The 72,089-nt window shown below is 28.9% G+C and overlaps 1 protein-coding gene and 2 non-coding genes across 3 annotated transcripts; 1 reads left to right on the top strand and 2 right to left on the bottom strand.

Annotated features, from left to right (window-relative positions):
• Positions 1 to 24,127: 24,127 nt before the first annotated feature.
• TRNAP-UGG (transfer RNA proline (anticodon UGG)) lies at positions 24,128 to 24,199 on the bottom strand. Its single transcript has one exon. It is a non-coding gene; the product is annotated as a tRNA-Pro (tRNA).
• Positions 24,200 to 31,599: 7,400 nt separating this feature from the next.
• LOC139425850 (histone-lysine N-methyltransferase PRDM7-like) lies at positions 31,600 to 49,606 on the top strand. Its single transcript, XM_087162296.1, has 10 exons — positions 31,600 to 31,867; positions 33,105 to 33,212; positions 35,259 to 35,339; positions 35,449 to 35,492; positions 37,995 to 38,142; positions 40,773 to 40,862; positions 42,007 to 42,083; positions 45,890 to 46,084; positions 46,736 to 46,988; positions 48,821 to 49,606. Exons 1-10 carry the CDS (start codon positions 31,747 to 31,749, stop codon positions 49,441 to 49,443), a joined length of 1,740 nt encoding a protein of 579 aa, XP_087018422.1. The 5' UTR covers positions 31,600 to 31,746; the 3' UTR covers positions 49,444 to 49,606.
• Positions 49,607 to 57,284: 7,678 nt separating this feature from the next.
• On the bottom strand, positions 57,285 to 57,356 carry TRNAP-UGG (transfer RNA proline (anticodon UGG)). Its single transcript has one exon. It is a non-coding gene; the product is annotated as a tRNA-Pro (tRNA).
• Positions 57,357 to 72,089: the final 14,733 nt, after the last annotated feature.

A 72,089-nucleotide genomic window follows, 5' to 3' on the forward strand; every position in this document is an offset into this window, starting at 1 on the left:
CTTGACGTACGTGTACTTTTATTTGCTACATTTTAAGAGTGATGTTCTCTTATATGGTTGTTACTAAATTCTACCTCTACTTACTCTCTAGGTTCTACCGTTACTCGTTACATTTTATTTATGTTCTTCTACTTTTACTCGTTACTCTTACTTTACGTACGTGTACTTTTATTTGCTACATTTTAAGAGTGATGTTCTCTTATATGGTTGTTACTAAATTGAATTTCTGAACTTAAATTTTTTTACATGTGCTGTCCTTGTTAATATCAATTTCATTTTTTTAGTTTTTTAAATTTTTTTTGCCCAATCTTGCAACATATATAGATCCATATACGTACGGAAAAAAAAAACATTTTTTCGCCATTTCATTCCAGACATTTATTTATTAGATGAAAAATAAATTCTCAAACACGAACAGAAAAGTATTTTTCCTCGCTTTTCTTCAAAAATAAATTTTTGAACTTTTACCTTGTATTGAAGTTGGCACATAAATTTCGTTCATCGCTATTTATTTCCACAAGTACAAGTATTTCGCATATCGTCGAAGTCATAAACTACCATTTTATTACTTCGATACATTTCATCCTGTAGGTAATAAAATTTTCAATTCTTTCCAAACGTTTATTTTATTTCAGTTACCGTTGCAACAATCTCACGGAAGATGCTATGTGTTCTGAATAAATTTTATTCAGAATAAAATTAAAATATTTAATAGAATATGCATTCTTAAATTCATCAGCGAAAAATGAATAGTAGAAGAATTGTTTTTATTTTTAAATTGAAAGATTAATTTAGTTTATTTCTTTTATATAATTTGAAAAATAAATAAACTTAATATTTTCTTAAGTATGTTGTAACATATTGTTAATAAAGTGCAACATTTTACATATCGCAGGAGGGCAGCATCTCAAGAAGAATTGATATTAACATATTTCTTCAAATTTAAAATGCATGGTTTGAGCAAATTCAATCCATCTCGGCTGATTACGTTACAAAAGTCTTCAATTCATTTTTTTCGAACAATTCTAATGGAATCCCCTTTCAAATTTTTAAAAAATAGCTTCATCGAGAAGCTGAAAGTTTTATATAAACTATCAAAATGATCTTAAGATTTGTTTAAGTGCTGCATTATGAACGGTGCAGTATTGTGCATACAAAGTGTTTCGTAAGGACCGCCTTTAATATCTATGTTTATAATCAAAAATAGTCACTAATATGTATGTCTTAACCCAAACGTATGCACTTTCGGAATCACAAGTAAATATATTTACGCTGCTGTTGTTATTCTTGTAGTCGTCCATTAAAGAAGAGATGGCGCGATTGTTCTTGTTTTGCAGTGGCGACATCAATGACAAGGAATTCGACATCTGCCACACCCATACATCACACCCGCTTATAGGGCGAGCCCATTCCTGCATTCATTCATTGGTCAACATATCTTAATTTTGACCTGAACCAGAGAACAATCAGTCTCTAATTCAGTACCCCTAGAAGTATGGATTTGTTATGGGTGTATGGAGGACTTTGTGACCAATCACATTTAACGTGCACAAGTCACCATTAACTAGACGGAGAGTCATCGGCCAGCTGGATTCGAATTCTCGTTCTCACAAATGTGAGACCAGTGCCTTGTCAACCAGGCAATCCCGGCAAAATATATTTAGGTCATTATTAAGATACAAAAGATCTATGGACATTTTTGAAATCACAAGTGAGGGAAGCGGGATCAAATACTTTAAAACAAATTAGATTGTCTGATTAAACTTTAAGGTGCTTCTAACAATCTCCTTTACATTACAACAAATTTATGTTCAGTAATAATTTCCGCCCCCGCTGGCAATTAAACTGACTTTGATGTTTCTAATACCACCTTCCTCAGTAATGATTTGACAGATTTTTATACATTCTTGTCTTTTCTCGTTAAAACGTTTTTTGAGACCTCAAATGCACGCACGATTTTACTTAATTTTTGATAAGGATTTTTAAAATATAAAAATAAAGGACGTCGATTGCTGAACATAATGAATATCGATAAATTTCATGATCACTTTACTTTCTTCACAATATTTTTCGTAATGAGCTACAAATCTTCAAAAATACATAAATTTTCCTCTTACACACAAAATTCGAATATATAATACATGGTAGAAGATATTCTATCTAATGTATTTAAAGCAACCTTACGCTGGACTACAGAAAATCAATCTAGTTAATTTAAATACCCACTCAATTTCCACTCCATTTTCTCTTGAGTTAATTTGAAGTCTTGTACACTGGTCAAAACATAATTTTATACAATTACTTTCAGAACCCAAACTGAGAAACAGGGATTGACGCCATTTTCCTCAGTTAATTTATTCAACCGAACACGAATTAGGTTCTATGTAAACAGATTCCTCCGACCAAAACTTAACTTGTCGACATTTACATGACAAGAGTTAATTGAAGTAGAGTAATTCTAGAGATGCACTAAATCAGTCAGAAAGCATATTAAAGTTATGTTCAAACTCTTACAATTTTTATTTACTATCAATACAATGCTCTTGTTAGAAAATCATAGATGAATTAAACTTCAATGTAGTTTACATAGTTATGAATAGGATTTATTTATAAGTTGGCTTTTAGAAAAATTTATTTGTAGTAGTCCAGTATACATTACAGTGTCTGAAGTATAAATTTATACTCGAAATTTATTTTTACTTAGCAACGATGATGAATAGTGTTAAAAGGGATCTTTCTTTAAGATCTTGATAATTAGCCGTGTGTGCTTCTATATTCTGATGAAATATTGATCGTGATTTTTTTTTGCATAGCCAAACAATAACTAGGAATATTAACTTTAATTTATTACCTAGGAATGTTACCTTTGTTACTCACGTTTGACAGAACATGAGTTCGAATCCAGTCTACCGAAGACTCTCCGTGTAGTAAATGGTCCCCTGGTGCACGTTAAAGTAGTAGGAGCACAAAGTACTCCATGTTCACATAATAAATTATACCTTTCGGGATACTGAATTGGGGATTTATCGTTCTCTGTTTTAGGTCAAAATTGCGATCTGTGGATGAATGGATGTATGAATGGGCTCATCCAATAAACGGGTGATACGGATCGGTGAGGCAGAAGTCGAATTCTAGGCCATAGATGGCGCCACTGGAAAACAAGAGCAATAGCTCCCATTTTGCTTTACGACAACAACAACAACATTACTTCTGTTTTGTGTTTTTTAATAGAGAAGCAAATTAAGTACGGATGCAACATTCAAAAATGACGGAAAGAATTTGTCTCATTATCTGATATAAAAAAATATCCTTTTAAATCGCGTTCAGCGAGGTTACCCTTCACTTCAAAATTTGGCTAAATTAAACAAAGCCAATTGGCGCCTTAATTTCCTGTTTATTATTCTGGAGGTGACGTAATTAAAACTTGTATTTTTAAATTTTTTAATAAAATTAATAGCCGGTAAAAGAATACTTGAACTACAGCTATTGGTTACTGAAACGTTAAAGGAGATTATAAATAGATAAATTAGGAAATTTAACACATTGTTTTCTTCTTCTTCACGATAAAGAAAATTACAAAAAATGTGGAAGAATTACATATAGAGCAAGAAGAACAAAAAATAAGGATAATCATAATAATCACAACAAAAGCCAAAAGAATAGTAAAAGAATAAAACTAATATTGATGAACCACAAAATGGGGAAGAAATAATGAACACTATGAATCAATGTATTCTGAAAATTTTAATCATTACGCAAAGTTTTTGCCAATTGGGTGAGATACAAAATTGTAATACATCTTCGTAAACTACACGGAGAAAAAAATTACGGTAAAATTACCGTATTGTATAGTAATGGCATTACAGTTAAAAAAAAAACATAATTTAGATGAATAAAACCGGAATGTACGGTATTTAAACCATTTATTTGGTAATTTTTTCTTTCCTATGGCAACGGTTAACCAAAAATTATGGTTTTTAAAAGTATAGTTCTTAATACCACACACATAGTAAAATAATACAAGATTGAGAAATAAAACCCTACTTCATTGTTAATTTTACCAAAATCCGTACAAAAGCGCTTCTGTAAAGTCTATCGAGCTTTTTGGTGTTCCGATAGAGCCAGAAACACTGTTAATTTTACCATATTCTGGCAGATTTGACCCTACCTTTTTTTTCAGTGCAAACTTTTTTTCAATATTTTTTTTAAAAAATTATTTTAATAACAGTTCAAATTTTACCCAAATCAAATTTTATTATTGATACAAGTAATACACTGATTAAAGAAAAAATGAAACGTTTTTCATCCTATTCCATTTTTCAAATATTTCTGAGGCAATAGACAGTCAAAAAGTGTTACTTTCAAAACGTAAAAAAAGGAAAGAAATTCATAAAAATACTGAGAGAAATACAAGAATTACAAAAGGAGATCCAATTCAATTACAAAATAACAAAGGCATTCACAAAAATATACAAATAAACAAATGCAAACGAGTGACATAACTAATACTGATAAACCACAAAATAGTGAAGAAATAGACAATGGCGAATTAATGCATTCCAAAAATTTCTGCCTCTTGGGCGTGATAAAAAAACTGTAATAAATCCTGTCTAACTAAAACGTCTTTCAATAAAATAGACGAAAAAGCTTCAGTGACGATTCAAATTTATTCATATCAAATTTTATGATTGAAACAAACTATTCACGCACTAAAAATATTGCATTTTTATCCTATTCAGTTTTACAAAGATTTTTGAGGCAATGGACTGGAAAAAGGGTGACCTCCATAAAATATAAGGGATAGATTTTATTGCTTTAAGAATATAGTAGACATAAGCGGAAATAATAAAGCAGTAGTTTATATTCTGAAGATGTGCAAAATACATTTTTGTTCCTTTAAGAAACTGTTACGAACGATATCTGTAGTCAGCACACTTTATAATTTCCTTTGTTAAGATTTATTGGAAAAACTTGGAATGCTCTTGCCTGCATAAAATATATTTTAGTTACTTGTAAAAAGGAAAGAATGATTCAAAAGATATAAAACTGACGAAGCATCAAAAAATAATAAAATTATTGGGTTCTTAAAAATTAGGTTCTTCATTCAACCAGAAAATGGGCACCAATTTAATTAGAACAGATAAAGCCAGTAAATTAAGTAATTCTATTTGTTGATGTAATCGAACAGAACATGTAATGGTCATGGAGCTGACCTCACATTCCAAAGGTCCTGGGTTTGAATCCCGGACATGGCATGGATGTTCCTTCATTCTCTGTACTATCTGTCCTAACTGTGGGAGCAGCGTCGCCCACCTAATATGGTGCCTCTGAAGGAGTGGTGAACAAATCTGCCCTACTGATACCTGATTTACGAGAGTCAATTGGGAGAGCAATGGAGAAAAAAAATGTTGATACAGCATTGATACACTAAGAAAAAAAGTGTGGGTCCAAACTACCAGAATATCGTAAAATGGCGCCTGAAAGAGTAGTCAACAACTATGCCTTACTGATACCTGATTTACGAGAGTCAATTGGGAGAGCAATGGAGAAAAAAAATTTTGATGCAGCATTGATACACTAAGAAAAAAAGTGTGGGTCCAAACTACCAGAATATCGTAAAATGGCGCCTGAAAGAGTAGTCAACAACTATGCCTTACTCATACCTGATTTACGAGAGTCAATTGGGAGAGCAATGGAGAAAAATAATGTTGATACAGCATTGATACACTAAGAAAAAAAGTGTGGGTCCAAACTACCAGAATATCGTAAAATGGCGCCTGAAAGAGTAGTCAACAACTATGCCTTAATGATACCTGATTTACGAGAGTCAATTGGGAGAGCAATGGAGAAAAAAAATGTTGATACAGCATTGATACACTAAGAAAGAAAGTGTGGGTCCAAACTACCAGAATATCGTAAAATGTTCCACGCTCTGTGGGAACGACAAAAAGCTCGATAATTTTTACCGAAACATTTTGGTAATAATTTTTTTTTTTAAATTTGCAAAAAAAAAAAAAAAACCTAAAATTTGGTAGTATTATTACGATACTTTAGAACATGCATAAAATCATATATTCGGTTAAATCTACCAACAAGTTTTGTATTTTTTGTTAAATGTGTGGTAATAAGAACTATAATTTCGAAAACCAAAACTTCCTATTAACCATTATCACATGAACTGAAAGATTATTAAACGAGTGATTTAAATACTGTATATTTTTATTTAATTAACCACAATTATGCCTTTTTCCAACTGAATTATCATGATCATACATTACCGTAATTCTAGCAGAACTTTTAATCTCCATGCAATGTCTAAGGTATGTTTTATCATTATATTCTCCATTAACAACAAAAGTTGATTTTGATTTAAATATTTTCTTCTTGTCAATATCTGACCAGATTTGCCATAACCATATGGAACTGTAATTTTACCAGAATTTATTTCTCCGAGTAAAACTTCGCATAATTTAAATGGTGTGATATTGTATCAATGTTGTGTTTTTTTTTATCAGAAACATTACTATTAAGGTTTTTATTGAACTAATTTCAAAATTTTTCTGCACACAAATTTTTACAGTAAAGCAAACTAAAATTCCAAGTTTGACTTTAAATTAATCTTTAAGTAAAGATTGAACAAAATTTTTAATTTTTCTTTTGACCAGTTTTATGGTAGCATGTCGAACTAAGCTTCAGATTTTACTGTACCAGTTTTCAAACTAATGATTGAACCTAAACGCATTGATGAAAAGTTAAATTAAGTTCAACTACTCTTCAACTAAGTTCAACTGGTTTTATTTAGAAACATTACTGTTGAAGTTTATATTGAACTATTTCCAAGGTTTTCATTCACAAAAATCTTTACAGTAAGACATTGAACTAAAACTCTAAACTAAAGTTTGACTTTTAATTAATCATTAGGTGAAGATTGAACAAATTTCATAATTTTTCTTTAGACCAATTTTATGGTAACATGTTGAATTAAGTTTCAGATTTTACTGTACCAACGTTCAAACTAATGATTGAACCTGAAAACATTAATGAAAAATTCATGATTTGTGTATACCAGTTTTAAAGTGAAAAACTAACTCAGATTTAAGTTTTTAATTTTATTAACTACAGTGGAAGTATATCAAATTATTAGTATTAAATTAATTAATTAGTATTAAATCAGTATAATTAATTAATTTGTATTAAATGCAAGCATAAAGAGTTTTCAATGCTAGACCAGTTAGCACACGAAAAGGAGGCAGATTGAATTTGAGATGGATAGGTGGCCTAGAAAAAGACCTTTAGGTCTTCAAAACTAAAAACTGGAAAACGCTACCAGGAAAAAGGTTAGCCTGAAAAAAAATTATTGAGAAGGTCAAGGCTCACCCTGGCCATTGATGATGAGGATGATGAACTATAGCGGAAAATGCTAAAATAAGTTTTAATAGCAAAATTGTCACTATAGTTTTTAAACCAAATATGTACTCAACTATTCTTTTTACAAAAAAATTAATCTGGTAATTTCAGGCAAAAATTAAATAAGTGTAAACTGAACTCATTTCTCGCAAAAAATTTCTTTTCAGAAAGAAAAAAATTATAATGAAATGAAAAATAGTTTATTATTCCAAATAAAGGTGCAATTTATAAATTAATTTTGACTTTAGTTAAGTACTCTAATGTGATAGTTAACAAGATATAGTGTGTGTCGGAGAGAAGTACGCTTTCGTAATCTACTTCTGGTGTAAACTATCCTTTATTTTATCTCTTAACTATTTGGTTTAGCTTTCGAAGAAAATTACAATGGAAAATAGTCTTAAAGAGTATTGTACGTTAGATTCTCTTAAGTCTTATATTAAGTGATTCTGACATTAACAAACCGTCTGTTGTCTGAAGAAGTTCAGTTGTCTGGAATTTAATTATTTAATCTCTCACGATCACATGTCTGGATAAGTTAAAATCGCTTCCTAGTAGTTTTGAGTTTGTATTTTTTTAAATTAGTTTATATTGTTGAAAAATATGCTTTAAATGAATCAAAGTTAGTTTTTATCCTAGTTTAAGAAGTAAGTTAATTATTTATCGATATCATGATGAAACTTTCGGCATGAAGAAAAATAAATGAAAATGTTGGAAAATAAAACTAATTTAAAGATTATATTTTGATATAGTTAGATCGTTCATCCTATATACTTGCAAATGACTTAAAATTAGATCAAATATATAAGTTTTCATACTTATTTAGTTATAAAAATGTATATAGATAAGTTTTAAAAACTAAATTTTAAATTTTAGAGGAATTTTTACATTATAATCTTTGACATTTGGATTAGTCGGCAAACATGCATAGAAGTATTTCTTATATAACCATTTTAAACATCTACGTGGAACACTCTGCTCAATGAAAAAAATATAGTTAAATTTACCAGAATATATGGTTAAATTTACCGTGTTTCAGGCTCTAAGAAAACATCAGAATGCTTGGTAATTTTCATCGAAAACCTTAGCAAATGCTTTTGGTAAAATTAACTATAAAATATGGTCTTATAATGAGTGACAAAATATGGTAAAATAAACAATAAATTATGGTCTTATAATAAGTGACAAAATATGGTAAAATTTGGTAAATTTATTATGACATCTTAGAGCATGGCATAAGACCCATTTACTTGGATAAATTTAGTATTCAGTTTCGTATTTTTCACTAAATATGTGGTAATGCGAAATACAATTTTGAAAACCGGAATATCCGGTAAGCGGATACCATATCTACATAAAAAAAATCACATAAATGGTTTAAATACCATATATTTTGTTTTATAAACTGGAATTAAGTCTTTTTTTTTGTTATTTAAGATGTAATGACCATGCATCACGGTAATTTTAGCGGAGCTTTTAATCTCTTAGCAATGTCTATGAAAAGAGTTTTATCACTATCTTCTCTATTCTCCAGTTAAGGTAGATTTTGATTTAAATCTTATTTTTTTGACTAATATCTGATAATCTTCCATGACAGCTAATTAACAAAGTTTTCTCAGTGGAAATTTCTCAAAAACACCACAAAATGTCGCGTGTTAGTAATGGCTACATTTTTAGATAGCAGAGACATATTAAATTACGGATTAAGTGGGTTACTAAATGTTTTTCTTAAATATTACTGGAGTACGAAGATTTGAAAATGCAAGATTATAGAAGTACGTTTTTTTACTAATACTCAAAATTATGGATCTACGGATTTTTATGAATTTACTAGATAACAGAGGTATCATTATGTTCATCAACAGAAGTCGCCGATACTAATTTTAAAAAAATATTAGTAATCCTTTTGCGTAGCAGGTACGGAATTAAATGGAAGATAAATTAATACTACTAAATTTAAAAAAATTGCAAATGTGATTCTTTTGTGTGGCATGTATGGAACGAAATGGAAGAAAAGACAAATTAATACTACAGGCATATTTATGTAGGGTTTTTTTGATAATTCATTTTGTTAATTTATAAAATTTGATCTTTTCATTGGATTCATCAACGCTACAACACCATATGTCTAAAGATAAGATAACAAATATAATAGATAAGATATGATAGATAACATAGGTGCGGATATGTAAAGATTACAGAGATCTGCTCACCAATCGATAGCACTTGTACTAATTTAAAAAAACGCGTACACTGTTCGAAATTTCTCGTAATAAATAGTTAAATAACAATTTATTGAATGGTTATTTCACCATATTTAATCAAAACAGTCAAATGACCATAAATAAAAAGGTAATCAAATTATTATGTTTGAGAAAAAACTGTTTATTAACTGCTTTCACCAAATACGGTTAAACAACCAGAATTTTATAGCACCAACTAGAACCACCAAATGAAGCTACTTTAATTCTTCGCAAATGCGTACATATCATAGCCGAAAGGGCTTGTCTGTCAATCTCATGAGCAGCAGAACTGGAGTTCGAGTCCTAGTGTTGACACCACCATATTTCCACCATTTCTTCAACACATGAAGAATTTCCATCATCCGGCACTCTCCAATGACCAATACGAAAAGCCGAGCTCCTATGTCTATTTAATTATTTTTTAACGTTTTTGAGCAGTAGTAGTAGTTTATTTACGTCGCACTAGAGCTGCACAATGGGCTATTGACGACGGTCTGGGAAGCATCACAGAGGATAATCCGAAGATATGCCATCACAATTTTGATCCTCTGCAGAGGGGATGGCACCCCCGCTTCGGTAGCCCGAAGACTTGCGCGCGAAGTCGAGCACTTTACGGTAGAACAGTTTAACGAGGACCAATACCGCAACTTCTTGGTCCCTACACAGACTGATCCAAGTGGTCACCCACCCGCACACTGACAGCAGCCAGTGATGCTTGATTTCGGTGATCTGCTGTAAACCGTGTCTTAACGATCAGTCCACTGCGGGACTTTTACCTTTTTGAAAAATAGTAGTAGTAAATGGTTAAAAAACCGTATAGTGGTTTTATAGCCATACTTTTCGTAAATGGTTTCAAAACCATAAAGGGGAAAAAAAGTTTTTTACCGTAAACTTTAAGGTTAATCGGATGGACAGACAGCTCTACCAGTTATTTTACCATAATTTCGGAATGAAAATCTTAACAGTGTATGTGATTCTTTTGCGTGGTAGGTATGGAACAAAATAGAAGGCAAATTAATACTCCCAGCTTATTTATGTAAATTTATTTTGTTAATTCGTGTTGTTTTGTTAATAACAATTGGATCTTTTCATTGAATACTTCAAAACTGCAACGCCATATGTAATATCAGTGTCTTAAGGTAAGGTAACAGGTAACAAATAAGATAGATAAGATATGATAGACAGTATAGGTGCTGAATAGGTTGGGCTTTAATAATATCTCATATTAATGGTAAAGTTTATTCATTTATAAAACAATTTCTAAGACTCGACATTTTAACAAAAAATAATTTTTTTGTTTCAGTTTTTCCCTCACATTTATTTTCCCCTAAACTTATTTTAAAATTCAAGTAGTAGCTTCAGAACATACTTTATTCAAATCAAACTTTATGACTTACTGGCTTAAACTAAAATTTATTCATTTGTTTTTTTTTTGTTTTGTTTTATTTTTTGTTACAATTTTTATTTCAAAGGATAAGGTTAAGACTAAATTCAGTTTGAAAGAGAAAATATTTTATCACTTTACGAGTAAACTATGACCGGAAATAATAAAATCGCTGCTTATTGCCCCCTAGATATGAAAATGCTTTTTTCAGAATATCGCGATAAACAGAATTTATGATCAAACTGGAACGTAAACTTGGATTGAAGTGAATATAATTTACTACGAAATGCATTGATATTATTTATAAGAAAAGTAGATAAAAATATTTTCTAATAAAACTTTTTTGTAAGTAAATTGTAAATTTTACTTCAATAATTTCCTTAATAGTATCCAAATATCTGTGTTTAAAGGAGAGAAAAACTTTTTAAACTTCTCCGTATTTTATCTGCTGTATCGCATTCCTTTATATATCGTACATATGCTTCCTTAATTTCTTTAATAGTATCCAATTATCTGTTTTTCGAAAAGAAAGCTTTTTAAAAGTCTCCATATTTTATCTGTTGTATCGCAAAATGGTTCCGTTATATCGCACATATACTTCAATAATTCCCTTAATAGTATCCAATTATCTGTATTTCGAAAAGAAAGCTGTTTAAAAGTCTCCATATTTTATTTTTTGTTTCGCAAAATGGTTCCGTTGTATAGTACATATACTTCAATAATTTCCTTAATAGTATCCAATTATCTGTATTTCGAAAATAAAGCTTTTCAAAAGTCTCCATATTTTATTTGTTGTATCGCAAAATGGTTCCGTTATATCGCACATATACTTCAATAATTCCCTTAATAGTATCCAATTATCTGTATTTCGAAAAGAAAGCTGTTTAACTCTTTAAAGACCCAAGCAGAAGAAAATTTACCACTGTAAACATCCTTAGTTTTTCATTCGCAAATGAACTCACCCATTTTGTTGGGGGCTATCTTTGGTCATTTGCTTCAAAGCTGGCAAGAGTATCCCCCACGTCACTAATAAATCAAAGGCGTGCTCATCTTGACAGTGGAACTTCCTGGCATTCAAACTAACAATCGGCTTGTGAAGATCGCTTATTTTTCCCCCCATTGAACAATTTTCTCGTTAACTATTTTAAAGCGGGAATAAAGAGATTTTCATATCTTTTTCCCAAATCTCCTTTTTAATTATTATTTATTTATTTTTCTTCATTTTTTTTAAGTTTCTGTTTATTTTTTCTTAAAACTGATTATTTTGAATGGATATGTCATACAAAAAAAAAAAAAAAAACTTTATTTTTAAAATGTGTTGAAAGATCAGCTTTCTAAAAGTAACAAAAACATTTTAAATTTTTTCTTCTTCTTTTTTTATGAGTTAATATTAACTGAACTCGCGTTCTTTTCAGTTTTAAGAATCAAATAAAGCTTCGATTATATTGAAGTTCGTTAATAGAAATGTTTTTGTAAAATATTTATTTGAACTATTTTCCTGATTTGAATACGTGGAAGAATTTACATCACATACAACAACGGTTTACATCACATTTACAACGGCTTTACATCACATTTTTAGAACTAATGATATTATGACTACAATTTTGAGTAAGGAATATCATAACGAAAAACCAAGTTTTTTGCAGTAATTGGAATTTTTACCGCTTGTTAGTAAAGATTTAGAAATCAACTGAAAAAAGGAAATTGTAATACTTCTTTTTAATATTAATTATAGAATTTAAAAAAAATAAAAGCATTTAGCATTTTTTACAGAGTTCGCACTATTTTAAACGAAATATTTTTATTCATTGATCTATCAAATTAATCCTGCCGCCGAAACAAATAAAATTGTTTAACAAATAAAATTTACTTAAATTAAATAATTTCTTTTCTTACGTAATATAATATAAGCTTTTTAAGTAATAAATAATGAGTTCCTTCATTTATATTAATTTAGAAGTTTTTCCGTTTCGCGTAACGAAAATGGGTGCATGTTAGCTATTTCTCTTTTATGTCTATATATATATATATATATATATATATATATATATATATATATATATATATATATATATATATATATATATATATATATATATATATATATATTCCTTTCTTCTTTTTTTTTTTTTAAAAAAATAATAATAAGGAAACCTAAATTTCTTGTAGGTGGTATCTTTGGTATTATTTAATAGTATATCTAAATAATGTTTTTTGAAATGCATATAAATGAAATATATGAATCAATCTGAATTATTTTGATTGATGTCTGGTTTTATCCATAACTATGCTACCTACACCTTTAAAGCCATATTTTGCTCAACATAAAATATCTGAAATATCTTGAAACATGAAAATAGTTTACTTATACCGCTCTTTACATTGTTAAATTCATTTATGGTGACAAAAAAATTATTTTCATAAACAAATAAATATCGGATAATTCAGCAATAATACTGTTTTTAGAATAATAACAAATCAGACAAAAAAATTAACGATTAAATAAGGTATGGTACTTTTTAGCTGGTGGGTTTTTATTTTATTTTCTGAGATCAGAGATTATCTTTTAAAATTGCTATTAAATTAAATTATTTATTTATTTGAATAAACCATTGGCTGGGTGAAATTTATCATTGAAAATGAGTGTATTGTCAATTCTATTTAACTACCTGCACTCAATTGCACACTTTACCTACTAATCACATGAGAGTACTACCGGATGGTTGCAAATAATAGCGGCGTATAGTGCTTGGAAATAGATTCCTAGTATTTTTCAAACAAGATACGTTGCTATTGTCAATGCCTATCTATTTACTTCACTTTTCGGCTTAATCACAAAAGAACACAAATATGCCATCCTTTCGCCGTTCAGTGACCAAGGAAAATCGCTTTCTGCACTTCTCCTGACAGATGGTTTTTTTTTTCGAAGTCTTCTATTTGTTGCATTCAAACTCGTTTTTTAAAACTAATGATTTAAAAGGCTCATTATAACCTAATTCTTTTCTCTAATAAATCAGTTAATTTTGAAATTTTTCCATAAATATATATTAGATATATATTGAAACAATTTTGTTCAATTTTTAAGTCAACTAAAGTATCTAACAATTTGACTTAAGTAATCAAAAGAGTGACTAACAATTAAAATTGCACCATTCAGAAAACTCCAGATAATAGATACTTACTATTATGTATCGTGATTTGAAGATAATTTTTTTACCTGGATGCTTTTTGCTGCTATCTGATCCAGGACGCAAATTTATTATATACAAAATTTATTTATTTATTACATAACTTACTATAAGATTATTCAATTAAATTAAATTCTTATCAGCAATGTCGATAAACAAAGCAATAAACTTATTTTTAAGCTGATTTGGAAATTGTAATTTGTAGTAAAAAAGTAAATTATAATTAACAGGCTCTGGTTTACAATTAGAATATATAACTTGTTTCCTAAAGAAAATGTATTCGAATTTAATAAGCTATTTTAATAACAATTAAATATTTAGAAACATTACAGGTGAAATCTGAAAAACCATTTCATTCAGGAAGATCTACGATATTGTTTGACCATACCTAGTGAATTACTGATATACAATAACTGCATTATCAAAAATGCTTACATAAAAGTGAGATAACATTTAAAAAATTCCCTTACATGAAAGTAATTTCCTGTAAACAATAATTTTATATAATTTATTATCCTTAATAAATAATTCATTTTATTTTGAAAGCATTTTAAGTATAAAATCACTGAAATATCACAGACTCGAAAGTAATAGGAAATCAATACCAAAAAGAACGAAATTACTACAACACAACGATGCAAATATAATAGAATAAAACGAAATTGAAAAAAAAAAAGAAAATATTATTATTTTTTTTTAATATTTGCATAGTATTTAAAATTATATAAAAAGGCATTTTAATGTATGCATTATATTACGTTAATCATAAATTTAGATAGAATTGAATTCAGTTTTCCTTAATTGAGCATAAAATGGAAATTTTTATAGGAATTTTAAAATTTAAAATTTTTTCGCTGCAGTAAAACAAAGTCTAAAACAACTTTCCTCGTTCAAGTTTAAAAGATACATCATTAATATAATGTATTTTAAATTATTTTATCTATTCTCTAAAATTCACTCATAAAAAGCACACTGTAATAAAATTGATTACTGAGAAACACCAAACAGCATAATAGAGAACAAAACGGAAATAAATAAAATATTTAAAAAGAAAAACCTATTAAAAGTTTATTAAATGATAGAAATATTAATCTTTTTTTTTATTCAAGAATCAAAATTTCTATGAACTAATGATAACATTATCATTAAAATATCAGTGATTAACAGAAAGCATTATACAACGTTGGCTTTATCCAAATTTTTTTTCAGTAATTTCGGTATTTATGATGGTGCACTTTTAATTATATAACAAATTTGCGTTTGGTAGTCAACAGTTAACACATTGCAATTTTATTAAAAAGATATTTGTTTTAGTGGACGCGGGGATTTCAAAAATAAATTCCCAAAAGCCTGCCATTCCCGAATTTTTAATAAATAAATGAAAAGGTCCATCTCAACAAATCTGTTACAAATTAAGAGGATTTTGTGTTTCTCTAAAACCACAGGGGGAAATGTTTCTGAATAAAGCGTGAAGTTCGCACACCTCTTTCCTTTTGACTGTCAATGAGTTCCTATGCATCACTGTCAAGCAGCTCACCTCCTCCCTATCACTACTCCCCATTCACCCTTCAGAGTTCCCCACTGACCCCAGACGGTCGTTAAGTAGTCCGGACTTCTTCAGGCCACTTGGTCTTTAAAGAGTTAAAAGTCTCCATATTTTATTTTTTGTTTCGCAAAATGGTTCCGTTGTATAGTACATATACTTCAATAATTTCCTTAATAGTATCCAATTATCTGTATTTCGAAAAGGAAACTTTATAAAAGTCTCCCTATTTCATCTGTTGTATTGCAAAATGATTCCGTTATATCGCACATATACTTCTATAATTTCTTTAATAGTGTCCAATTATCTGTATTTCGAAAAGAAAGCTTTTTAAAAGTCTTCATATTTTATTTTTTGTTTCGCAAAATGGTTCCGTTGTATAGCACATATACTTCAATAATTTCCTTAATAGTATCCAATTATCTGTATTTCGAAAATAAAGCTTTTCAAAAGTCTCCATATTTTATTTGTTGTATCGCAAAATGATTCCGTTATATCGCACATATACTTCAATAATTCTCTTAATAGTATCCAATTATCTGTATTTCGAAAAGAAAGCTGTTTAAAAGTCTCCATATTTCATCTGCTACTTAGAAGAATGGTTCCATTATATCGCACATATACTTCAATAATTTCCTTAATAGTATCCAATTATCTGTATTTCGAAAAGAAAGCTTTTTAAAAGTCTCCATATTTTATCTGTTGTATCGCGAAATGGTTCCGTTGTATAGCACATATACTTCTATAATTTCCTTAATAGTATCCAAACATCTGCGTTTAGAAAAGATAACTTTATAGAAGTTTCGATACTTTTTCAGCGAAATCATAAAATGCTCTCGAATCATGTTGCAAATTAATACTTTTTTTCAACTGTATCGCGATTTTAAGAAATGTAAGGGTTTTCAATGAAGTGTCAAAACTAGGAAAGGTGAAGTTTGTGTAATCTTATCAATCACTCTATATTATAATGCATATTTATATGAATTTTTAAATAGGTATTCGGGAGATTTTTTAAAAAAATTTATTACAACAAAGAACCAAACTTTATGTTAATTTCTGATCAACCCACATTTGACGTTTTTATTAATTTTACAGTCAATCATTACTTGCATATATTCATTTTGATTACTCTTTATCTTTGTTAATTGTAATTATCCTTAATTGTTTATGTAAGTTATCACTAGCTCTCTTAATCACATATTGTAATTGTTCGTAATCATGGCTATGGTAAGTCATAATTACAAGTAATTTATAAGTAAGAGACAATTACAAATTTAATAGATAATTGCCATTGACACATAGCAGTCGGTCATAGTTTATATAGTATAAAGCACCACTATTGCTAATCGATATAGCTCATAATCTAAATATGCATAATGGCTTATATATTCTCGTATTATTACCCTATAATTTTGAAACTTGGTCAGATATATTGTAATATCACATAACATTAACGCTACATACCATAAAATTATAGACGCATTAAAGGCCACAGAATAAGGCATAACTGGGTCCCATTGTACTACATGCAGTTGTATGCATGTCCATGTATTATAAATGCAATATTGCATATATGGATTCGAAGCTTGAATTCCATCAAACAGGTAGATCAGCGTCTTCTCAAATCCCAGTGTGAAACTGACATAGCATATTTTGATTTACAAAGCTTTTTAGTAACTAAATACTTTTTTTTCTTCTTTTTATTATAGATTTATTGCACTTTAATGAAATATTTTTATTCTTCGTTACGATTTAGTAATTTAAAAAAAAAAAATATTTTAAATTATCATTTTTTTTCACATTACACATTTTTTATTACAGGCTAATTCCATTCTACTCTGATGGACAAAATTTAGAGATGGAAGATATTTTCCCAAATATCTCAAAAAATACTGGATAAATGAAATTTGGTATGGATATAGCTTATTCCATGATAATAAAGTATGCAAAACAAAAATGAAAGTGCCATTCACTGGCAAGACCTATTGCCAATAAACCCAATGAAGTCTGAACTCAAGGATAAAAGATGACAATAAAAGTGAGGCTTGTACAGTGTGTGTTGCCTCTAATATAGTGTTTGGTCACCCCTGACAGACAGCATGTACAACGAGTATGCATGCTGGTAATAAGGGAGTTAAGGAGTTAAGACCCTCCCATTCTTCCACCAGAGCAATTTTTAACTCCAGAATGGTTCTGGGGGGAGGTTGGAGCATCGCAATAGCTCTCCCAAGAGCATCCCAAGCATGTTCAATAGGATTCAGGTCAGGGGATTTGGCTGGCCAATCCATTCGTTGAATATCATTACTTTCCAGATACTCATCAACCATGAGAGCCCCATGTGGTCGCGCATTGACGTCCATAAAAATGAACTCAGGGCCAACAGCACCCCTGAAAAGACGCACATAGGGCTCTAGGACCTCCTGCCTCTACCTCTGGACATTCACGGAACCATTGTCAAACACATGGAGTAGTGTGCGGGTATCTTGCATGTGCGAATGAATGTGCGAAAATGCTTTCCATCTCTTAATTTTTTCCACCAGTGTATTAAAAAAAACTTTCTCTCCCTTTGTTCACTGTATATGCAAGGGGTGGACAAAATAATGGAAGCTCTTTTATACTAAAGTATTTTTTTTTCATACATCTCCAGAAATAGTAAGAGAAACATTTTTTGAAGGCGATTCATTACAAAAGTATTGTAATGAATCGCCCCAATAAAATTGGATTTTTCATGCGCGTGCGCAGTATGAAAAAACCATTTTAATTATTCACATCTTGCGTAGTTTTAAACGCATTTCTTTTTTCAAATTTCAAGGAAAAGACATTGTTATTAGTTTTAAATTGCTTTCTAAATTTCATTTAATAGTATTGATTTTCTTTAAAGTTATAGCGAAAAACGTTATATAAGAGAAATTATAAAAATATCCATTTCTCCATCAATATTAAAGGTAGGCTTACAAAATTCTGTGTAATTATTGCATGTCATATCCAAAATAATTGTCACAAGTTACCAATCTATTGCTGCATTTTTTAGTATAGGGTAATCAGGAACATTATTTTCCGTTTGTAATTTATTGTCGGTCCCTCAAACCTCCAAAAGCCTTAAACTTTATTATATGTTTAATGAGTCACATGATCTAAACACATCTAAAGTTATAAAATTATTCGTTACGCATTTTTGGAGAAATATGAGAAAATGTGTTAGTATAGAATATTTTCCATTATTTTGTCTATTTTTTTTTCAAAATGCGAATCCTTAATTTTAAAACCTGGGTACACTTGTTATTACAATATAACTAAACATGAGGCCAAGCTTAAAAGAATATAGTCGGAGCAATTTGAGCACAAGGGGGTCTAATTTTGATGACAATCTTTTTTTTTTCGGGGGGGGGGGGCTATATGCTCTCTGCATATAGGCTAGTATTTTCTCTATACGTTAACCTGTGAGTTTCAAATTTGGCCTAATTTATTATTTAAATATGCCCACGCAATTGGTCAAGTATAAACAATATATGGTGAGAAAATATTTGGGCCACGAGAGGACCTGATTTTAATGTCAATAAAGTTCATTCTCTATAGATAGAGACATCTTATATCTTCTCTTAACATTATTCCATAATTTTAGATATATTGTTTTTTTTTCTGTTTTTTTATAACAGTTGTTGAACAGCCGACCCAATTTTGGGTTTACGATAACTAATTTTCAACTCCGTAGCCTTGTAATTTTGAACCAATCCAAAAGATAAGAAAACTCTTGAATCAGTAACCCCAGAGGTATGATTTGTTATGGGAACATGGAGGACTTTATGACTCTATAGATTTAGCGTGCACCAGTCACCATTTATTACACCACATCACCGACTTCCCGCAGTTAAGAATGAGGCACAGAATCACTAATCCCAAGGACGGAGGCTCAAAATTCGGTATGAAACTATCATAGCATATGTGAAAGAAAATATTCTTTGAGAGCAAAATATTTTTTTTTAATTAAATAATTATTCTATTCAATTCAAATCTTTTTATTCTTTTTTACAGTAAAATAATTGTAAAAAAATAATTTAAATTTTCTTTCTTTCTTCTTCTTGCCGATCTTTCTTTTTATAACAGAATTATTCTATTTTATTAAAAATATAGCTTCTTGTGCTTTAGGCATGTACATAAAGGCCGGTATTTTCTTTATATATTAACTTAAAATTCTCTTACCGGGCCGTATTTATTATTACAGTATACCTTAACACGAGACCATGCCGCAAAATTATAGACGAGCTACTTGTGGTGCAAGGAGTGTGACTGCAATGTCAAGATAGAGCAACCATGGCCTAGGGGGTAGAGCATTCGCCTTCCATTGAGGTGAACCGGGTTCGAATCCCAGCGATGGCTGGTCAATACGAAACCGCATCCACCTTGCTCCGACCACAGGGCTGACTTGAAATATCCTCAGTGGTAGACGAATCATGGGTTAGAGTCCCTTTGCCGGCTAGCTAACCGTGGGCGGCTCTCGCGGTATTCCTCTCCGTGTAACGCAAATGCGGGTTAATTCCATCATAAAGTCCTCCACGAAGACAAAATTTCTTCCAGTATTTGATCCTGGCGTTATCTTGTCTTCTCAATTGGTTTAAAAATTTCAAGGCTGTGGAGTTGAACATTAGTGGTCGTAAACCCAAAAATTGGGTCGTCTGTTCAACGACGGATATAAAGAAATATATAAAATAAAATGTCAATATATAGCTCATGTTCTAAATATATATAATTGCCTCCATCTTATCTTCATATGTAAATCTTTAATTTTGATACTTGATGAGGTATATCGTTATAATGTATAACATTACCAGCCCAACCCGTAAAATTATCGACGATTTAATGGTCGCATAATAGGTCATGACTGTCCAATTGTCCACCCTATGCAAATCTGCGGAAATGACCTTTAAACTTGAATTTTGTTAATCAACAGATAACCATGATCCTGTTATTTAGCACCAAGCTGCTGATCTCCAACTCTAACCGATAACAACATACACATAATTTCTTATATCGACTTCTTTTTAATTATCTGTTACATTCTTGTTTTTCAAAAATACACAGGCACATTAACTATCTGTTTCCTAGAAAAACATCCAAAGAAAATGAAGATATAGAGTTCACCTTTAGAAGATAAATACATAAGGAAAGAAAATAGAAGCTGGTAGGGACAAGAGAGATTCTTTTTCTTTACGACTAGTGTTAATTTGACAAAACAAACAATACCTACGCCATCTATTGTCCCGTTAAGCAACCTAGGAAATAGGTACTATTTGAAAGGTTTTTCACTGAACCGCAAGAGTTATTTATCCAATTACACAACAATAATATTGATATAATAATAGTATTTTTAATATAATTCAGCTATTATAATGATAATAATACAAAAATAAATTATAATAAGAGTATTTGATACAAATAGGTAATCTTAAATAGCATAATTTTTTCATCTTTCAATTTCAATATCATTATCTTCTTCTGTCGAATAATATAGCTAATTAGCCTATGATAAATAAAATAGTTTAATATAAGAGTGGAATGTTAGAGGAAGTCATACTGCAGAACGTAGAAAGTAATACATGAGAACGAATGATCAAAATGAATCGTGACTGTCAGATAATCATAACGCATCAACACTATTATAGCATCATAACGAATCAGTGCAAACATAATTTCCTAAAGATATTTCGCCTACTTGAATATAACTTTTTGTAGTATTTATTCGAAAATATAAAGTTGAGATGATTTAGAAAACGAAAATTGATCATTCAAATGCACACGGACTACAATGTAACAAAGAAGAACATGATAACATATCCGGTAAACGATAACTACGCAATTTTCATTTCTCATAATTTTCAATAATCATCAATTTTCATCTTACTTCCCATTGCAGTTGTGACCAATTATTTTTAATATATTGAATATTTAAGACGATGTTGATGGAATGTTAAAATGAAATTCAACTAATTAGTTTTCGACATTCCATTTTAATGGAATTAATATTTTGAACTGGTAAATGTTATTATAAATTAAATCGAGTGTCAAATTTATTATATAAAGTTATTAAATGCATAAATTGCAACATTATTATTGTAATATATCAACATTTTTATAATATATTGATATAATTGAATTGTACATAAGCGTACGTGTTCTCAATTACAATCAACACTCTCGAAACCTAACATAGAACAAATCTTTAATCGTACAGACTGACAACAAATACAAAACGATATCTACTGGTGTTGCCAAAACAAGAAAGATAAAAGAAGTAAACTAAATAAAATAAACATATTAATGCGGGTAATGCACTTGTTTTGGAACAGTAATGATGGTTCTTAATATAATAAAATGGAAGCAAAATGAAAACGAAATAATATTATGCATAAATAACAATATGAATAGCAACAATATCATAGCACTATAACAATATAATAATGTTTCAAAATACAGCTAGCCTGCAAAAGAGAAATAAATTAGGTGTCTTAAGCAGGACGACATTTAATTTTCATCATTTTACTTTTTCGCAGTCATTATCATTCTTCGTCGATTATTCAAATTGATTGGTCTCACTCATAAAGCGTCACTCTACGTCGAAGAAGAAATAAAAAAAAAATCATCTTTTTTTTCCTTCTGAGGAAGAAGGTTTTTGATCTTTCCAGGCGTTAACGATTTTGATTTGATTCATTCTTTTTTATTTTTTTTCCTCCAGAGAAAATGACGAAGAAATACATATGAAAAGGAATTAAAAGAAATAAAAATAAGAAGTATATCCTTAATTTTCCGTCACAAAAATTTTTAATTTTTTTCGTACTATATGATACTCAAAATATCATTGTATTCATTTCCATCTAAGGTACATTTTATTTCTTAGATTTCGGATAAAAAAAAATTTTCGTTTTTCATTATGTTGAAAGTTTGAAAGGAAATCCCCATATTTTATAAGTTATTTTAAAAATAGAAGATTTCTTTTGAATTAGGTATATTATAATAAAAATAATATGCTTAAGATTTATATACTGAATTTTTCCTCATAAAATTAGTAACTTTTTACCTGTTATAAATATCATTGTTTCATTTCCTCAAAAGTATATTTTCCTTCTTGGATTTCGAGTAACATTATTTTCCCCTTTTTCTTTGCTTCAAATGTTTGAAAGGAAAACACCACATTTAAAAATTCATTTAAACAATGTAATTATTTTAAATAAAATATACTAAAATAAAAAATAACGAAGTTCTGTTTAAGATGTGCATTGTCAATTTCCTATCAAATACTAGTATACCACAAGCGTATGTTACTTTTATTTCAAATTATCTACTTCTCGGATTTAAGTTAACATTTCTTTTGTGCTTATCATACGTTGAATGTTTGAAAGTCATACTTCATATTTAACAAGCTCTTTTAAAAATGTATTTGTTTTATTTGAATAAGATAAATGTAAATTTAAAAAAGAAAACTTCTAAAAAGAAGAATATTTTATATTTCTCGTCTTAAAATGTTTAATTTTTTCCTGTAAAATACTAGTATACCATAAGCTTATGGTATCATTGTTTCCCACCTCTCTAATGTATCTACTTCACAGATTTGAGTTAATTTTTTTACGTTTTTCATTCTTTTGAAAGTTGGAAAGTCATACTTCATATTTACCTAGCTATTTCAGCATGATTCGTCTACTACTGAGGATATTTTACATCAGCACTGTAGTTGGTGCAAGTTGCGAATCGAAACTCTATCAACCAGTCACTACTCGGATTCGAACATGGCTCACTTCATTGCTAAACGAACGCTCCATTCCTTATCCACCGCAGCTCTCTGATAATAAGTTCTGAAAACTAATTATAAACCTCGTTGAAAAGCCAACCCAATTTAAGGTTTACGACTATCAAAGTTCAACTCCGTATCCTTGTAATTTTGAACCCGAACCAAACCTTAGTTTTTAGCAATAAATAACGTTTTCGCTATTGCAATTGAATAAATGAATGAGTAAATAAATAAATGAATGAGTGATTGAATTAATGATTAGGAGGGTAAAAAGGAGGATACTCAATGAAACAGAAATCAGGGGAATCAGTGAATCTGAGAATCTGTAAATTAATGAATTTAGGAATATGCTAAATAGTTAATTCGAATATTTGTTCATAAATAAATAAAATAATTTTAAAACTCATAATTTATGGTAAGACAAAAGGCAATTTTCAACCATTTTAAATAAAAACATATAATTGTATTTTCAATTCTTATTGGAAATTAATTATCTTAAATTATTAATTTTTTTTATTTCTTTCTAAGAAAATGTACCAAAAAATTTATTTTTCAAATACCAGAAATGTAAAACGATTAAACGGGCCCGGCCGGGATTTGAACCCGGGACCTCTCGCACCCAAAGCGAGAATCATACCCCTAGACCACCGAGCCACACAGCAATCATAATAAATGTTTATTAAGTCAATAAAAATCTATCGAAATATTTATTTCATTGAAAGTAAAACACCTGCTCTACGTAATCACACGGATTTCATTTCGTATACCTGTGCCTGTGTGAAGAAATAGTGGATTACTAAAGAACCTGATAAAGGATAATTAAATGAATTATTTAAAAAAAAAACTTTTGAACAGAAAAATTAAAATTTATTTGTGAAAAAAAAGCTTTAATCAATAAAATATTTCGAAAGGCTATCTTATATTCGTAACGTACTTGTTAATTCTTGTGTGTTGCAAAGAAAATTACTAAAAGAAATACATTTTAAACCAAAATAAAATATTTCAAATAAAGATGTTACCTTTTCCTGAGCATGATTAGTATCAGGGTATGAAAATTATTTTGCATAACATGCGAGAGATATGTAAAAATCTAATTTTGGCTTGTATTTTTTTCTGTTTTTAGCACTCAGATGCTTAGCCAGTCACGTAAATATTTAAATAGGGTTATCGTAAAATATCGATTTTTAAAATACCTCTCGATTTTCATGAAAATCACAAAGATGGCTGATTGGGTTAGTAAACGGTACTGAAGGGAAAGAAAAAGAAAAATAGTTTATATTTAATCTGGCAAAAATATTATTCAATTTAATTACTTTAATAAGAATTTATTAAGCGAAAATTAGCTTTTTTATCCCTTTCGTTAAGCCTATTTATTTTAATTTTCTTTTTTAAACTTGTTAATTTCATTAGAAAACAACAAGTATAAATGATTATAACAACTGTTTTAAATTAACATGTTGATAGGCAATTTTATGCCTATAATACTTCATAGTATTGATAATAGAACTTTATTCCTCATGATGGTACATTGCATTTACTCTATCAATGCTTATTGGAGCTTAATACTTTTTAATCAGAAATACGTAATACTTCTGTGCTGTTAGTATTTAGCACTACCTATAAAACTGTTAATATACAGATAAAGTTGTTAATATGATTTTTGAAACATTATTAATATTTGCATTTATATATTTTCATTGATGCTCAATCGAAAAGATGTCCGGATCAGTAAATGTTTTATTCTGACATGTATTATTTATATTAACAAGACCAAAAAGGCAATTCGGCGGTTTTTATTGCCCTGATTTTTAATGATAAACTATAGTGAAACACTGCGTTGACTCTTTAGGATTAACTTTAAAAACAATGTTTCATTGACTTATGCTTAATTTATTATTCCGAAAAGAAATCATTGCAATTTCAACTCAAATACTCATTACAATTCTAAAGTCCTTTTATCATGTAAAGCCAGGCTAAATTTGGTGAAAAAGATTTTAAATTCTTCACATCAAGAAAAATATTCTAAACCTATCAGAATTAATACAGCAAATCTTTTACTTGAAACTAATTACCTGTTCGTATTCTCTCTCGTTTTGAAATGTTTAATTATCGAAAAGAGAACCATTTTTTTTTTAAATTTCTAAAGAAAAATAATTTGATATTAATATTAATGATCTCTTAATTTTGGAAGTAGAAATAATGAACTTTGAATAATCTTCTGACAATTTTAACATTTTCCTTTCAGAATGATTCTTGCATTGTTTCGAAAATAAAAATTATCTTTACAGAGCGTAACGAGATGCATTATGGAATATAATTGAATTGTTTAGTATGTCTGTTGGGGGACAATTATATTTTAAAATAAACAAAAATTATTTTCACAAATGAAAGGACGATTAAGGATCAAATATGACTTATTAGTCTCATAATTTGAAACTATTCTTTGTGCTGATTTGTTTTGCAAACTATGCTGAATTTTTTAAAAAAAATTAAAAGAATTAAAAATTTGATAAACTTCTAGTTGCGTATGATAATGTATTACATCTGGTAAAAAAACCCAAACAAAACCAAACAAAACCAATTCAGGTTAGTGAAACCCAAATGAATGGTATTTAAAACTATTCATTTTATAGTTTTTTCATTCCTATGGTATCAGTTTACTGGAAATTCTAGTTTTCAAAATTAGAGTTTTTATTGCCACACAATTGGTAAAAATTGCAAAATTGAAAAGTAAATCTGACCGAATTAAAAGTTTTAGTGCCATGGTCTAAAATCACGAAAATTCACTACATTTTCTAAATTTTATCACGAATTCTAAAATTATATTTTATACCTATTTTTACCAAAATCATCATCAACGCGCTTCGGTAAAAATTACAGAGCTTTTCGGTGATCGCGTAGAGTAAGAAACATTGTAAATTTTACCATATTCTGAGATTTTTGACAATATTTTTTTGTCTGAGGTGAGGATAAAACTGTAAAGTTTCTTATAACGTGTTTTTAGAAGCTAAGAAGTGACTGTTCACATATGTGGACCAAAGTAATGAAGAGGAAATGATTGCCAAACAGTTGCAACGAGACCGTGCTATCTTGTTTATAAACAACCAGCTGACTCTGAGGTTATAGATCTGGTGAATGTGTGTCAGCGGTCTTCTTCTTCTTGAATTGAGAGTATCCAATTTGGTGTTACTTTTCCACCTTGATGCAAATCATCAGTATTTATATTTACAAATATTTATGAGCCCAGACAATGTAGAGTTGGAGAAAGTTAACGTTAATTGTTAATGTATTTTTAAATGTTGAAAAAATAGGAACACAAACACTTTTGATTTTCCCAAAACTATGACTGTTCTTCACATTGACATTTTCCAACACTTTCATAACTAACATACATAGGATTCTAGCCAAGCAATCACAACTTTACCAAAAAATTAGGATAATTATTCGAAACTCACCACGTCTTTAGAAAAAGTTATTTGCTAAAGATGATCATTTCATATTAATTTCGAAGAACAATACCGATAGCGATTTAAAGCATTTGAATTGAGGATTAAGAGAATGAGAGCTAATCAGTGAAAAAGCGAATTTGTTAAATCAGAGAATTTTTTCTCATTTTATATAATTTAGCTAAGGCAATAGTTAGCAAGTATTGATTAAAGAAAACTGAAAGACATACTTATCAGTAAAAGCTTAGTTTGCTTCATAATTGGTGTGGGGAAGAATCAACATGTTAGATTAGTTTAATTAATTAAAAAAATTAATTATCATGTTGATTTTTCATACATGTTGATGCATGATTCATAATTATTAGGCAAATGATGTTTCGCTCGCTATATCTTTTCACAACATATTCTTGAGCATATTATATATATATATATATATATATATATATATATATATATATATATATATATATATATATATATATATATATATATATATATATATATATATATATGCAGCATTTTGTTTTTTTAAAGAAACGTGAAAATATAAATCCGTATTCCATGATTCTCACTACTATAATTTTTCACAAATGGGTGCGTAAAGTTATTACTTGCATCTAAAAAATTCCCAAATAAAAAACAAAGATAAATGTCATATTGTATGATGGATGATGTCTTCAAAAAACTAAAAATTTTGTTGTTTGAAAACTTATTTTAAGAGAAAGGTAGAAAATAATGCCATTTTATTCCGGGAAACTTCCTTATTCTGAAATAAAATACTAAAGTATATATAATAGAATGAGGGTATAAGCATCTTTTTTTACGATACTGCGAAGCAGAAATTTAAGCCTTTCACATAGAAGCTTTTATTTTTGCAGAATCTTGAGTTGTTTTGAAAAATATGAGTGTTAAAATTTATTTGTTAAAGGGTGTAAAATATGAATTATATTGATATATTTTGAAATAAAGTAGAACACTGTAAAAAATGTATTCTCAAATATAACGAAACCTTCCTCGTTCTTTGCGAAAATAGTTCTTGATGTATGTTCCGAGGAAAAAATTCGTCAAGACGACGAAATAACTATCATTACTTCTTCGAGGAAAGGTGAATCTGTTTCTTTCCTAAAATAAAATGCATATGTAACATTTCTAATAACCACTACATAGTGGACCAATATCGAACGAACAAGGACAGATGGAATAAAGTTTTAAGTTACACCTCGTCTAAAGCGATGTTTGTACCCGAAATCTGTTTGGTTCAAGGCCAACTCTTTGACAACCATACAGTCCGTTCAGTCTAGTTTCTAGTATCTAGTTTCCTCATTCTAGTTAACAATCTCATACAATGCACTCTGGTGTGATTTGGAGTTGAAAAAACATTTTCGCCATGTATTTGATCGTTTCGTTACAAATCGCGTGATTTCGTGGCAAAATGATTCTCAAAATTAATGAAATTTGTTTAAGGATTGCTATTTTAAAATGTATTTTCCATGCCCTACAATAAATATCGAATTTATGATAATGTTATGAGGTGATATAAAATAACTACTAGAGGTCCATCATATGGCAAATAGTTAGCAGTTTAAATCAATATATAAAAGATTTATTTTCAAAACTAACGAAAAAGAATTTTACTTTGGCAGCAAGTTAGAAAGACGTAGATAATGCTAAAAATAAAATTATAACATAATGAAGCAAGAACTTGAAGAATTTGAAACACAATTAAAAAAAAAAGAAAAATCACAGGTTTTCAAGTTCATCAAAATCATGTTTTCAGGTTTCGTCTTCCACTTCATTAAATGATCAGAAACATTTGTAAGGTGGCAAATTACTACAAAGATCACATTAAGTTTAAAAATTATCAATCGCTGAAGAGGTAGAAAATGTTGTGATCTTTTCAAATTCCTAGATCATGGAGAATATTCGTGAACAAAAATACGCATTTTACTCTAAACGAAACTGTCCCCCACCCCCGAAAGGAAAAGAATCGCTTGAAAATACATCAATGATTAATCAGCCATAGATACAGCAAATGGAAATACGTTTCGTTTAGGATAGGAATACGTATCGTCCAATATGAATAGTGCAAACGGAATTGAATGATAGTGGAATACTGATCTAGTTCAAACTCTGACTTGGACATCGTCATTGTTGAATAATTACTCAGTACTGAAGTTCCAAGGTTAGCAAGAGCACAATATTATAAAAAGTATCAGCATCATTTCATGTTTATTAATGTCAATTATTTAAATGGAATTGTTTTAAATGAACGGCACAGTTTAAACTGAAAATCCAAGAAAAGATAGAAGTAGCCCAAATGATCGTACGAACTCCTCAATAATGGAAATTATTCGTTGTTCCCAAGTCAAAGGAAAAAGTGGTGCACAGATAAATTAAATGTAGCCCAGTAGCCCAAAACTGTCAGCCATTGGATTCGAACCAAGAGGTGAAGAAAATTAAAGAAATTACAGAATTCCAAATACGGAATATTTTTCCAAAATATTAATGAATTATTACCTAGGTTAACAAAAGCACTATGTTATACAAAGTACCAGCAACATTTTACTTTAGCCAATTTCAATAAAAAAGAACCATTTAAACTTAATTGTTTTCATTTTTGCATGATGAGTAAGAGGTCCCATAAAGAATTGCTTCAAGAAACCGACAAACTTGCAGAAGCTGTAGAACATATTTCACTTGGCTCCAGACCTTTCTTTCGTAAACGACTAGAGAAGTTCTACTTCACACCAAATCACTCCAAAGACCAAATAAAGTCTAAGAAATCAAGCATGAAAAAATCGAGAAATGTTAGAAGCAACTCAACTGATCGTTCGACCTCCTCGATAACGGAAATAATTCATAATCAAACGCAAACATTTCACTCTAAGCGAAGTCGATCCCTGTCCCCGATTCAAAGAAAAAGAAGATGTACACAAGTTAAATGCCATTCAATATAGAGTCTGTCTTCATCTCTGGAGTCGAATCGAGAGATGCAGGGTACTGGTCTTTCGTAAAACTTTCAAAATACTGAAGACAGATTAGCACCGTAAAGTATGAATTTTATAGAAAAATTTATAATCCCGAAGTTCAACAATTTCTATAAATAAAATGTTCAATTTAAGAAATTAATGTTTTCTCTAATTCATTCTAAGTTTTACAATTTATGGCAAAATCGCTTTTAGATGTGTGTGAAATTGGTAACGAATTACCTCCTTGTATTTACAAGTCCACCCTTGGTGGTTGAGTGAACCGGTAACGTGCTGTCCACCCTAAAAACAGTGGTGCATTGTCTCGCCAAATATTATGTTTACGAAAGCTAACAATTGTGTGAAGGGACACTTTATTCCAGGTTAATGCACTGTTAGAATTTTCATTCTAAAATTATGGCAAAATAAACGGCAGCAGTCTGTCCATCTAATTAAAAGTAAAGTTTACACAAAAGAATATTTTTAATTCTTACAGTTTAGAAACCATTTATAACTAGAATGGTTATAAAACCATAAATATATGAATATATGTTTTTTTTATTCATTTAGGGCTAGCATGGTTTCAAAATCATAAAAAGGAAATTTAACTCGATATAGGAGCTAGGCTTTTCGTTGGGTAATGGGCACTGGAATTCTTCATGTGTTGAAGGGAATGGAGAAAATATTGTGGCGTCAACGCTTGGACTCCCTTCCCGTTGGCCATGACACTGATGGATAAGCCTTCTCGGTTATAATATGTAAGCAGTTATAATATGTAAGCAGTTACAACAAACTAAGGGGCTTTCTTAGTTGGTACAATAAGATTCTGATTGCATAACCATATTACGTGAAAACAATCAGTAAACGGGTTTTTTCACAGTTAACAGTTTGATTACCATTTTATTTATGTTTATTTGACTGTTTTGTTTGAATATGGTGGAATATTAATTAAATAAATTGCTATTTAACCATTACTTCCGAGACATTTTTAACAGTGAACGTTTATATGCGATTTAAAGAAGTGCAATTTATATCTAAGCACCTAAAATTTAATAATCTTACACTAAACTCACACGCATTCACACCATACGAGAATTATTTTTTCTTCCATAAACACCGATGTTGAGGTGTTTTGAATTTTTCTGTTTATTTACAAATATTTTTCCTATATATTTTGGATGTTCCTGCTCTAAAAAAAGGAGATTAAATTTTGTTTTTGCTTGCATAAGAAAGAATATCATACATTTTTCTTCTTTAAATTGAATAAGCCTCAATAATGAAGGAACGTTACAATGCTACACTAAAGACATCTCCAGTCCAACAACGTTTTCTGCCAGCAGACATTCGTCTCAAATAACAGCGTCCCCTACAGGTCGTTGCGTTTGCAAATTTTCTTTTTATTTGTTAGATTTGATGAAATATTATCGTCTGCTTTATTTTCCAAAAATTCATGTTATAAATTAAAAAGAAATGCAAACGATATTTTTGCTACCTAAGTTTTTAAAGGAAATATATTTTTACGAAAATTTCTGAAACACATCTTTTTGAAAAGTTTTCTTACATTTTAAACTAAACGTTAATTTTTTTATAAAATTTAAAAAATAGTATTAACAATTACTTTTGACTGCAATAATGAATTTTGAATTCGAATTTTAAAAAAAATTCTGCATATTTTTTTTGAATCGTTTGGTGTAAATAAATTTATCTCTTTTGGAAGCAAGCGAATACTTCTGACTGATATAACGTTGTTCTAAATGTCGATAGTAGGTTTGTTGAATTCTCGTGAAAAATGAATGAAACTTGTGAAATAAATAAATTGCCTTGTAACAGTAAATGGGAATCTCTGAGTGAGTACGAAAGAAAGCGCTATTCAAATGTAGTTAGAAACTGGGAAGTTCTAAAATCATTAGGTATGTTATACTTCTTTGAGAATTCGTAGCTTTTAAATTCGATATTCCATGAAAGTGTTGTTATGTGTTTAATTTTCTCTTAGATTTAAATGATTGATAACTAAATAAAATAATAATTTAAGTAATTAGAACACCACTAAATACTTAGACCACTTGTTATTTTCTTATATCTAACTAGAAAAAGTTATATATTGTTCGAATACTTATCTGAAACTGGGAAATATGTATCTGAATGTTATCGAATTTTAAATTAGACAAAATATTCTCCTTTTCATTATTTGTGAAGACAAAATTAGGAACCGTATGTTAAGTTTGGAATAAGCATTCGAATGTTTCCGTATCGTGATTTGTCACACCAACTACGGTCATTAAGACTCCAAATGGATTTTAGACTTGCAAATGTTCTCTAAAAACATATAGAGATTTATTTTTCCGTTATGTACCAATTAAACCCTTCGAGTTGATCCCCTTTTGTAATATTTTTTTTCTTCAGCTTTTCGGAACACTGCTTAGAAGAGCTTAAACATTAGTATAAATATATAATTTAATCAGTCAATGAAATTATAAATGATTATGCTTTGAACAATTCCAGGGAGTATTTAAGAACTTTGCTACAATAGATAATGAAATAAGAAAGTAATTTTGAAGAACTCTTTTTTTAAGAATATCGTTGAAAAAACATCATCAGTCAACTGTGGCCACGCATCCATCCTTATTCTCAGGGTTCTATCCCTTTCCGGCCATAGTATGAATAAACCATGTAATTCAGATGCTGGTCAGACGGCGTGGACAGCGCCTGAGCTGGTACCTCTCTCTCTCTACAATTCCACTTCCCAGCCGATTAGAGGACTTTCAGTCACTACAGATTTAACGTATGCATTGCTGTGTGCTTACGCCGATTGTTTAGTCTGCCATTTGGATCGAACTCAATGCCCCCAGCTCTTTAATCAGCAGTGTGTGCTACACCTTTACCTACTTTAAAAGAGGACCGCAGCTTTGAGAAAAAAATGAATAGTGTTTCAATAATATTAATAATTTTTCAAACATTTCTTAAAGTACACATTTTTAAACATTAATTAACATATACTTAATAGAGTTTTATTAATCGTCAATTTAAAAAAAAACACAAGATTTTAAAAATAAACATAATGTAATTGCTTGTATATTTTTATAATACATATGTTTTAAACGAAAAGAAATTTTTTTTTATTCTTAATAAATTTAATTTCAATTTCAGGAGCTGCTACGAAACTTCCTAAATTTCTGGAACCCGAAGAAAAAGGCACTTCACAAGCAAAAAAGGTTCAGAGAAACCAGAAAAGTATTTCAAGAAGTCAACGCCATGGTAAGACGTTAATCTAAGTATCACTAAATGAGAACTATGAATTTTATTTGCTAGGTACTCTCAAATTTAAAATATGTTCAATTTTTAGAAAAAAAATATAGTTACATAGTGAAAAAGCAAACGCATTAAAATTATATCAAAAATTTTATTCAAATACATATTGTGTAAGAAAATTTTAATTAAATTTATAATTAATAAATAGTTATAAATAATCAGTTGTCATGATAATTCAATGATTAAAATGTGAAGGCCTAAAAGTACAACGCTGAATTTTAAATAAGGATGTTTTAAAAATATTTTTTATTAAAGCAAAAGAAGAAATTTTTCTGCCTAACGCAAATCTGTTTATAACAAACATGCTTGATATTTTTTCTTAACTTTTAATTATTATTTGTTGTATGTGAAGCTTAATACCTTTAAATACATTTTTATACTTAAACATTTCTTTTATCAGAACGGAATATTTTTAACCATATTTTAGAATATTTTAGAATTTACGTTAGCTCAAAAATATTTGTATAAAAGCGTAGAACATAACACAAAAAAAATCTTCTTAATTACTTACTAAAGAACCTATTGAGATGAAAAAAGAGATGGAATTGAATCAGCAGTAGTTGGAAAATTTTGGTTGTCCTAATTTGGCTTTTGTCGTAAAAACGGGAATTTTTTAATTCTGTCAAATTAAATTTCGTCATTCAGTGCTCATTAAAAACTTAAAATTAAAATTCCCAGTATACGATAGAAAATTAAAAATTTCTATGATTTTTGAAATCATAAGTAAAAGCTGTTTTTTAAGATCATTTTATTGATTTAGAACTATCATTCTACGTTTTGCATAATAAAAGAAGTATCTAATCATTCTGCGTTTCACATATCATTTTACGTTTCCAGCAAAAGGAAAAAAAAAAACTTTTACATTTACTACCCATGATAATGGAATTTAGTTTCGATTATTTTCCTTCTTATTATTATATCTCAGTAGCTTTAATCTAAGAGAAGTTTTTTTTCCCCATAGCATGTATTAGAGAGAGATGAGTGGTGTAGCGGCTTCTCCATGTTTTCTTAAATTGACTAAGTGATTTACAATCTAAATATATAGTATTCCATTATCCCTTCCAAAATCTGTGTTTCGAATCCCTTTTATATATATTTTTTTATCTATACATGTATTTTATATATATATTCTTTTATCTATATATTTTAGCTATTATCTTATAAAACATATGAAACCTAAATAAAAATACAGAGCTTATAACAAATTGAAAGCAATGTCAAGCCTTATTTAGTAATTTGAATTATTAGGGTTGCTTAACTTCTTATAAATCAGACAATTTTGGTTTTCTTAATGGGAACTGGGGAACGATATTTTCAGAAAGGAGCAATTTATCGCTGATTGCAGATTTGAATTAATATAATTCTTTAACTAAAACGAAAACACTTTTTAAAAAAATTTTTGTAACGGAAAACATTTTTTTTATTTTCTATATTATGGGAATTTTTAACAGATGCTAGATATTTTCATATCGCTGACTTCAAATCTACAATCCGTTTTTCTCTAAAAGCTATGTTTCTTTTCTTTCTAAATGACATCTCATAAATCCTACTACAAACTTCTAATGGAGTTGAATAAAAACATCGTCGGAATTATAATTGCATATGAACATGTGCCGTCATGCGGCGCTACAGGTGTTTTCTACTATAAAACGTTTCTTCGTATACTTCTGAAGAGATCAGAATAGGGAAGCGATCCTAGAACTGTAAGATGAAAGTTTTGGGCATAGGTTCTTATGGAATTTCATACCTGATGATGCACCCTAACTCCCCTAAATGCCTATCATAACATTTATGGGGCTTCCTGTTACGAATAGCAATTTTTAACTTGTACATTTGGAGCAAAAATCGATTGAAAATGTCATTAAAAACTGCAGCTTTAGAAGCAAAAGTAATTTCAGATTCGAATTCCCCACATCCAAATTAAGCAAGATCAAGTATTTATATAAATGCAAAAAAAAAACAGTTTTATGTTATCTTATATTCTTTTGACAGTCAAAGGCTTCGAGAAAACTAATTTCAAGTTATTTGCTGTATCAGAAACACAAAAGAGAAAAGAAAAGAATGGTCAAAAAAGTAAGAATTATAATTGTTTCAATATATTTTTGCTTGTATGAGACATCTAGTTAAAGAATTGATAAAATTATTTGGCAAGATTTTCTTGAAAATGTGTTTTTCCTTTCAGAGACTAATCAGAATAGTGAGAAAAAGTTAAAATTGAAAGAAAATGTAAGTGGTAAATTTTGAAAATCAATTGTTAATAAAAACCTATTACAAAGGGAATAAGAATATTATGTTTGCCAGATTTATTCTAAATATATTATTGAATTACGTGAAATAATTTTTAATATCCGATTTCCTTTTTTTAGAAATATTATTTTGCAGAACTAAATGCAAATGTAGCAAGCAATTTGAGAGAAATAGTCATGAATTATAACAAATTTAATTTTTAAATGTAATAATAAAAAATAGCGTGTAGCTTAATAAAATTTAGTATTCTGGGAATTAATAATAATATGCTATTTACGACATTTATTTATGACCTCCTTTCGGAGTACGCACTTTTTTTTAAATATAAAAACAACAAAAATATTTGTTAATATTAATGTTTTTTTTAATTGCTTTTGATGAATTGAGAAATGGTGCTTAAAAACCAACAAGATAACGTAAAGCTTTAAGTTAAATTTATAGTAAAATGAATTCTACCAAGAATTGTGTTAAACATGGAGAAAGTAATTTCCGTTTAAATGTTCCGTAATTGTATGGTAATGATTCTTCTGATAAAAAAACAACAGTTAAAACTGATAAAAACATATATGGTATTAAAATTATTAATTTTTTAATTTTTAGTTTGTATGGTATTAGTTTATTGGAAATTCTGGTTTTCAAAATTATTGCTTTTATTACCACGCATTCAAAAAAAAAATACAAAACTCAAAATTAAATGCAATAGTTTTAATGGTTAATAAATGGTTTTTATTTCTGGCTCTAAGGTGTCATGAAAAAATTTCACATCTACTACCGAACAGCCGTATTCTATTGTAAATTTGACCAAAAGTGCTTCTGTAAAAATTACCGTATTTTTTTATTGCTTCCATAGCCCAGAAACACAGTAAATGTATGATCAAAACTATATTTTGATAGTTTTGATCATACTTTTTTTTCCTCGGAGTATAAATTACCGAGAAACCAATGTAATCAAACTTTGATAATGAATTAGTAATAATAGAAATATTAATTATCGACTGAGAAGAATTTTAGATTAATACTTTTTTTTTCTCTTAGTAAAGGAGCGTAGATTGTTGCTTCATCAACAGCATACATGTAATACGTTAGTACTATATACATAGATATAAATTCAAACAAATGTCATCATCGACTGATTAAATTTTGTCAAAAAAATATACTAGGATGAAATATCTTTGACAGATTTTAAAATATAATTTCTTTTTTATTCTGTTATATTTTTCCAATTTTAAATAAAGGAAATTCCTTTTACTTGGATTAGAACGAAACAAAAATCACTTAAACATTGATAACGTTTAAGTACTTCCTCTACATGTAGATAAGTGATCAAGGAAAAGAACTACAGATATCCTAATATATTTTTTTAAAATCTTAATTTCATGTTGCATAAATTATTAATTTACTGTATTGGTGATTTATGTATTACTTTTCGAAAGGTTTAAATGGACTCATACATTTCAGAATAATCATCTAAGATTTTTGCTCAATAAATTTTATGAAATGGCAATTTTGTGTTTCCCTTTACGTGCATGTCAACAGAATTTGATCCTCATAATTCTAAAAGTAAAGCCCTGTCCTAGAAAATTATCTCCTATGAGGAGTTCCTTAGTTTCAAGTAAGAATAAGGTCAATTTGATTATGTTAGCTTCTTGATGCAGATCTCGCCTTATAAAAGGAATGTCGGAGATGGTTTCTCCTCTTATGAGGTATCACATTTACTATCAGTTATTTTGTTAGTGAAAATATTCTTTGATGCTTTGTAAGATTAATTTCTTAAAACTTAAAATGCATTTTTAGTTTATATTTGAAGAGAAATCAGTGACACAAGATTTTGGTTTGAAATGTGGGGAATTTATTGAAAAATGAAAGAAAGTGTAGGGTGACATTTTCATTTGTCAATTGTGATTCACTTCTCTTGTGATTCTCTCAAAACAAAAACTATTTCAAGGAATTCGATTTTGAAAATGATTTGCCTTAGATCTTTTCACGACTACTGTGTGTATCGAAGAATTAGCTAAGGGAAAAAAATCACAAGTATTTTACTGAGCAAAGGGTGATTAATATATTGCTTAGCTTTAATGCTATGAAACTTTTTCATTGAAGAATTTTAATTTATTTTGCTTAATTAATTATTTTGTGAGGATAAATAAATTTTTTTAACACATTGACATCAATGCTTTTATTGCTTATCTTACAAAACATGTTAATAAGTTATCTAATATATAGATTATGATCTGTTTTGAGTTTTGGAAGGGAGAAGATTTAAATATCAAGGGGTTAAAATAGTCCAGGAACCTCGGCTATGTTCGTCATTTCAAAAAAATAAAAATATTTTTTAAAAAATTGCCTTCTTGCATTCCCCAAGCGAGAAACTTAGTATTTTTTTAATTATTTTGTTGCATTTACTTATTTGGAAAATGCAAATCGTTTCAAGGATAATTTTATTTTGGAATATTAATTAGTTATCAATAAATTGCATTTCAGGCGGAACAAGAGGTAAAAACTCATCCCAGAAAAATGGGTTTAAAGAAATTTGCAAAGATATTACTGGAGAGAGCTCAGCGCCATTTCGAAGCTTTGGAGCCATTGTCCCCTGAAGAGGATCTGGCCTTTGAGAACGAAATAGATAAAGGTAAAAAGATGTATTTAATTTTAAAATGTTGTTGTTACATATGGCTTTATTGGAAATATTAATCCATATACAATGTTCAGTTTTAAGTGGACATAAACAAGGAGTAATAAGGAACACAATTACACAATTACATTAACAAACAAAGAAAACACGTGACAAACGCGTATTAACATATATATATATATATATATATATATATATATATATATATATATATATATATATATATATATATATATATTTATACTTTTCATAGGTAGTGCAATCGTCTATAGAATAAATAGACCTATTATAATAATGCTTCATTACTTTTACTTCAAATATTTAAATTATTAAGAACGGTATCGTTATATCTGACATAATATTTATTTATCTTTTTTCAAAACTTCTCAAAATTACTTTACATTTATGACTGTAAATTAATTAAATTAAAGTTACACTAGTATATGGTAGAGCAAAAACAGTGTAAACTACAGATTGAAGATATTGTCTCGAATTTTCTTCCACTCAAATACAATGGAGTTATGATAACGAATGGAGTACTTCATGGATGAATATGATAATGAAATGAATAGGGTACTTTCATGTAATGTCAATTACATGGTACTTCAAAATATTGATATGTAATTTATTTCCAAAAGTGTTAGAGTTTACAATTATTACAGCATGTCTTCAATTTTTTAAGAGCCAAATTTTTAAAAAAAATTAGTCAGTCTAGGATTGGTAGCAATTCTGATTTTGTTGAAATTTTCAGTACATGTTTCATATAAAGCTATTAGGCATGTCTTTTCTGTATAAAATTTGGAATTATAGAAAGAATTAAATGGTATTAAAAAATTGTTAAATGGTATATAGTATTAGAAAATAAACATATCGATTTATATTTAACAAGGTCTTTTATGTCAAGATTGAACTTTATTGTATTAACAACTATTTTTGTTCTACTACTTCCAAATTAACATTTACGACACAAATATTTATAATTGATTTTCTCACGTTTAAAGGATGAATGTAATTCAAAATGTTAAAAACTACAGTATTTCATATTTAGATTTTCCCACAAAATATATATATATGTAGCTCGTAAAGAAGCCTTAACAATATCCGTAGTGAAATCAATTTTCAACTCTATGGTATCTTATTTAATTTTACATATTAGGTTCTACTATTCGAAGCAAGTTTGTGGGTTGTTGAATATTGAAATAGTTCGGAGAAATGGGAAATCTATGATTAAGATCCACTATGGGTAACAGAAGTTCTTCTCCTCCGAGTCCACATTTGGAATTTACTTAGACATTGCTGCTTATGATGTATTTATTGTGCTAGATCAAATTAAGTTTACTGAAAATAGACCGGTTTGTTCAAATTATTTGAATAAAAAATATGAAATTCATGTATAAAAACTACAATCTTTATGTTCACACCAGTTTACATTTTCAGATATGTAGGAGCAAGCATCTTAATGAATTCTATTTATTTTTTACCCGAAATCATCTGGCACCAAAAATAAGTCGATATGACTTAGAATTTCGTTACGTACTTTACATTTATAGAAACCTATTTTTCAGGCATGAAATACTTCTAACTTCGAAATTGTTGGATCTGTCAACATAACTTGTAGTTTGTTGGATTTATCTGAATAACTAAATTAGAAGCTACAACTCTCTTTTATAGGTAGCCTTGTCAGAGGAGTAAACAGGCATAATTCAAAATTTTTATTTGTCTCTTTGTCTGTCTCTTTGATAACTTACAGAATCCCATTTCTGCTAGAGTCCTGAAAATTGGACAGTAAATGAAAGAAGACCATTTTAGCCTTCCATCATAAAATTCCTTCAAAACTTTCCATTAGATTATTCGGGAGAGAGTTTAAAAAATAGAATTTTTTTATTGGCTTAGAACTAACCAATGACAAAATTTAAACTGCAAATTATTCCTTTTAATTAAATATTTTAAAAATGACATCAATGTTGTTTTTCCTATAGCTCTCATTGAAAAGAAAATTATTGCACGAGAATTGATTCAATAATTTATTATTCATTAAGATAATTAATTATTCGTTGTGCCAAATTAATTAAGTGATAAACGTGAACGCTTAAACGTGGTAGCATAGGCGAATTGTGACCCAAAAATAATATTTCTGAATTTATCTGAAACCAAGTGTTTATTTTGTTTAATAACTATGCTTGTAAAACGTGCTTCTACAAAACTAAGTAATTTTGAATCGACATTAATTAAAATCAAAAAGTAAGTTATAGTTCATTTAGAGATGAGTATTAAAAACATTGACGCAAAACCTTGTCATTATGTTTGTCACGTGTATATCATTGTAAATTTTGGTAATAATTACTAACTAAAATAAAAACAGCTGAGCACTGAAAGGAAAAATTGATGGAAAAATGTTACTCTGGTTTATTTAGGAGAAACGTAGAAAATCGCTTTACTATCATTGATGTCAATGATACTTAATCAATTCAGGTAATATTTTCTAATTAAAACAATGGTTTAATTGTTTGTGCAATTCTTTACCCAGAAAAAAACAACGAATTACAAAATTTTATCAGTAATCAAATCAGTAATAAATACCAACCAACTCAATTCTTACCTGAATTCTAACCTCAATTCTTACTTAGAGCTTGAAATACCACGTCGGTATCCTAAAAGAAATACGAAACAAAGATCTTACAAGGAAGAGGATGTCTCTAGTGAGGACGAGTTCTTGTGTAAGTATATTTTTAAAACCTTATTTATAAAATATATATTTAAATTATCACATAATGCAGATCACTTCATTCTGAGTGCTTTATTTGCTTAAATAGTTTTTGAATTGCTTGCTCACTTGAAAATACATGAATAATTTTATGAGTTTTTGATCAGATTTTAAAAGTTGATTTATTTAACTCTTTTTATCCTCAAAAATTTGAGTAATCAATTCAAAACTGAAATTAAGAAATTTGTGCATTGAAAGACAGTTAAAAGCTATTTTGCTCTGCGGTCAGCTGACATTTTTTGAAAGATTATAAAAGCTGAGACCAAGTGGACATTAAAAAAAGTATTACTGTTTTTAAAAAGATCATTCAATGTTTCTTGTATGAAATTAGAATTATGAAAATTAAAATTTATTTCAATGAAAAATTTAATTTTCTTCAAAACGATATTAATTAACCATAAGCCACCGTCGCATTTTACTAAATAATATGCTTTCGTTTCAATATTTCGGAAAATATTGTTTAACAAATACTACACTTAAACTAGAATTTTAAAATGATGTCCTTTTTTCAATATTCCAACAAGAAAAAATGTCAAAAAAAATACAAATTATAAATCCCTTCATTTATATCTTTGTTATATTATAATTCATGTTTTATTGTAATTATAGAGCATTTGTGTTAATTCTCTAATAACATTCTAGATAAATTTGAAAGTAAAAAAAAATAGTAAGGATAATGTTCTTTCAATTTAATTTACTGCAAGAGCAATAACCTCCATTTTTTAGTAGTTTATTTATATTTATTGAACTAAACTCTTAAAAATACACTAAACATATTTAAAAAACATACTTTTTATATTCATCAATTATCTAAGAAGTATATTTGATGCGCAATTTATAATTTTTGTTTATTTAAAAAAATTCAGCTCACCACTTGCAGTTACTGACAAAGAATACGTTGAAATATTTAACATAAAAAGTTCGCATTTGAATTGAAATGAATTGCAAAAAAATACTACACTTTGGCCTTATTAATTTTCAAAATATGAGAGTCTATTTAAATTACTAATAATGCATAACTGAGTGGAAAATTCGTTTTATTATCCTCGTACATATGATCATTTCGAAAATTGTTGATTTATTTCTTTCGTGTACAGATTGTGACTTTTGTGACTGTGACTACAAAGGTGCTTGTCCAAAACACGGCCCTATGCTTTGGGTATGTGATAGAAGAGTAAGTATTAAGTGATTAAATAAGAATTTGTATGCATAAATTTGTGTTGATATGTTAATTAGCAATAAAAAGAAGTAGTTTAATAATAATGTGTGGTTTAAGCTATATATTCACTTTTCATTGTATTCTGCAAAGTCTATATCTACCAACAATTTGTAAATTGTATCAATTTGTCAAAGTTATTTACACTAACTAAAGCATAATTAAATTTACTGGAATTTCACTGAATTTTGAATTAAATTTTAAATTAAACAACACGCCTTATAACTTATATTTTATAGTCTTTTTCAGGTTCAAAACATTATAACATAACAACAAATACTTTCCATTAAGATTTCAAAAATTTACATTTACTGAGCCATAATTCAATTTACCATAATTTAACTAAGTTTTGAATTAAACAATATCATTTAAAACTCATATTTTATAGTCTTGTTCAGATAATACCTTCTAAAAAATTATAACTTACAAATATATATATATATATATATATATATATATATATATATATATATATACACAAATTAACATGAAAAACATGAATAAAATAAAAAATTAAATGGTAGAGAAACAAGAATGGTAAAAGCAAATAGTCGTTATCAAGACACATCTATTGCTATCAATGCGATATTTCTGAATAAAGAATAATTTTCCTAAGATAAAAATTGTTCTTTATATGTATCGATATCGCAAAAAACCTTATGTTGTAAAAAATCATGAAATAAAAGAAAAATGTAAAAAGAAATCAAACTTACCGGCGTGAATTAATACGCGGTTTAGGTTTAAAAGTACAATAATAAAACAGTTAACAAAAATCGCGAAGATGTAAAATATTGGAAGTTGTGCTTATAGCTTGAATCGAATAAAATAAAATTAAAAAAAATATATATTTGATCGAAGAGGAAGAAAAATTTCTTTAAGTAAAATATTAGTGCTGCCATCTATGAGAAACAATAAGTAAAAATGTAATAAAATTGAAATAATAATAAAAATGTTTAACGGATTGATTAAATTAGCAGACTAAAAAAAAAGAAAAAAGAAAAAAGTCATTTGTAGGGAAATTAATTTAAAAGTCAGTCTGTCAGGATAGAAAGCCGTTTATAGACTTATCCTTCATTCATAAATCCTTACATAATTTTTCAGAATATCTACACATATCCATCTTTCATAGGGTGACTTATTTAAAAATCAGAGCCTGCATACAGGAATAGAAAACCGTTTATAGGTTTTATCCTTCATTCATACAACCTTACATAATTTTAAAGTATACACGTATCACCTGCATTCATTTGGGGTGGTTCTTTACGAACCAGTGTCCATTCCACTTATACAAAAATAATAAATAAATAAATAAACTGTTTATTATACTGGACAATTAAAATTAAATTAATTTTAAGAGGCTACAAATATTAAAAAGTAACTAAAAAATATTTAACTAATCCAGTATAAAAGGTCATACATCCAAACTATTCCGTCCAGTGGCTTTAGGAATAGTTTATCATAGTTAGTTCCTACCTTGAAAAAATCAGAGCTTATTCTTAAAACAGAAAAATTAAATAAAAATTAAAAATTAATGTACCAAGTTTTTTAAGATATTTTTAAAATAGAATTTAAGAAGTGAACTAGGAAAATGGCTATTAATTAAATCGTTTTTATATATATCAGTATCTAATAGAAACTCGTTATAGTTAGAATTATTCCTGTAAAATCTATGAATTTGATTGGCAATAATATTAGAAAAAACCTTGTTGGCTAAGTTAGAGTTAAAATCTATGCATTTTTTAACTGGAAATTTAAAATCTTTTCTTTTGTCAAAAACTTTAAATGTAATATTTTTTATCTGCATTAATATTAAGAGTCAAATCTAAAAAATTTGCTGAAGAATTACTATTATTTGTTTTATTAAGAATTAATTGATTTGGATAAATATGTTTTACTAGAATATCGAAATCATTAAAATTAATAGCTAATAGATCATCAATGAATCTGAGAAAGAGAGAATCAATTGGAAGATTAACATGTGATTTTACAAATCTATATTCTTCTAGAAAAAGAAAAATATTGCAGATGTTAGTACTAAAATTATTTCCCATGGGAATACCATTAATTTGTTGAAAAAGGTGGTCATTGAAAAGAATATAATTGTTGTTAAGGTTAATATGTACTAGAAAGTTCCAGTTATCTTCATTAATAATATCACTGAGATTAAGCATGCTATGAATTTGAAGAAGGTCATCATGAACTTTATTAGTTGGAAGGGAAGTATAGAGGTTTTCGAAATCAAAACAGTGAATTGAATCTACATTTTTTAAAGTTTTTAGTGTATTTAAAACCTGAATGCTATTTTTAATATTCCAATTTAAATAGTTATTATTTTTAGTAAGTTTATTAATTTTGTTACAAACTTTTTTAAGAATGTTCTCAAAGTAAATACCGATTTTTTTCATGTTACTATTAACGCCACTTGCAATAAACCTGAATTTGGTTGGAGTCTTATGGAATTTTGGATTGGCAAAAAGAAAAGGAAAATTTTTAATATTATTTGGTTTAATTTTAAGTCTTTTATAGATAGCATTAATTTTATTAATAATAATATCACTGTTGGTGTTAAGTTTTTTGTATATATATATATATACATATATATATATATATATATATATATATATATATATATATATATATATATATATATATATATATATATATATATATATATATATATATATATATATATATATATATATATATATATATATATATATATATATATATATATATATTCTTTTTTTTTTCTTTTTTTTTAATTTTTAATGATATTTGATGATGTTTTTAGTGATAAGTAAAAAAATAGAAGTGCGCTTTGCATTAACGATTATCAGCAATAATGCATTTATTGAGAACTATATATTTCTTAATGAAGGTAATATTATATAAATGTAATTTTTTTCTTTAGTCTACATTAAGTTATGTGTGGTATTTTAAGAATATTTTAATAAATTCAAAACTACCTTTTTTTATTTACATGGTTCAAGCTAAGATCTTCCGAATTAGAATTTATTGGGACTGTTAAAAATCTTTTTAATTTCTGCAAAACACTTCTTACTCTTTTAATATTTTTTAGTGATTTAAAAACTGTACTTAAATTTGTTTTTTAAGAGTCGCAATAAACTTTTCAATCTATCAAAGCATTTAATGTTTAATTGAAATCAGTTACTTTCACACTTCCTTAAAATATACCTATCACCTACTTGTTTTAACGAAATAAATTTAATGAAGAAACACTTGTCAATCTAATTGCATGACCATATGAATTTTAGAAAATAATTATCTAATATACATGAACAAACTCTTTTAACTTCCTGAAGTAAATCATAAAATTTATAAGGTTGTTTTTTACATATTTGCGATAGTAAATTATGAAAATTCTTAAACGCACGAAATTAACGTCGGAAAAATGAACGTCATTTATGTTTTTCTTATACTAAAAAGTTAGCCTAGTAAGGTATTGGTAAATTAACATATTTTTCTAGTATCTTTGCAGAGTTTAAAATTATAAACACAAACACATCGTAGCTTTAAATTATCGTTTGATTCTGCGAAAATACGTTTTGACAATGGAGAATGTTTAAAATTCAAAAGCCTAATTTTGATCAAATGTCTTATACCTTTCTAAATATGTAAAAATAAATTGTTATAAGAACAATTATTCAGTAAAATTATTATTTTTTAATCTGTTACATTTCTGAATAGCACCACTTTTCTGATAATAATTGTTTATTAAGGAGAAAATTTTACTGACAAAATAGGTTCCTAAAAATACACCAGATAGAGCAGAGCAGACAATTCCAAGTTTTCTCTCCATTGGAATATCCAGCATTCCCAAAGCAGGTCTTGGAATATGGACTGAAATACCATTGCCGATTGGAACAGTTTTCGGACCTTACAAAGGGAAAATTATAAAAACACAGAAAGAGGCTGAAAAATCTGGTTATGCTTGGATGGTAAAATTAGTTACATTTGAAAATGTCATTCCATTTTTCAATTTATATTTTTCATTACTTTCTTGAAAAAAATGCAATAGTTAAGAATATTGATTTTTATTAGCATATTTATTCTAATTACATTAAAATTTATTAATACCATTCAAAACTAAATGTATATAAATAAAAAATACTGTTTAATTTAGTCGGTAGAGTAAATTTAATATTATACTCAGTATTTAGTTTAGTACGTGAGATTATGAAAAAAATGCAACCTTGTGCAAAAATGAAACTAATTTTACACATATTTTTTTTATAAAATTGAAAGCTCCTTTTAAAATAAAAAAAGTATTCTTAAAATAACTCTAACAATGATATTATTCGAATGGACAAAAATATGAATAATTCTCATAATATTTAATACATTTCTATAAGAGTATACCTTTCAATTACTATGAACGTACTTGCCATATTTTTAAAGTCTGTTAGGTGTAAAAATAATTTTTTAAAACTCTGAACACAAAACAGTTCGATTCATACAATTTAATTATCCGTCCATAGTTAAATTTTTAAAAAAAATTCTGAAGTACTTTTATTTGATGTGAACATTATGACACACTATACATTAAGTTTTATTACCATGTTGATCAATGTTTACTTCTTTTTGCTTAGGTATGGAAGGGAGAAAAAGTGGATCATTTTATTGAGGGATTCAAGAAGGATATTTCCAATTGGCTGAGATTCGTGAACTGTGCTGATAAAGAAGAGAAACAGAATTTAGTGGCAATCCAGTACAAGAAGCAAATCTATTACAAGACTTACAGAGAAGTGTTACCATTTCAAGAGCTTCTGGTGTGGTATGGGGGAAAATATGCCTCCGATCTTGGAATAAACTTGAAAAGGGAGACTGAAACCGACCAACCAAGTATAAATAATAAAATCTATATCTTAATTGTCGGTGATGGTATCGTTTATAATGTTTTTATTTTTAATCTAAGCATTTTGTAGTTTAAAACCATAAAATTTTTATATATTTAGAGTTTTAGACTATGTGCTACTCTAGTCAAAAACAGCCGTGATGCTTTTCTTTTTTAGAAGATTTAAGTTTAGGAAACAAAAACTTTTAATATTTATAAGCAAAATGCCTTTATTATAAAAACCTAATTTTAATTTTTTACCAAATGTTTTTTTAAATAATTTGATCGTCTTTGCATAATTTTAAAGTGTGACTAAATATGACAAAAATAAATAAGCTCATTAATTAAATGAGTCTCAGGCTGCGAAATTAAAACAAATAATCTAAAACAAGTATGAATCTTCCCAAATTAAAAAAGTATAACTTTAAAACCTATGATGTAAAAAATCTGAAACTTGATGTTTTTTTATCCATTCTGCTAGTTCAACCTTCATGTCAAAATTTGGCTGAAAACGGTCAAATAGTTCCTGAAAAATCGAATTGGCAAGAACACAGCTATAAGAATTTGATCTCTCAAGAACTAGTCAACCGATTTCATTAAAACTTCACATTTTACTACACAAAAATTACATTTATTAAAATTTTATAGAAATAGTACACTTTACAACTCGAAATTTTTCGGACTATTGTTAAGTAAAATTATACAAAATAATAAATGGTTATTAAAAATAGTTTTTGTGCAAAAATATTAATTAGAAAATCAAATTTCATAATAGGGCACCGTACTTGTTCAGTGAGAAAGGGCTAATTAATAAAATAATAATGCCCTCTTATGAAATTTATCACCCATTTATACATCCATTTATGTTTCTTGAAATTTGATCGTTTTTGCCCGATTTGACCCTAATTATATTATCTGTAAGGTTTCTATACCTGTGCACTTGCACTATGAATCTTTTCTATCCTCTCAGATGCTCCTTTAGGGTCAGGGCTTCATAGGAATATTAATTAATGAGAAAATTTCGATAGAACATTTTTTAACGTGTGTATGCTATCTTCTTTTCATAAGGTATTTTCCATTTTAACAAGAAAATTAAGAATTACTTGATGAACAATTATTCTTTTAGTTTAATATATTTTTCCATAATCTTATTTAGTAGGCAAATTAATTGAACATTTAAAGTAGTTTTGTTTGAAAAAGTGATATTAAATTTGTTCCCTTAAAGGAAATCATAACATCAAGCAGGCATTCCTTGCGTGTAATTTATATCATACCACTTGCAATGCGCCGGTTTTGATTTACAACTTCATTGGAAACACCTTATGTAAGATATTATTCATTTTCGCGAGTAAAATATGTTTATAAATATGAAATGTTTAAAACTAATTTCTCGTAGTTGATGTTGTAACTTAAAATCTGATGCACATTAATTATAAAAACTTTACAAATTTAGCTTCTAGAACTATTACTACTACATCTTGGTACATTTAAATCTGATCATTTGATCGAAAATAAATAGGTTGTTCCCTTTCTTTCTTTTTTTTTCGTTACTCACCGTAGCGTGCAAGTTTGTCCTGAGTACTTCATAATGTACTTATTTTATTTGAAAGAAAAAGCATAAATGCTTTGTATCCATTAAAAGTGATAGTGACTTCGTGAATTTATTATTGACAAGAAGCCAAAAAAAGGGGCTTTCAAGACCATATTGAGTGAGTGTTGTTACAAAAGACGTTTCAATCAAGCACTCATTCTGTTTTAGTGACTAGTATATAATAGTTTTTTGTTTAATTTTTGTTATGTTTTGTATCTTGATTTACTCTAAAAACAGTTTATTTTATAGGTGTAGAAGGTGTTGCATGTGATGTCTGCAGTTCATTGTTCACATCCGTGGAGGCCATGGAGCGACACAGGAGGACACATCCCCATCAGGGACACGATCGAAGGCACCGATGTCCCCACTGCGTCTACTCCACCAACAACTCAAGTGATCTCCGACATCACCTCACTACTCACACGGGTGAGAGGAGACACGGGTGTCTCCACTGCCACAAGACATTCACTGAAAAAGGAAATCTCAAGAGACACCTGAAGATCCACAGTGGAGAGAGACCCTTCTCTTGTGGAGTGTGCGGTAGAGACTTCACTCTAAAAGGACATTTGAAGAGTCACGAGAGAAGTCACAGCGGCATCAGACCTTACCGATGTTCCACCTGCGGAAGAGATTTCACACATTCTTCATCTCTTCACAAACACATAAGAATCCACACACGGCAGAGACCCTACAAGTGCTCCACCTGCCAATACAGGGCCACCTCATCTTCTCATCTTAATAGACACATTATTCAAATACACACAAAACAGTTCCCCCACAAGTGTGACCTGTGTGAAAGAGGTTTTCTTCTACCGAGTCATCTTAAACGACACAAAGAGCGCATACATCCTCAATTACAAGTAATTAAATGAAGAATTGCACATAATGTCAACTTACCTTTATAAAGAATGATAGATAGAAATCATCTTCGCATACAGTTTGAATTAAAAATTGTGTCATAAACGTAGAATAAACAATGAAATATGAAGTTTGTTTTTTATTAAAATGAACTCATATTTTCCATTGATACGTCTTCAAAGCTTAACGTTTCTGGTCCTCAGCTTTTATTCTAATTCTTAGTTTAAGCTTTCTGAAACAGCAGTTGGAACATGTGTAGCTGATTTAATATTCGTATATATAATGATGCAATATCGTGTATTTTCTTTAATTCTGCATTAAACAGAAAAATGTTTAGAGCAAATACCTTTCATTGTTACTTAAATTTGTTAAGGATATTTCATATCACCATACTTGAAGGACTATTTTGCATTTTAACTTTAAGGATGTGTTTCTAGAACAGGGGTCATGACCCGCATGAAAAATGGAGACAAATTGGGAAGTGATCGCGTAATTAAATATCAGTTACATGTACAGTCCCTGGCCAAATTTTTAGACGCCCTACGAGATCCTATAAGAAATCCTAATTACCAGGTGATATTATACAGCTTCATTGCTGTTATTTGACTGAAACAGGTTTGCACTCTTTTACGTTAGTGTATCAATTAGTTAAATTAGACGATATATAATATAAATTTGACAATAGGATAAAGTAGACGAAATATTATATATAGAATATCTTTCACATCAAGCATTTTATTAGTATATTACAATAATTAGATCAAATTAATAGACACACTGTAGTTTTTTAATAATGACATGATTTGCACGAGTTTATATGCAATACTTTCGTATTTAAACATACATGTAATGGGTTTTTATTCAAAAGATTTTTTATATACTTTATATATATAATTATTTTCAACGTATTGCATTACAATGTTAATCAATTGATACAGGAGTTGTAAGCAAATGCAAACCTGCTTCCTCCGATTAAAAGCAATACAGCTGTATAGTATCACCTGATAACTAATCTTTAACATAGATTCCTAAAATGCGTCGAATAATATTGCCAGGGGACTGTAAATGAATAAAAAAAAACACATTTTAACAAACTCTTGACAAAAAAATTTTTTTTGAAATAAATTACAATATAAGCTTATGTTGTGTTGCTGATTACATTTTGCCTTGCATTTGCTGATTACGTTTTGTCTATATATATTATTATTGAGACTGTTGGATTTATTATCGTATTAAATGCTTGTATTTAAAAGGCTCCAAGTTAGAAAAAAAGTGAAAATTACTCGTGAAGTAGTTATTTCTTTTTTCTTCAATATTAAAATTTCGGAGGTCCAAAAAATTAAAAAAAATTCTTAAAAGGAATAAGAAATTAATAAATCTACACTGAGGAAAAAACTCTTGCAAAATTAACGTAATGATAAAAAAAAGTATGTTTACAAAACAGACATAACGGTATTTAAAACATCCATTTGGTAATTTTCCCGCTTGTACGGTAATGGTGTACCAAAAATTCTGATTTTCAAAAGTTCTTTTTACCATGTATTTAGTAAAAAATGCAAAAATGAAAAGTAAATATAACCCAATAAATCTTTTGTATACCATCCACGAAATTTTATAAAAATCATTATCGCTTCGGTAAAAATTGGAGGCATAAATATAAATTACTACCTGAATATCTTTAGACTAAGCATAAAAAAGTAAATATACAATAAATCGGTATTTTTCAAAACTACGAAATAAAGCAAAAATCTTCAAGTCATATACTGTCACAATTCATCCTATGTGGTGCATTTATGTTATTAGATGAAGCAAAAAAACGGAGGAAAAGTTCTAGTGAAATGATGTATCATAATGACGCTTATGATAAAAAAAATATATAATTGTGGTTTACAAAACCTACATAACGGTATTTAAACCATCCATTTGGTAATTTTCCCGTTTATACGGTAAAGGTTTTCCAAAAATTCTAAATTGAAGTTTTTGTTACCTATTTAGTAAAAAATGTAAAAAGTGAAAAGTAAACTTACCCAATAAATCTTTTGTATACCAAGCACGAAATTTCATAAAAGTCATTATCGCTTCCGTAAAAATTGCAGAGTTTTTTGGTGTTCCTATAGAGCCAGAAGTATGGTAAATTTCAATAGAGTCTAGTAGTTTTGTACCTACTTTTTTTCTCAGTGCATATTTTTTGTTTATTTTGTAAGTTTTAAGGGGCAAAGTTAATATATTTAAGTAGAAATTACTGATTTCTGTGTTAATGAATTATTAATTTTTATATATATTAATATATTTAGGTAGAATTCTTAATTCTTAAAAAGTAGCACAAATTTGATTCTATTTGTCATTATTCTATGGACACCAGGATTCAAAAGTAAGACATAAATATCACATAAAACGGAATTAATTTCACTTCTTTTAAGCAAACTTATGTCATAAATTATTTCTATTAAGGGGGTAATTTGCCATTATCAATCCTACATGAAATACAAATACATGAGTAGTATATTTCGTAGTTATACTCAGTAAAAACTATCTAATAAAAAAAAGCAAATGTTCACAATTGGAGAAAAAAATTTTAAAATTTGCTATCGTTGTGAACGATTTGTTTTATTTGTTACTAGCCGCCAAAGGCGGCCAGCAGTCCGCCACGCTAAAGGTTTTCACTAATGAAGTTTCTTAAAACATAGCAGGAAATCTGAAGATTAGTGGACAATTAAAGTGTTCCTGTCCTGCAATTTTGTCTTCATATCCAGTTCTGCTGCAGATGTGTTATAGCTCTTGAGGATGTTTGAAGATGTAACTTTGCAATGGTAACCTAAGGCCTATGGTTACCTAACCTATAATATAACTATCAGGTGGAGACTTGTTTTTTTTTTTTTTTAAAAAAAGGCCTTAGAAATTGTAAAATCATACAAAAGTTGCTTTCGAAATCATCATTAGCCAATAGCTGAAAACCTCTTCTAATCTTCTTTGACGTTTCTCTGATACTTCTTGGGCTCTAGAATTGCTTGTCGAAATTCGGTCATGTTCCATCCTTCTTTGACGTTCCACAGACGTTTCTTGGGCCCTTCTTCTTCTTTGAGAATCTCCTAATATCTTTTTCTTTGACAAAATACAAAGTTTTTTGGAAGGCGGTTCCGCCATGTCATTAATCGAGTTTTTAAGAAGTCAACGAATACTTTAGAACAACAATTACTATGAAAGCAAATCATGAAACTTCAATATTCCAGGAGTTTCCTTGTCTTCTGGATTGGTTCAAAATTACAAGGCTACGGAGTTGAACATTAGTAGTCGTAAACCCATGAAATTGCGTCGGCTATTCAACGACGGTTACAAAATAAAATAAAATATATCAAAGCGAAGCGTTCTATTTACGTATCGAATATGTTGCCACATATTTTTAATACAAAAGTTAAACTTTTCTCCACTTTGATAAATGTAAACTAATGCGAACCTTACAATTAAATTATTAATTCCTTCGTATATTATTGGTTTAAGTTGTCGAAAATTAATATTTCAATTGTAAGGTTCGCATTAGCATACATTTATAAGAGTGGAGAAAAGTATATGCATTTTTTAATAGTTTTTTGAATAAGGCTCTTTAAAGACGAAAAAGCATAGATTTTCTTACAAAATGACTGATAACTAAAAAACTAATCCAAATTTTTGAAAAAGGAAAAAAATACTTCTTCATTATGTCAAAACACAATTATGTGCCGAGTTTCGTGCCTGGGCGAGGCTTCTGGGGCGATATATTGTGATTACAGACACACACACTGCCGCGTTTGTTATTATGTATATAGATTGATGTCGGCCAGATGATTGAGCGGTTAGCGAGCCTGACTGCGAAGTCATTGGCTGAGGGTTCGAATCCCACTCTGGACATAGACATTTCTCTCTGTTTGTTGTTCTCTGTTGTGCTATATGTGAGCCACAATGGCTCAGGGGATAGAGCGTTCGCCTTCCAATGAGGCGAACCGGGTTTGAATCCCAGTCGATACGAATTCCGCATCCGGCTTGCACCGACCACAGTGCTAACGTGAAATATCCTCAGTGGTAGGCGTATCATGGGTTAGAGTCCCCTTGTCCTCAGGCTCACCGTGGGAGGTTAACGTGATTTTCCTCTCCATGTAACGCGATTGCGGGCTAGCTCCATCGAAAAGTCCTCCACGATGCCAAACTTCTCCCAATACTCGATCCAGGAGTTCCCCTGTCTTCTGGATTGGGTTCAAAATTACAAGGCTACGGAGTTGAACATTAGTAGTCGTAAACCCATAAAATTGGGTCGTCTGTTCAACGACGGTTATGGAAAAAAAATTGTGTAATGAGGGAATATGACCAACTCTATAAACGGATATCTGTGGCAGTGTGGCGTGGGTAATGAGACTCGCCTCCGTGACCAAGGTTCACAGGTGCCCATTGGGTAACGTTAAATGAGTAATACTTCTGGCATCGTCCTAGGCGAAGAACGTAAAAGTTCAGTATCCGCAATTAGAAAAAAAAACTCTTAATGATTGGATCAAAAGCTTTTCACTCTCAACTTAGCTTTGGCCAGAATAATTTCAGTCATTTTTTTCCGAAATTGACAGAAAGTTTCTCATTTCACATCGAAATCACATAAAATGCAAAGCACAAAATTCTGCATCAGTTGAGTACTGGTAAGAAGGTTATTGTTTCAAAAATAAAAGATTTATGTGTAAGTTAAATAATTGATGAATAAGTTAAATATAAACAAATGTAAGTAAAATAAAAATTCCATTTTTTTTCCTAAAACTAAGCAAAGATTATTCTTTTTATTCTGACAATGGACTTATTTCATTGATTTAAAATCAATACTTTAGATTTTAAAGTTTGAAAAATAATTGACAGTAAAAGAAAATATATATTAGCTTATTGTTAACTGACTAATATAAACTTAATTACTAGTATACCGCAGCAGTAGTTACTACGTACTTAAAATTATATTATGGTATGCTAATAATGTAATATGAAATGTTATTTTCATCTTTAATTACAAAACTATGCTTTTCTCTTAAATTAAATTGGTAGCTAACGTATTTAAACATTAGTGAACTAAACATAAGTAATTCAAACATTGGGGAACATTTTTATAGTTCTTATGACTGAATATTTTGCCTGTCAATATAAATATGCCAGAGGTGTGGGTAGGTGTGTACTTTTATCAATAGCAAACGTTAATAACGATTGAGCTGTTATTTCTGGCAGCTTCGTATCAGTCTTATTAGATTTATCGTAAGAGCTGAGGTTGACTAGATTGAAAATTCAGATAAGTAAATAGGTATAATCAAATATTAGAATTTTTTTTAATAATAATCAAATTTCTCTAACTTTTGAAGGGTTAGCCTTATCGATTTGGTTTCAATGTCATTCAACTCAACTAAAAAATATACAAAAGAGGCTATATCGCTTGTCTAGACAGTGACAATTAAGTTTATCCCCATTTTAACGTTTTCTCTAAGGCCATCAAAAGATTAAAGATAGGAAGAAAGCTCACTTAATGGGAAAGATAAAATAGCAGGTTTCTATATTGGACCCAAATCAAAACTTTTACAACAACTCCAATCATTTCCTCTATTGTTTCAGTATTGAGACTTTTTTTCAGACACGAGAACTGGTTTAGAACTATTTCACAATTAATTAAGCATCGATGGCGTCAATAGTAAAATAGCAGTTGTTTTCGACTCCATGGAAAGGAAAAGTACCCAATAATCATAACAGAAGTTTAAATTCTATAATACGATGCAAACGTCTCTTTAATGCAGTTTTTTGTTCCTTTGTTACAGTTTTTGTTTCATTAATCGAGACTTAACACTGTTGCTTAATTTTATTTGCTTAAAGTTTTATATATAAAAAAGGATAATGTTAGCACTAGGCGATAGTTTGTAGCATACAGTGAAAATGATGTTATTTGCTTACGATTGCTTATAGACATTTAGAATTTAAAATCTTTTGAGGGGGAAAAAGTATTATTAAAGTTGACCGGTTACGGCTGTGGTCGTTATGAGCAATTATTTCTGTAATTCAGCGTAAAGTTCATTTACGAATTATGTTATCGATTACCATAAATATTACCATTCTAAACGCAAATATGTAACCGATTACCATAAATCTTACCATTCAAAACGCAAATATGTTACCGATTACGATAAATCTTACTATTCATTGATTGATTAGTTCCGTTACGTCGCACTAGAGCTGCACAATGGGCTATTGGCGACGGTCTGGGAAACGTCCCTGAGGATGATCCGAAGACATGCCATCACAATTTTGATCCTCTGCTGAGGGGATGGCACCTCCGCTTCGGTAGCCCGACGACCTGCACGCGAAGTCGAGCACTTTACGGTAAAACAGTTTAACGAGGACCAATATCGCACACCCTCGGTCCCTACGCAGACTGATCCAAGTGGTCACCCACCTGCACACTGACCGCAGTCAGTGATGCGTGACTTCTGCTGGGAACCGTGTCTTAACGATCAGTCCACTGCGGGACATCTTACTATTCAAAACGCAAAAATGTTACCGATTTCCATAAATCTTGAAAACTTCAAGAGTAATAGATTAAAACTAATTTCTTTTTTATTTCTTTCTCTCTTTTCTTCTAGTATAAGAGATAATTAGATATTCTTTTACTTAGGTACCGAAAAGATATGTGGCACCCTATCGGAAAAAGCCAGTATTGTGGTGCCATCTATAAATACAGACTCTTACTATTTAACCAAAAGGAAAATTTTGCACAATATTGATGTTTACGAAAGGGAAATGAGATGTAATAATCACTTCTAACCCTTTACGTTTTCATTTAGTAAGTTAAATATTATAGTTAATTATTAAGTAAATATATTTAATATTCAGAAATTTAGACTTTTAACCTTCTGCTAACGGCTGGTACAATAAGTGGACCAGAACAGCTTCACCATGCTAATCGCCGAAAGTTAAAGTTTAACTGAAGAGTGCTGAAGCCAGTGGATCCAGTTTATAAAAACTAATTGGACAACCAATAGGGGGGATTGCTTTTCAAATCTCTCTCCTGTTGTTGCTTTTGGAGCTTCTCTTGGTAATGTTGCAGGGGAGATAAAATTGTCGTTATTGCTAATACCACAAACACGTTTCAGATTCCAATACTGAATCTCCCTCTGGAATTCACTCCCTAGTATGCAACATTCCAAGTGGTCCACTTTTGCAACATAAAATATCACCAGCTTATGATGGAACACATGAAACATTTTGACCGCATTTGTTTCACAGACATATAAGTTGTGTCGTTATTATTTTAATTGCACCGTAAAGTTTATATTTACATTACAATACATTTGCATCCGTCTTAATCAAAACGAAATAATGACAGTGTATAACATCATAAATGCTGCACTATTGCAGCACCAATTCCTGATGAGACGCTAAGAAAATTGCGTCACAAATAGGATGATCGCAATACAAATTTTATCATAATATCACAAGTATTCTTATTGTTCGCTCCCTGTATTAATGACGCAGAAATTAGGATAATCAGTTAAATTCAGTGAGCAGTTGATTCGGTAAATGTATGCATTTGAAAATGGTAGAATTATCGAATAATAATATTAATTTATAAACAAAATAAATAGTTTATTCAGCGTATAATTTGTGGTACAAAAGTAGGCGACTGAAGTATTTAGATTTTTTTAAACGTAAAACCGGGAAAGAGGATTTTGAACGAAAACTATAATAAAATCACATTTTCTCATTTTTATTAACAGTTGTTTGTTTCAAAACTATTACAGCATTATATCTCTAATTTCAAAACAATAACAAAAAATGACATTATTAATAAAATTAAAATATAAAAAGTTTACTAGGGCCCGGCCGGGATTTGAACCCGGGACCTCTCGCACCCAAAGCGAGAATCATACCCCTAGACCACCGAGCCTCGCAAGTTCATAATGAAATAACAATGAAAATAAATATTTATTTTCTGAAAGCGAAACACCTGCTCAGCATGATCACATGAACTTCGTTTCACCTACTGGTAGGAATAAATATTTTATTCAGTTAAATGTAGCTTTGAAAGTTGTTTTCATAAAAAAAGATTTTAAAAATGAATTGATAAAAGAAACTTTCACCCGTAATATAATTATTACTAGACAGCAATATTTTTCGTTTTAATAGTTTTGTTAAGAAAAGCATAAATATAAATTACTACCTGAACAAATATTCTATGTATCGAAGAATATGTGTCCAGGTAGTAATTCTTTTTAACAAGTGTTTAATTATTAATCAGAAAGAAACTAAGTAATATATTTGCTTCTAGACAGGACTTTTTTTCATATTTTGATATTTTTTTAAGATAAATACACATAAATATAAATTACTACCTGAATATCTATTCTTTATACCCAGTAAAAAAAGTAAATATACAATAAATCAGTATTTTTCAATGCTACGAAATCTGGTAAATAATTTCAAGCCAAATACTGTCACAATACCCCCTTTGTGGTGCATTTATGTTATTAGATGAAGCTAAAGACGTTTTTCGAAGTTTTACACCCTGGAATAAAGATTAACTACACAGAGTGTCATTTCTACACGAAGAATTTAATAGAGTACTAGATTGTTAACACATACCATACAAAAACAGTTTTCGCCAGAATTTTTGCACTTGAGTACATAATATAGTTTTTTCTATTTTTATTACATTGAATTCTATATTCGAATTGTGTTTATAGACACTCGTTTCAGAAACGTAACCAAGCGGTCACAATAAACAAGTGGTTTCTGATAAATTTTAAATTTCTCATTCTCTACCCCCCCCCCCCCAATTTATATTACTTATGCTTTCCTGATAATAACCATGCAATATAAACAATATTATTAAAGAGCGAACAATAACTGTTACTGATGTTGAGATGTGATAAAACTAAGCTGCAAGCTAGCATACAAAAGTGTTATGTTTTGAATATTTCACGTTATGTTGACGTTATATTTTGAATGTTCGATAAAAAGTATAGAACCACCTAAACTATAATTTACAACAATGTCTAATAAAATTCCCCTTTGTTGTTTGAATTACAGGACTATAGCACTAATGGTTTAGGGAAATGCATTCATAGCCATTCAATTATCCCTAACCGAATTAACTCAGAGACGATTTCTCGAGAAAATAACTTGAGATTTTATTTTACTTCTGAATTTTTACAAACTCAAATCTTCTTCACTTCGCTTTGGAAAATTTAAGAACGTAAAAAAAGTGACTGCTGTGGCGTCATTTAATAAGCTTCAAATTAATAACTCAATCGAAACAGACGATTTTCTAAATAAATGCAGAACAAGTGTAAATTTATGCTACTCTTTATTCATAGAAAACGATTTTATAAATTTATGTTTCGATAAATGGCAATACTAAAATATCAGACGATTTTCTAAAGTGCATTTTTTTACTTTAATTTCATAGCGAAATTTACTTTGTTTCATACTTTTGATTTTATAGTATGTTTCCATAATAAGAACACGAATGTCGATACGGGTTTTAAGAGATTATTCGAAATAATGAAAAATTGCAGCGATTTATAAGTATTGATACATTTATTCAAAAAAAATTAAATAATTAAATAACTAAATTCAAATAATAATTAAGTTCAAATTTATTAATAAAATGTTTTTTGTAAAAAGTAGAAAATTTTATAAGAATTTTTCATGGTATTATCATATAGAATGCTTAACATGTTTATCAGGGTAATCGCGATTATGTAGTGTTATGTATTATGTGATTTCAAAAACACAATAATTAGGGAAAAAAACATTATTCCCTGCATTAGAAAAACAAATTTATTTTTTATATTCCTTTCTTTTCTTTTTTAGATCGCTAAATTATGCTTTAGTTTTCTAATAATCTGTATTCCGAAAAGACAAAATGATCTAAGAAACAAACAAATGACAATATTTAGGGTTGAAATAATTCGAAACTGCTTTGGAAGTTAAGAAAAACCCGTTTGGATGAGCTGTAGCTAGAATTTGAATATTTAACGCAAGTTTCTAACACATATGCACCCAGTTTTCTTTTTGGTAGTTTATATATTGCTGAGTCGTGTTCTTACGAATTCGTTATTCATGACATCATGTATATTTGCAACCTCTTATGAATGGTATATGATACTGTTTTTATTTTTCTGGAACATATAGAAAATATATTTGATGCAATGAATTTTGTTTTGTTTTTTCTGGAAAACAACGGCACCCTTTTCTTATTTACTTCATCAGGTTTGAAAAGTAATTCACAAACAACCTTTTGATTTCCATAATGACATGAAAGCAATTTTCTTTTTACTTTTAGATCATACTTAAAAGGATTAGCGGTGGAATATATTATTTAACATCTGATCGTGAGATTGTCTTTAGAATGTATAGAAACACCAAGAAGTTGTTTTTCAAAACGACTAACCAAATCAACAAAAGAAAAAACAATTTTGAATAAATTTTTTGTGCTTTATTCTACTATACCTTCATCGCAATTTTATTCCGCTGAGAATTTTTTACTTTAAACTTTGTGCTACGTATGAGTAAAGCAAATCAACGTGAGTAGCTTTGTTGTGCTTCTTAAATTGCGCTTTTATGTGTACGTTATGCAATACATGAGCAAAGCAAAACAATGTGAATAAATTTTTGTTCTTTATTGCAATGTACCTTTATTTGTACGTTATTCTTTATGCTTTATACTCTGTGCTACGTATGAATAAAGTGTAATAACATAAATAATTTGTGTGCTTTATTCTACTGTATATTTATTTGTGCTTTACTATTCTGTAGCTTTATTTGTGATTTATTCTAAAGTTTTTTTATTTGTGATTTATATTTTGTTTTACGCATGAAAAAAGAAAAACAACATGAGTAAAATTTTTGTGCTTTATTCTACTGTAACTATATTTGAACATTATTCTTATGTACACTTATTTGTCCTCTACATTTTGTGCTACGTTCAATGAAGCAAAATAATATGAAATTTTTTTTATTTGTTATATTCTTGTGCATATTTGTGTTTTTTTCTACTGTACCTTTATTTGCAGTTTTTTTCTACAGTATGCCATATTCTTCGTTACTTTTAATTGTGATTTATACTTTGTGCTACGTATGAATAAAACAAAACATAAATGGTTCCAGTTCAATAAACAAGAACCAACCCCAGTGTCTAAACACAAACTGACTGTAGAAAAATGTAACAAGATAAACACATGCAATCTCACCAGTAAGGGAAAAGGAACAGGCATGATCAAGAATAATGAAAGAAAGAAGATTAAAAAAAATGTGTGATAGTTTGAGCTGGAATCCTAGGATGCAAGACATAGGAAATTGCAACAACCAAAGATTAAAAAAATAAGATTGCCAAACATTGGAAGAAATAGGATATAGAAAGAACATTAACTAAATTATCGGAATTTTTCTGAATGTGAAATGATTCCCAGAAATCAAGATCAGTAGATAAGGAGTGGTGTTAAATGATTTCTACAGAAGGAAACTCAACACTATTATTAAGGAAACTCAACACTATGTAGGGAGTGGAAGAGGATTTAGTATCCTGATTTTGGATATATCTTTTATGTTGCATGAGTCTATCTCATTACTTTTCTACTTTAAATTTCAGTTTATGAACAGCTGAAGACTCTTCTTTAATGAAATAAAACCATTTAAATACTTTTCCAAGTTGTTTTTGTGCTTTATTCACAGAGAGTTTGTCCTTTTTAATACATTATTTAAACCGAATAGTGCTCTGTACCTCTTTTTTGCGACAGACTCCGTTTATAACACTTTTTACGCGTTATAAATTGAAACACTTTTTAACATTGTACGTATTTTTTAATGTTTAAATCAGTAGTTCTACTGTGCTAATCAATGAGACAATCCATCCATATTCATCCAAGATTTGTTAAACTATTCTTTAAAAAGAAATTATCTTTCATGCCAAATTTTGTATTTGAATCATTAATTTCTATCCATCGAGTTCATGTAACTCCCACAAGCAAAGAACCATCATAAATCTTATTGTCGTCCTAAACGACAAGAAAAACTTAATCTACGTCTCCAAATGATGTATTATTCCTATGAGGGAGAGAAGCGCTGATATATTTAGAAAGAAATATGCCATTACTGGTAAATCCATTTTTTACAATGTTAACTATTTTTTTTTTAATTTTTCTTGTATGATGTGTTTTTTTTTGTTAATAAAGAGTTTTCTATCATTACCAAGAAAATTAGAAAATTTTCTTAAAATATCTGAAAGATTGCATTATCCTTATGCGTTTAGACTTAGCATTTATAAAATCTTTATAAAAAATTTTTCCATAGTACATAATTATTTATAATTATAATACTTGTATATGTATGTATGTATACTTGTATATCTAACTATAACTTGTATGTATACTTGTATTTATAATTATAATAATTATAAAATTCCAACAACAATTGATGCGTCATCCGCACTTTTGAGAAATATTTTGTACTTTTTCAAACTTCTCAAAAGTAGAGAAATTTTATTTTACCCTAAGTTAGTACTAAGAATGTTTAAAATAATCTGACTAATTTCTAATAATATTATTGGTCTTATTTCAACTGAAATGGAATTTGAAATTGATATTGGAACTTAAAACGTATAGTCAAAGTTTAGATGTTAAATAATTAGTTTTATACTTTTGATTACTCTACAAATAAAAAACATACCCAAAATATCACCCCTCAATGCACTAAGCCTAATAAGTAGGGCCTATGGTCCTATGTCTAAGAGATGGAGAGTTCGATCATCACCGGCTTAACTCCCGTGTACAAAATGGTAACTGGTGCACGCTAAATCTGTCGGGATCACAATGTTCTCCAAATTCCAATAAAAAATTAAAACCTCTGGGGGTACTGGATAGAAGATTGATCTTAGTCTAGTTCACTTCAATCTGTGGATGGATGTATGATGTGTTTATGTATCCTCCCTGTAAAACGGGCTGTCACGTATGTATGGAGCAGAAGTATAATTCTTGGCCATAGATGGCGTCACTAGAAAACAAGAAGCGCAAGCCTTAAAAATAGATTAGTTAGTATTGACAAATGGTATAAGAAAACAGCAACGAAAACAAATGTAACAGCATTGGCAAGGGCAATAACTTAAAAATAGATTCACCAATGAGAATCGTTAACAAATTGACATACTTTGTTGACGCTAAAGATGATGCAAGAATGTTTAGCTAAATCTGATAATGTAACACCATCGGCACGGGTAATAAATAAAAAATAGAAAAAATTTTCTTCATTCATTGTGTTGATATTTGTGCATGATTTAATTGTTTTGATTATTCCGATTCCGACCTATATAGAATTGAAATTTCCAGCAAATTTCGTCCCGCAGTGGACTGATCGTAAGGACGTGATTCATAGTAGAACACCGAAGTTGAGCATCACTGGCTGCGGTCAGTAAGCGGGTATGTAACTACTTTGGTCAGCCTGCGTAGGGACCAAGGATGCGCAGTTGCTGTCCTTGTAAGTTGCGGTCCTCCTACCGTAAAGTGCTCGTCGGGTAAGAAAGTGCTCGTCCAAAGATAAGAAAGGGTATAAAGTAAAATAGTTTTAAAAAACAACAACTTTTCTATGATTATGCACGAAACTGTAAGAAATAAAATAATTGGAGTGACTTTGAGAATTTATTTTATATCACTATCGCAGTTAATTTTCGGATATTTTATTCATTTTTTTAAAATTTTTATCTTAAAATATGTTGCGAGAATTACTCGCACAATTTTTATTGGGAGCTGAGGAAAAGTTGGTGGTTTTTGAATAACAATAATAACACCATATAAACTACTGACATTTTATCAACAGAAAAAAGTCAGTGGTTTTCATAAAACAATAATAACATCAAGTAAACCCCCACTTTTTATCATCAGATGAGAAGACAATGCTTGTCGAAGAACAATAATAACATCAAATAAACCACCAACTTTTTATCTGTAGATGAGAAATCGGTAGTGTTCGAAGAATAACATCAAATAAACCGCTGATTTTTTATTTGTAGTTTAGAAGTCGGTGGTTTTTGAAGATCAACAACATTTTTATTTACTTTCATTAACTAATGTATAGGAAATTCTTGAAACAGAATTTAAGATAAAAGCTTTATAAAATTAACAAAACATTTTAAAAATAAACTGAGATTTTATCAAAGAGATTGTTAAAAGTTACAATCATTATTTTATTTCTTACATTTTCGTGCAAGTTGTTTTTTAAAAATTCTTGCAACAATTTTATTCCAAATAATTTTTGCATTATTTGTTTGCGTTAAATAAATCTAAATATTATGTTCATTAAAACTTTTCTTTATGATCTGTTGCTGTTCACTTACTAAGTTTTTTAATTACAAATATTTTAATAATAAATAAGATTCGAAACAGGTGCATAAAACTAAGATTTCTTTTTCATGCATTAGGGATATTCCTTATGAAAAGTTTTGGAACCATAAGCAATGATATGATAATTTTTCCTAAATCACTCATCTAAAATAAAGCACTAATATATATATATATATATATATATATATATATATATATATATATATATATATATATATATATATATATATATATATATATATATATATATATATATATATATATATATATATATATATATATATATATATATATATATTAAATGAATAAATCAATATGAAAATTGAAATTTAAAATGAAACTTTGTTACCATAAGAGCAACAATGTTTTTCTTCAAAGAAAACATTAATCAATTTAGTAAGCTTGGCCCGTCAAACATGGATTCTCTTAAGTAACACGCTCGTTATTCTTCTACAAAACAAAAAAAATATTTGGTTTATTTCTTACGTATGAGAAAGACAAGGGCGGAACAATGTAGAATATCAACAAATTAATTGTGCAACAAAGTTGCTATAAAGACAAAACAAAAATACTGGCAATTACAATAAAATGCATTAATGAATAATAAATCTAGGCAAAATAAAAGATGTAGACAAGATAGAACTATGTCTTAACGCATTCTATGTGTGACACAGCATTGTGCTTAATTAACTTCACTGTTTGTTACTTCACGTTCATTAGCTTCACGTTAATTATTAACTTCAACTAGTTAACATTGTAACTAATGTGGGGAAACTCTACCTTAGTCGGCAATATCCTGAATTATAACAAACCATCTTGTTTATAAACCAACTGGAGCTGAAGTCATAGGTCAAGTTGTTGTATTTTAGTAATTTTCTTCTTCCCAGGTTGAGATTATTTAATTTGAAAAACCGGCTTTTTGAGACAAAATAGGCTTACATTTTTTAAAATGTAATATTAAAAAAACTGGAGAGAGACTGTTCGCACGGATTAAAAACGAAAATTTAGTTTTGTCTAAAGATTAAATTTTGTCAAATTATATCTATTGATGCAATGAAAAATAAAATGATTGTCTTCTAAGACAAAAAAGTTAACCCCCAACAATGTTAACCCTCTGCACCCCCTGCCATCGAATTCAATTGTCATCGGTGGGTGAGATGAGGTGAATGTGGAAACAGTAGATGCATTTGCAATCGCCTTCATTAATGCTTCAAAATTAAACAGATAGAACCGTGATGGCTCAGGGGATAGAGCGTTCGCCTTCTAATCAGGTAAACCGGGTTCAAATCCCAGCAACGGCTGGTCGATACTAATTCCGCACCCGGTTCGCACCGACCACAGTCCTGGCGTAAAATAACCTCAGGGGTAGGCGGATCATGTGCTTTAGTCCCCTTACCATCAGACAGACTGCGGTTTTTTTTTCGTGTTTTTCCTCTTCTAGTAACGCAAAATAGGGTTAGTTCCATCACAAAGTCCTCCGTGAAGGCAACTTTCTCATAATACTTGGTGCAGAATTTTCTTGTTTTTCGTATTAAGGAGTTGAACAATAGTAGTAAACCCAACAAATTGGGCCTACTTTTCTACGACGATAAAAAAATATAAAATAAAGTTAAGTTGATAATGTATAACTAATTAAGCTGTTTTTTTCTTCCTAATTCAGCATTGTTGCGTTATTCTAGACTATGGTCTTAAGACTTTTGTGAGAAAACACTGTACCAAAACAAAACTTATCCAATAAGTTTCCGTTGTTTAAATAAAGTGTTACTAATTTAGCTGTTTTTCTATTTTTGAAAAATATTTCTGTTAAGAATTCACCTGAGGTTTTTTTCGCATTATTTAACTCATTGTCATCAGATTGCATCATAATAAAAAATTTAAAATTTTGTTTAAAAATTAAAAATTTCATCAAAAAAATGTGCAATGTTAAATTTATTATTCAAACTTACTATCCGCATTATTTTGATGTTATGAATTTTTGAGAAAAATACCTGGAAGTTCATAAAATTTTCAAGTGCGTTTTCTACCCATCTAAATTAATCTCCTTTTTTTAAAGCTACTTTGTTCTTTCAGTGATGTTTTTTTCATTAAATGTTTATTATATGCAACAAAAAAGGATAATGCATCGAGAAAATTAAAATTAAAATCTTAGCCTAAAATCCAAAATGGCGAAGAAAAGGCAAATAATTCAATATTATAAAGATAACCTTCACGTAAACGCATTTATTTACTTTCTTTCAAAAAGCATTAAAACTAAAATCTTAGGCGTAGGTATCAAAAATAATATATCAAAGATACTCGCAACATTAGCAAGAATTTTGATGAAATATAGCGAGGACTGTGAATTTGAAGGTAATCCTCTTAACTTACAATGAGATTTTTAAAATCAGAAGAAAGGGTAAAACACTCCATTTCAGCCCAAATGGGGTTTTTTTTTCTTAATATAAATGAAAGCTTTTAGCAATTCCTTTTTTGCTATTCCCGAACGAAGGAAGTGGAATTCAGAATCAACGCTAAGAATACACATACATCTTCTTTTTTGACAAAAAGACTATTATTCTTCTTTAGACGCTTTGTAACAAATCACTTAAAGTCATCAGCATCACGTGACTTCGGATGTGAAATTGAAAGATAAAATAGAGAGTTAAATGATGGGATTGATTTTTTGTAGCCGAAATAAAAATACTTTACTTATGATTCTAATAAGAAAATTCTGCAGCTTCTAGGAATATTGACATACCTTGTTATTAAAGAAATTTCTTGCTTACTGTCGTCTTCATAAACCTAATTTCATTCAAAAAAAAATTAAATAATAATTTAAAGCAATAAGGAAAATGCGTTATTTTTAGAATCGCTTGCTTCCAATATTTCGAGTTAATGCGTTATTTACCATTTATTGTAATTAAAAGTGATTTGGCCTTTGACCTAAACCAAAAAATGAATGAATAGCTTTATTTTAACACAAAAAAATGCTTAATATGAAATGATTTAATATATTTTTAAGCAAATATGTGCATTTTGCCAGGTAATTTAAGCCTTAATTGCAAAAAAAGAAATATATATGTAATAATTTTGTAATTATGTCTAAATTATTCTACTTAGAGAATTGAGAATTATAAAGAAACAAGAGAGTGATAGAGAAATAAGATGAAAAAATGAATCTAGAATTTGGAAATGCAATAATTTTTTGCCACAAACAAAATTTTTAAAAAAAATAATTTTTTCAATTGATTTATGTAATTGAATAGGAACCAAATTTTACCTACACAAATTTTATTTCTAATGTATTCCTTTTTTCTAATATTCTTTCTATGAAAAATTTATTTTATATGCAGTTGATGTGATATTATTAATAAATATCATATCGTGCCACAAGACTTTCAAAGGAGTGAGGGAAAATTATTTCTGAGTGGAAAAGTAGTGCCACCTAGCGAGTAAGATAGGAAGTAAAATTTAACTTTGTGAAAAAATAATTGTTTGTTATCTTCTCACGATGTTATGCCTCGTTTTTATGAATTTAGGGATCATCGATAATTTCGTTTTTGCAGGTCGTAAAAAAATTAGAATCGTTAAAGAGCATCCGTAATCTCTCATTTTTACTAATAATTCTATTTACTATGGGTGAAGCTTCGAAGTACTAGAATTAAATTTTACTTTGATTATTTCCTGTATCTTTTAGTGAGAACATATGAGCAATTCTACAAATAAACGCCAGTTAGGCGGCCAAAAAAAAATTTAAAAAAATTTGGAGGGCACACTATTTCTACATGAATTTTCTTCTTCCTTACACCCTAAAAAGGCTAGAAAAAATCGTGAACATGAAATTTTTTCTTTGTGACATACTTTAAATGTGACATACTCTTTCTGACATACTCAGATAAATCTGAGCCGTTTATTCAGATAAAACGATTTTTACATAAATATAATATTATTATAATGTTTTTCTGAAATGTATTTATAGAGATTTCATAGTATAAGATTATATTTTAGTATAAAAATTGGCGTTTATTTGTAGAATTTCTCATATCGTCGCTTTGAAACTAAACCGTGGTAACTCAAAAAAGCAAATTTTTCAGGAGAGCAATTTCTATCTAATGCTAATCATGCCAATGCGATAACGAGTTATCTGCTCTCTAAATTAATTGTATTGAACTATGAAGATAATACTTTTTTTCTCTAAAAGGGTGATTTTTTTTTACACAAAATGACCCAAATATCTCATTTTTCGATTTTTTTGAGTTTTACGGCGATAAAAGCGACGATATGAGCAATTCTAGAAATCAACGCAAATTAGGCAGACAACAAAAATAATTTTTTTTTTGGGGGGGGGCACGCTATTTCTACATGAATTTTCTTCTTTTTTACACCCTGAAAAAGCAAGAAAAAATATTAAACAGGAAATTTTTTCTTTGTGACATACTTTAAATGACAAAATACCAATTTTGAATTTTTCCCGATTTTTTCAATTTACGAACTTTGATTAAATTTTTTTAGTTTTGTTTTTTATACTAAAATATAATCTTATAGTATGAAATCTCTATAAATGCATATTAGAGAGACATTATAATAATATTATATTTATGTAAAAATCGTTTTATCTGAATAAACAGCTCAGATTTATCTGAGTATGTCAGAAAGAGTATGTCACATTTAAAGTATGTCACAAAGAAAAAATTTCATGTTCACGATTTTTTCTCGCCTTTTTAGGGTGTAAGGAAGAAGAAAATTCATGTAGAAATAGTGTGCCTCCCCAAAAAATTTTTATTATTTTTTGGCCGCCTAACTGGCGTTTATTTGTAGAATTGCTCATATACTTGAGAGAAATTTCCAATTTATAAGTACATTTATTTCAAGATGTAGAATAAAATTGGCTACAAAGACGAATTAGCGAATCACTGAATCAACGAATTGATCAACAAGAAATATGAACTGATCAGTGAGTTAAAGAAACAATCAGACGAAATGGCAACGCATCTATGGGTGAACCAATTGCTTGGCAAACCAAAATAATAAGTGAATCAATACGATAACAAATCAATAAATAGAAGAATCCTTAAATCTTGAAATGATTAATTAAATCAGCGAAATTGGGGGGGATGAAATTTTAACTTGATAAATAAAGAAATCAGTGAATCAATCCATTGAAGTATCTATTAATCAACTAATCAAAACTCATCGAATCTCTTTATAAATGAATAAGCAAATTAGCAGGATCACAAATAAAGGAAAAATTTAATGTATGAAAAACAGAATTAATGGATCATTGAAATAGCAACATAATGAATCGGAGAAACAATAATTCAAAGAATTAACGTAGAAATGAATTATTAAGTCAGAGAATCGACAGTGAAAAAATCACTAATTTACTGGTGATTAAAAATTACTAATTCACTGACTCACTCATTTCCATATTTACTGATTTATTAATTGACTCCTTCACTCACTCATCAAATCGCTGATTTATCCATTTAGTGATTCAGTAAACTATTTTTTGTACACTTATTTACAGATTTTATGACCAGTTTATTGATATATGTGTTAATAAGAAAAATGGTTGGTATTTATATATTTATGTGATCTGGCAACAGATTAATACTACTACTTCAACTTCTAGATATGCAGCCTGTTCTCTTATGTATTTTTTATGTACTATTATCGTTCTATTTTGCTTTTTTTTTCTACTACGCTGACTAAACAGTTAGTTTAACTTTGAGATGCTAGATTCAGTTAATACTTGTATAACTCAATAATTTCTACACAGCTGATAATAATGGATTCATACAAACACTAATTTTATTATTTATTCATTCGCAAACGTTAAAAAGTAAGCAAACCGGCAAAAAATATAAATCTATTGTTTCATATATCTTAAAAAAGAATTTATTATTAACTTTTATGGAATAGATAGAAGTTCACAACAATAAATTTTTGCATTGTTTAGCGTAGTTGTTAACTTTAAATTCTTACAATTAAAAATATGATTCTGTTTATTTGTTCTTCAGTTAAATAAATAATAAATAGACTCACACAGTCAGGCAAGCTGAATATTTTTACGTTAGTCAAACTTCGTTAGTAATATTGAAAAAAATACAATATCCACCTATAAATAGATAAACTACCTGCAAATGATAGTGTGTTAATTTACTGCAAATCGTTAAAAGAGGTTAGTAAGTTTTTTTTCCACACATTTACAGTGATTTTTACTCATTGGCAAAATGGGTTTTGTTTTGGGTTTGATGGTGTGCGCACCTTATTTAGACGTCATCACACCCTTCAACTGTGCTCAAAAGTAATAGTAAACAGTGCGCATGCGTCGTCATTGCATGCGTTGCTATGGCGACAGCTGCTGTTTAGTAATTTTTTTTTAAATTCTTTTTTTCACTTTTAATTTTATTATGCATTAAGTTGTTGAGTTTTTTTCTTTGTATTTTCACCAGCATATATTTTTAATCTGTTTACATAATAATAATAATTTAAAGCATTTTTATATTCTTTTTATTACTAACTTATAATTACTGTCTTGACGGTGATTTTAATAAAAATATGAATACTGAAGAAGGAAGGTGACGTTTTGAAAAACTGATATAGGCAGGATTTGAAAACAGCCAATCCGTCGACAAACATCAATTGAGACAGTTTTTGCAACCCATGATTTGAAGTGTTGCAGCGTTTATCGAAGTCAATCCAGAAATAAGAAATCATTTGACCAATGGGTGATCAGGGATCGAAATAAAGCGATCACAATTTTTTCCTTTTTAACCCTCCGACGTAGATTTTCTTTTTAATGCATTTACTTAAATATTTCCATATCTTCATGTCGTATATAAAATTACCTCATGATAATTTTTAGAGTTAGTTTTAAAGTTTCATTAGAAAAGTTAGATACATTAGGCACTACGAGGCTTTGGATTTTGTTTTCTAGAAAGAAAAAAATAGAATGACGAAATCGCTAAGAGCATGTTCGCTAAGAGTATATACCAAGAAACGGTTTCGTCAAAATGAAAAAAGTTTCGTGAGGATACATTTTTTACAGTGCATGAATATCTTTATGCATAAATAAATTTCAGTAATTATTTTTTTACCAAATTTTATGATTGAAAATTTTTGATTTATACAATGTTGTGATTTCATAAAATAGGCAGAAGGGGCCCTCTAGAAAGCCGGTTAGGGGGGGGGGAATATATTTCACATATTTATTTTTTCTTTATCTATGTTTAAAATCAGCATTAACATATATGTTTTTTGTAAATAACTTGAATATACGTTTTTTACAGGTTGGCTGTCCAATATGATCCAGATTGTTCTTGTACTTATCGTTATTGTTTTGGGAGCTATCATTATTTACTGCACATACAGCTGCAGTTGATCTCCGAATGATGATATATTATTTTAAAACTGCAAAATTGTAGCTCTTTACGCAAATAAATAGATGCTTGAAACTTATACTTGAGTTTTGACATAAAAATTCTTTTTTATTGTATATTTATTACTTTTCATTGCTAGTCACTCAAACCAAAAGTATGCATTTGAGTTATTTCATAAATAAAAAAAAATTTCTTTTCTTTTATTCTTTCCAAATATATATACGGGGAAAGTTTTGCCCTCACTGAGAAAAAAAAGTTTGGTGACAAGCTACCAGAATAGGATAAAATTTACCGTTTTCTGACTCTATAAGATCACCCAAAAGCTCGGTAGTTTCTACCGAAGAGTTTGCTAATGAATTGGATAAAATAACCATAAAATTATGTATTACAAAATGTGATAAAATTTGGTAAATGCGGTAAAATTAGGTCTTATTCTGGTAAAATTTATTCTTTCTGAATGTTTATAAGGGGAAAGCTTTTCCCCCATTGAGAAAAAAAAAGTGTGATCAAAACTACCAGAATAGGATAAAATTTACCATTTTCTGACTCTATAAGAACACCTAAAAGCTTAGTAAATTCAAACGAAGAGCTTTGGTAATGAATTTGATAAAAATAACCATAAAATGTTGTATTTCAATTTGTGATAAAATTTGGTAAGTGGAGTCAAATATGGTAATTTCATCATGATGCCTTAGAGCAGAGCATAAAGACCGTTTATTGTGTTAATTTTTTTTTTCAACTTTGTAATTTGCAAAATAGGGGAAACAAAGATAATCTTGTATACCAAAATTTCCGGTAAACCGTTATTATTTGAACGGAAAAACTATCAAATCAATGGTTTAAATACCGTATAATTTTATTTTATTTCATGATCGGATATGTTATTACGATACCGTACTGTAATTTTACCGGAAATTTTTTTTA

Source organism: Parasteatoda tepidariorum, chromosome 4 (assembly GCF_982258835.1).
Source record: "Parasteatoda tepidariorum strain Cologne lab strain chromosome 4, Ptep-v5.0, whole genome shotgun sequence".
Classification (NCBI taxonomy): domain Eukaryota; kingdom Metazoa; phylum Arthropoda; class Arachnida; order Araneae; family Theridiidae; genus Parasteatoda; species Parasteatoda tepidariorum.

What these genes read in the sequence shown, in the direction of transcription:
- LOC139425850 (XM_087162296.1), top strand. Translation starts at nt 31,747, where the DNA reads ATGAATGAAACTTGTGAAATAAATAAATTGCCTTGTAACAGTAAATGG. An exon ending in AGTTAAAATTGAAAGAAAAT is followed by an intron (nt 35,493 to 37,994) that starts GTAAGTGGTAAA and finishes ATTGCATTTCAG; the next exon opens with GCGGAACAAGAGGTAAAAAC. An exon ending in AATCTGGTTATGCTTGGATG is followed by an intron (nt 46,085 to 46,735) that starts GTAAAATTAGTT and finishes CTTTTTGCTTAG; the next exon opens with GTATGGAAGGGAGAAAAAGT.